Consider the following 72,089-nt stretch of genomic DNA (forward strand, 5'->3'; position numbering starts at 1 on the left):
GTGCCTGCGTAGCTCTACCCATATCATGTTTCGCCCGACTGGATCCTCGGCCACGAGGACTACGTGAGACGGGTGCGAGAAGCTAGTGTGTATTTCGCACCAGTTTTGAGCGTCGCGTGAAAGAAGAGAAAATGGACGTTATCGCCAGACGAGGGGAGATGAAGGCTCCCGTTTGAGCGCCGCATAACCGGGCCGCCAAGGTTGCACCATATTTGAAACGGCGCTTGTCGCTTCTACGCTCGCCGTCGGCATGATGGGGTCTAGGTGTCAGGTGTAGGCATGCACACCGGCCGCTGGAGCGGTGAAAAGCAATTCTTCTTGCAGCGGGGACAAATAAGTCTTTAGGCGAGCCCCATCCGCCGGGCAAACGTTGTCGGCGTCGGCCATGGCTTGCAGACGGGAAAGCTACCACCCCCAGCGTGAGAGGGCCTACACCGCATCCGTGCCTTGCTCGTAGTTTGTAACCCAATGGCAACGAGCACAAAAAAAAAAACGAACGGAGAACAGGAGAGAGAAATGCCAACTTTGATTGCTTATTTCGCAACAAACAACGCATCGTTGCTCGTCGAACAAAAGTGGAGAGCACTAAGGAGCGTATGATTTTCAAGTTAAAACAAAATTCCATTCAGCCTTTGGTGTCCTTTATTTAGGTGGCTCAGAGGGAGAAAAACGCGCCGTCCTCGTATCTGCGCGACACAAGGAAAGTAAGCGCAAAATTCAAATTAGCTGCGAATGCGGCCATGCACAGGCGCGGATTTGTAGTTACTTCCGAGTAGGCGGGTGCCGGGAGAAAGTTTTGTTTCATGTGATACAAACGAGCAAAGAAAATTTCCGGCGCGCTCACTCTACAGCACAGTTACGCATTATGTTTTCTCAATAACATGTACACGCGATTGTGTGTGGTGGGTGGGAACAAAAAAACCCAGGGTTCCCTATGTTATCCTTATGACGATAAACAGGTATAATAGCATGAGAGGCGATGCATTAAAGGGAAGGTGAAGCGGTTTTAGAATTAAAAGAAAAGTTGACTAGCAGCAAGTACACATTGAATAATTCCCGTGTACGAAATAGTTTCGCAATACATGCAATAGAAGCGGCGCAATGAGCAAACAAAAATGGCCCGATGCCCCGCCCCCATCTCGCCGCGCGATGCCGGAAGACCGCAGAGCGCGGGCGAAAACCGGCTGAAAAACGTCATACCTGGACTTCCGGCCGGATCGGCCGCCTCGGCCATGCTCTTTTCGCCGTGTTTCCTTGTGAATGATAGTTGTCGTTGTTGAGGTTGATAGCACTCATTTGTACAATTTTCTTGTTCAAAAAGTATGCACGAACGCCAAACGAAGCATACGTTATCATGCCGTATTCCTAAGCAGAATAATGCCACGCCGGGATGCTTGATAACATACGGAAGCGACAGCCGAGGTGGCTGTGCTTGATGACAGAGAATATACTACACTACGTTAAATACTTTGTAAACCACCCCAATGCGTTTTTTTTATGCGACGGACGTGAATGTTCACATTAGATTCTAGATTTAGGAAGGATGGGGAATACTGCTGTACGTTGGCCGGGGTTGTTTCGTTCCATTCCAGAAACCAAGTCACATTTGTTCAGGAAATACTTGTTTCGTTAAACGCGTCGGTTTTCTTTCCCTATGGGCTCAGGATAGTGTTCAAAAAAACAATTTTTTTGCGAAACTAAAACAAGGGGCCAATCCTGATAGAAGTTCTCTCCCGGCTAAGAGGTAAACAGTATTCCTACGAAGTAAGAGAACCAAGACAACCAGATTACTTATTTTGCAACTATACATGTCACGATAAGGTGATGTTTGTCTGGAATTAAAAAAAAAAACACCGCTCCGAACCACCACCGTGCCATAATTTGTGTTGACTGCGGGGGCCTAATTTTTTGCCCAAGATTCCGTGTGGCTGCATATTATAACCTGGCAAGCACTTTTTGTCACTGAACCTCAAGTGTGCTCCAGTGATAGTCGGTGATATATATAATGATGATACTAAAAAAATTAGGAGCGAAGAGTAAATATACGGCCTCTGTCCGACTAGCGCGGTAAATGCTTAAATCTAGAAATGCTGAAACAGGCCAACGATTCATTATCACAAACGTTTGGTGATTGTTACCTAAAGTAACGCAACTACAACGCAACTGCCTTGTCCGACTGGTCTGTTAATTATAACGAGGTGGCCGTAATATTGTAGCAGAATGCGCAACGCACAAGCGAAAATCAAGCCCTACTACAGCCAATAATGCTGAGCAGGCACTAGTATGCTGCAGTGTTTTCAGAATAAATGAATGTGAAGCAGTAAGACGCCACTCATCGAAGTGCAGCTAGCAATCGCGGAGGCGCCGTAGCGTTGCTACCGAAATGGCGCGCGCGTGTGAGTATGTGTACGGGGATGAGTAACGGGGCTGGGGTGGGCGACAACGAACAAAGGAAATGCGGAAGCAGAGTCTGCTTGTTGGTTTATGCGTGTACCGGCAAGATGTGTCTCGCATATACGTTTTCAGCGCATGAACGCTATTTTTTCGCGCAGTGCAGGTACGTGCATTTCGCTGGTAGATTGTTTATAAAACGCCCATTAATCTTCGGCATAAATGGTTTTGTGTATAATAAGAAACAGTTAAGGCAGTACCTAATATTAACATAAGGTATAAAATCCCCCTATGCTGGTTGCCTAATTCAAAACTATTTTGATGGAACCCACTAGTCGACGTCACAGTCACTTCTTTGGGGTTCTCTGTCGTGTAAAGCAAATTTAAGCTCAAAGATAATTGAACCAACAGCACGGGAAGTATATAAAACAAACTTCCAGTCATGTGCGAAAATTAAACTGCAAGCTAAATTGCCGCAAAGGCAACCGTGCGATCGTTCGCAATGCTTCCGACAACCCGCGCGGCCGAAGGGTGTCCTCCTTTGACGTCATGACGGGCGCAACCAATCAGGGGCGTCAAAAGACGAAAAGCGCGCGTCTTTCAAACGGGGCCGCGCTTTTTGCAAGATAGATGCCACTTGGACTCACGTACGATAAATTTCAATGTGATATTCGGAATCAGCGTGCAAGAAACTATATAACTGTTAATTTAACTCAATTTTTTTGGAAAGCGCTTCAGCTTCCCTTTAAAGACAGCCGTATCCTTTAAATTCCGCGACAGCCTGTTTTTTCACGTGCACGTCCACGGTCGCCTTATCTTTCTTCTTACGCCGGCGTGACTGTTTCATGAACAACCCTTATACTGACGTTGGCATCAACTTCCTTTGTCTATCCCATTTTCTAGTTTAAGTACTCACTCGGTAGCCCCACCTTAATCGCATAATAAGTTATTCGAATTATACTGGGCTGAACTAGTTTACACATCCCAAATATTTTTTGATCAACCCACAAAAAGGGCTATGTAGACAAAATACCACTTTGCTCAATTCGAAAGAACTAACATTTGCTCCCTCATTGAGTGCCATTCCAGCCACAAAACACGTCTTTTTTTAAATCAACAACTCAAAACGTCTTGAAGAATGTTCCAATTGTGCTAAAGTGTGACGTGATATGGGGAGAAATGACGTAATATGGCATTGCAGTACACCGAAGTTATGGGTGTTCCCTGCACGTGTGCATTACAGGAAAAGCATCAAATGAAACTGGAGGAACCACTTCAACCGCCCACTCATGTTTCTTTGCGGTGGATCAGGTTAGCGGCCGCGAATCGCAAAATAAAAATTCTGTGACGTTTTCGAAAATACCGAAAGTGGCTCCAGAGTGACCCTTGGTTCATTGTTTTCTTCATTAAGTAGAATATTTTTTTTTGGAGTCTGCAATATAAATTTGTATCATTGTTTTCGCGCCGAAGATGTCTTTTAAATGAAACAAGCTGGTGTTTTGCCTGCATGGCCCTTTAAATCACGGCCTCACTCATTTTGCTTGCTTAGTCATTCATCTCATTTCCCTTTCAGATCCGCTTTATTCCCCTAGTCATCTATCTTAATTCGCTTATTTTGCTTTGTAATTGATCTGAAAACCGTTTCATTGACGTATACATTTTGATTCCCTTTGATTTCCCTTAAATGACTCATACACCCAAATCAAATTCACTGTCGTTTACTTTAACTACCCTTAATTTCCGTTGATACGCCCTAATTCACTTTACTGCATGTTGATTCCACTTAATTCACTATTATTGTCTCCAACTTGCTCAGCCTTCCTTCCTAGTTTGATACATCTTTAAATAACTCTGCTCTTAATTACCTTAGAATTTTATTAGTTCGCATTGTCATCTTTCCGAAGGTGCTTTGCCATCCACTCGTTCCTAGTGATGCCATCGTTTGCTGTAACCATTTTAAGTGCGAATGCACTTCTTAAGCGACCCTGAATCACGCGTCCACCGCCGTCCGTCCATCCGCACCACATACCCACTTAGGGCGATTGGCCAAGAAGAGTTCCTAATTTCTTTAGCACATACCCACTTAGGGCGATTGGCCAAGAAGAAATCTTTCGCATCACCCGTGCATTCCCACTTCCCCATCGACGACTGCTGCTTCGCCAGGAGCGGAAGTCGGGGCGAGTACTGCGGCGTCTACCTCGTCGGACACGTCTACGCGAACCTCGTGTCGCACGCCGTGTCCACCTCGCCGGTCAGGGACGAGTCGCCGTACAGTGCCGTCTACACCGACGCGTACTCGGGCGACGGAATCGCGGTCGTCACCCTCTACCTCGCGCCAAACATCTCGCGCGACGACGTCGTCGAATACGTGGACGCGGCGATGGAGAGTGTGGCCAAGCGCGTAAAGCCCTCGGACCCGGTCGTGGTTGTTGGGGACTTTAACGTGGACGTGCGAAAGGGCGGCGAGTGGTTGATGGAATACATGCTCGCCAACCACTCCATGACGTGCCTACTGCTAGAGGCTCCCACCACCATCAACGGCAGCTACATCGACCTGGTCTTTGCGAGGAACTGTCTGATACGCGCGGTCTTGCAACAACTCTTGACCGTACATTTCAGTGACCACAAGGCGATCATAATGACCGTCAACTACAACGACAACACCAACAAGTGCTGAATAAAGAATACTGTCGTTTCACTTTACTATCGTGTGTGTGTGATCTCCTCGAACATACACTTTAAATCACCAAGATTTCCAAAGAACGACTAACGGGGTGTGTGAATCCCCACTTGATCACGCGGGGGTGTTAAATGCAACTAACGGGCGAATGCCAACACAGTTCAACATAACTCCCCCTCATAGCATCACCCGTGCATTCGCACTTCCCCATGCTCCCCTTCGGGGAAATGCGGGTGAATTTTTTTAGCTCTTTGGAGGCGTCCGGAATCTTCTGTGCGTTGTGTGGGTCTACACGACTGGTTTTGCTCAAGGACGTTGAAGGCCAGCTAACCGCGGGGCATATAAGGGCTTTGCAAAAAAAACATCTTTCAGCCCTTGCGCTATGGTATTCCTTCGCATGATATCCCATGGTATTCCTTCACCAGATAAGCTTCTGTTGAACTTTGAGCTGCTTTATACTCAACAATAAAAAAGGCAAAGGCCGGCCACCGTAACACCGATGCCGCAGTTTGCCACATTAGAATGGCGTCCTTCAACCAATCCCACCGGAAACAAAGGCAAGATCAAGCGTCAGGGAAAGGACATATTCTACGCCCAGCGCCACCTCGAGCATCAATGTGTCAACTTACGATTTCCTGGTTTGATTTTGGACGCGATCCGAATTTTATAACTTTTTATCGCTCCTCCTTCATTTCCTCGTCCGTGATGGAAATCTTCGCACATTTCCACTCGATAGAGAACAGGTACGGCATGCTGATTAGCAACCGGCAATGGGCGTGTTCGTAACAGCGGAGTGTGTGGTTATGAAGCCAGTACGTGTCTACGAGGGCTCCCACATCGGAACGCCTTCGTAAGCTTTGGCTCGTTTACGATTCAACGGCAACCAACCTCCCCAAAAATTGTTTTAATCAGCGCCCTAAAACGCACCTCTAAATTAATTATAAGCCGTATGACATAAAAGAGCGGCAATACTCGCCTGATCAACCGCATGGAAAGCGCTGATGTCTATCTGGAGTGATGCAAGGCAGCAATACGCACCTCTTCATGCGATTGTTCCTAGGTGCACCTTCAGAATGTTATTTGGACTGAGCAAGCGCGAGGAAGCCATTCTACGTAGGCTGCGCTTGAATGTGGCCTACACGGGACATTACCTGTACAAAATCCAGCAGGCATCTTCACCTCTTTGTTCCAGATGTGACTCACGAGAAGACATTCTTCAGGTTATATGCGTGTGTCCAAAGTACACCGTTCAAAGACAGAAACCCATATTATCTTTGTGCAGGCAGCTTGGTGCGGGACTTAGCTGATGGCTGTTTTGGGTCCTTGGTCCGGTCCCGAGTCAGGCTGCACGTGCAATCAAAGCTGTCTTGGAGTTTCTGTGGAGAACAGGACTGGACAGAGTGTAGGTGATTGAAAATTTAGGGCGCATCAAATGACATCTTTGTTTTCACATGTTTTTCTGATTTTTTTCGTGTTTTTTTTCTTCTCTCATCTAGCGTAGCAAGCCAGCCCGACCGCTCGGCTAACATGGCTGGTCTTCGTTAAAGTTATTCTCTCTCTCTCTCTCTATCTCTCTCTCTAAAGAAAGAGACAACTTTCCTTATTCCAAATACCCTTGTGGGAGTGGAGTCGAACCTACAGGTATAGTTATGCGCCGCCCTGGATGATACAGTTCTCTCAACCAGCAGGATCGGTTCGAAAAGGAGGGAGCTGGACAGCAAGGTATCGTACTGCTCGGGGAAAAGCGGATGGTGTGGAAGTGTCAAATAAGGATTATGGGTGCATTCAGGCATAACGGGACTGAGTGTTCCTGACTGCGCACAGAGCATTGGTTTACGTGTTGATTTGGGAACATCAGGTGCGAGAGTGTAGGGTGGGGATACGTGTTGGTTTGCCTGATCATTGTTTCTTGGATCTTTGTTATTTGTGGGTGGGGCAACGAAAGTGTTCTGCAACGGACTCTGTAATGCTCTGTTTTTTCCTGGTATGTCGCGAGTGGCCTAAGTTCAGTTGAGTCCTCAGCAACCTGGTCGATGAAACCTCTTGCTTTGAGGTGGGCTTGAACATTGCCCTTCCTGACGACCGAAATAAGTGCAACGCACGATACAATGCAGCGCACGCTAATATCAAAACATAGTATTACGTTTCTCGGTTTCTCTATTGTTTCGTACTGTGTGTCACACTGAGTAAATTAATATGGAAAGGAATAAAGCCTGGACGAGACGAAGTGTGTCCTTCTCTTTCATGCGTCTGTGGCGGGTGCTGACCCTGTGTACTATCTGTTCTGATGTATTTGTAAACAGCTGCATCAATGTGCCGTTCTTCGCGACCGATTGTAGCAGAAAGCCGAGAATTCGGAGTTCTGCACAGAGTGACCTGACGTGAGGGTGACCTGAGTTACCTTCTCGTTTATTTATTTATTTATAATATCTCGTTTGCGCTGTCAGCGCCGAACCACCAGAAGTTCTGATATTTGGGGTGATCTGGTCAATCCATATTCCTTTGCAAAATGGTTGCCCGTATCTGCAGTGAGTTGCATTGTGCCCTGCAGACCCCACCTCCAATGAGTCAGTCCCCACCCACAAGGTTACGTCGTCTGCATAGAGGGCGTGTCGTATGTTGGGTGTGCTCTTCAGCCGCCCCGAGAGACGAAAGAGCGCGATATAAAACAATAGGGGGGGCAGGACTGAGGGGTTCCTCCTGAACCAAGGGTGATGGGGTTAATGGTGACTTCCCCGATTTTTATTGTGGACTTCTGGTTGGACAGGAAATCCGCAATATAGTCGTACGTCTTCTTTCCGCAACCTGTGTTGTTCAGATTCCGAAGCATTGACTTATGCGCCACGTTAGCGAAGGCCGCCTTCAAAGCAAGTGCGAGGGAAGCCCGCCGCTAAAGGCGAGTGGCAGGGACGAGGATCTCGTCCTTTAGTTGGATTAGCACACCCTGGGTCCCCAGGTGTGTTATTCTAAAATCGAAAATTTCGTCTGGCCCCTCCTTGTCTTCGTTCAGGTGATTCTGGAGACGCTTCCCGCCGTTTCCCGCCGTTGTTTATTACGCCTGCCCCTTCCCGTCAGTCCAATAGTTCTTGAAGTGGTCTGTAAGAGATTCAATGGCTTGGTCCTCTCAGTTTGCCAGAATTTTGTAGATGACCTGATTTGGTCCTGGGGCGCTGCTGCTTCTGCTTCCGCCGATGACTGCATTAATTTCTACCAGCGGTGTCTATTTGCCCAGTTCGGCGTTGGGCTTTCTAGTGAATGAGGAAGAGGTTAAGTTACGTTCTGTGCTCAGGGGTTTGTGTTAGAGATCTTGCACAAGTTGGTTTGTAGTTACCGTTGGTTGCCGTTGAGTGTACGGGCTATGCCAGGTTCTGATTCGCCCTTGCTCTTTAGCGAGTCGATTAAGTGGCGCAGCAGCTGCTAGGACTTTCTCGTTGATAAAATGCCGTGGATTCAGTCAGATTACTTGAACCGATTTCCTTTGAACAAGGCGGCTGCGTACTCTGCCGCTGGCTTGTTTATCATAGCTATTTTCTAGTGGAGCTGGAGGTTGTGCCTCCGTTTTTTCATTTTCTGGGGAGACTGTGACCGCGTCCTAGTGGTGGCAAATTTTCGTTAATACGCAGGGATTTCTGTATGTTGTGTCGACGACTTGAGTATGCGCCACGTCTGAGACGACCTCCGCACCCAATCCTCGGGCGGGAGTTCTGAGTATCACTCCATATACATTCTGGTGTTGCGAAATCAGTGCCATTCAATAATCCGGGCTGAGCCGATGCGGGCTTTATAATTTGTGCCTATAACTAGGTGGATAATATTGTCGTCTAAGCCCAGGTTGGTTCCTGTAGTCATCCACGATACGTCGAGTGAACCTGCGAGCAACAAGTGGTCTGGGCTCGTGTCTCTTTACGTACCGGTGCGAAGTCTGGTTGCGGACTGAAACTTACTGAGCAGAGCGAGGTGGCTTTGGTTTGGTACATTCCCTAACGCTTGTCCTTTCTTGGTGTTGGCCTCATACCCCCTGCCTAGTGTGGAGCCTTAAAGTCGCTCAGTATCAGTGTGGGGTGGTTTCTTGCTAATGCTAGGGCTTCCTGTAAGGTTTATGCACTCCGAATGGTTTGTGTGAGGGGCAACAGTAGACGTTAAGAGCGAATAGTTTGGTCCTTTCCTTTGTTGAGCGCGAGTGAATCTCCCCAAGCGTATGCTCACAGTCTCTCTGCGGGGTAAAATGCTGTGTGGCCGAAATGCTTCTCCGCAATAGCGTGGTTCTTTTGTTTCCCTGACCTGTCTCGTTATGTTACATATCTGGGAAATCTGGTGTTTTCATTCCTTTTGTAAGGGCTATTATATGTCGTTGTGGGTGCAAGGATAATACGTATCGCTGAGTTGCACCCGTTTTGTTTTTTATGCCGGGACAATTGTATTGCAGAATTGCCATGGCGTCGAGCCTATTGCTTCTTGGAGGCATCCTGAGGTCTAATGGTATCCTCGAATTTCTGGTCCCGGATTCTTGAGCACGGGTGGGCATTTGTTTCCATGATTCTGGTGATGCAAATCGTTCGCCGCATACAAGGCCAACTTCCAGTATTTAGATGGAAGCTACGTGGTTCTGCACTTCGTGCCCGAGGTAGTTTAGGCCTTGTTTGATTGCTGATATGTCCTGTCTGTGCGCATCACATTGGGCATCCATGCCATCAATGAGTGATTTGGCTAAGGTGATCATGGCTGCTTGGAATCACAGACTTTGTGTCGTTTTTTTGTCGTTTTGTTTTGGGGTGGTTTTGGGGGTTGTGGTGTGAGACGTCGGTCTTTGTGTCTTAGGATTTGTGTCTTTTAGTTTAGTCTTTGTGTCTTAGAGTTGTGTTGATTGATGTATCGTGCTGTTTATCTTGTCTATTCGGCATCTTGCTCTTTTTCCGTTGCACTGGCGCATAGAGCTCTTTCGACTGCCTGTAGGCTGGCTTTTAGAGGGCTGTGCGTGTGTTCTATTCTGCAATCTGTGGGCGTTCCTGCTCCAGCTGAGATCGAAGTTGTGCGCATCCCTGGCATCGTGTGTGATGCCTTTCTTTGGACGGGGCGGAATATTTATGGGGAACGAGATGCAGGAGACCCTAGGTCTGCCTACTTCATCTGTTTTTTTGTCGCGCTCGGTCCTTATGCCCGGTTCCTTGACGTGTATCTGGACTTGGACCCTAAGCTGCTGCCTCGCCTATTCTTCTTCAGGGTGGTAGGCTGGTCACGTGGCCGTCCCCACTGCTCATCCAGGTCCTTCCTGAAAGCCTATTCCTGTGCTCGAAGTTTCTGCAACTCCGTCTTCCAAAACAGCTAGGGCTCCTGTAACTGCTAGGGTCAGCCCTTGGTCGCTGTGAGGTAGGAGCCGTCGAATAGGACGGATTTGGTCTACCAGGCGTGACACAGGAGGTAATTTCGGAGACCGCGCTGGTGGCAGACTTTCACACTTGGCAGTGGGCAGGTCGTGGCTCGATGACTGCACTCGTGGCATTGGGTGCAAACGGGGAAGGTTTTCTTGTACAAGTTGGGCTCTTCCCCGTACAACGTGACGTAGTACGGGAGTCTGGTTTCAGCAAAGGCGAGAACGATGATCGCGGATTGACCAAGTCAGCGGCAATCGTACTCTTCAAATTGGGGCTGGTTAATGTTGGATAGAATGTAGGATTCGGAGAAACGCACCAGCAGCGCTCGGATTACACCCTTCGTGGAATTGTTTGGCGCCAGTCCGTAGAGAGTGACAATATGGGTCCCAACTCCCGATCTTGAGTTGGGTGATGTGGCTCAAGGCTTTGGCTGCTTATTCTGATCTTCCGCTTATAGTTTGGGTATTCTGCGTGGAGTCAACGTGGAAGAAATAACGTCTCTATGGAGCAGTCAGCCTTGGGAAAGACTCCTTATTCTAGTACCTTTTCAGGCCGTCCCGCTTCTTAGGCTCTCTGCACCAAACAAAACTGGTCGTCAGGATGTGAGCAGGACACTGCTCAATACCAGCACACAGGGGAGAAGACGGCAGCGAGGATATGCGGGGTTTTTTTAACGGCACTCTAAGGTACACCTGGCGCCATGAGAAGTTCGAAAGTGGAGCCATGCGTGAAGCAGTGTTCGAAAAATTCCTGCACTTTCCACGTTTCCGAAGTTGAGGCAACCTTGTGGGCGAACTACTTGATTAAAATATATCTATAGGCAGGGGGTTTCGCTGAGGAATGTTTCTACGTGTGAGTGGGAGAGTCAGAGTTCCGGGCGGAACGGACAATTTAGCCAATTCCATTCTCTAGTTTACGCGGCCGTCGCCGCTGGGCTTTGGCGATTACGTCGATCCAACATGGTTTACAGTCTGACGAAGCTCCTGCAGACCATCTATGGGGTCTTGCAGCATCTTAGTGTGTTCGGTCGTAACTGCCAGGGGAGGCTCGGCATGGCTTCTGTCGTCCTCGGACGAGTACTGCATGGTCTTTTCCCGTACTAGGCCAAAGATAGGTAACGGATGGTTAGAGTTTGATGTCACTTATTTCGTACTTGTCTAAGCTGCCTACCACTTGTATAGGCGTTCCAGATTCCTCGGGAAATTAGTATTGGCAATGGTGGTTGGATAAATAAAAATAAATTACAGTTGACTTGTGGCGAGTGCTTGCAAGACCGTTCCTTCGCTCGACTTAAGGATTTGTGCAAGGAGGGTATTGCTTGTCCCGACCGCCTATTATGTGGCGTTATGCCCTCATCTAAAAATATTATACTGCATGCCATGGGGTTAAACAGCACTTCTTCGGTGGCCGCTCGGTGGAAGAATTCTTAAGAGGCGGCATAAGCCACCTTGTTTTTTGTCGTGTCGTGAGGTGCGGGATGTTCAGAGAGATCTGACAAGACCTCCTCGATGCTTTTGAGCCTGTGTGCTGTTAATCTTTAACAAGTGCAGACGGGAATACTTATTCTCTATTCTGAGGCCATTTTTTTAAGCCGTATAATGAGTCCCTCCTCCACTTCATTTGCTCCCTCCACACAGCTGAGGGGAGGATCGATTCTGCAATGCTTATTCATGGGGAAACCGATTTCAAGGATCTCCTCCACTGGAGGCTCGAGGGGAGGAGGAACTCCACCTGTACAATTCCTGTCTTAGCTACCGATGCCTAAACGTTTACATATGTAAAATTCGAGTTTGTGAGCCCAGTTCTCACGCCAAGCTAGCCAAGACCGGACACCAACTCATTCGGCCGTGGTATTCTGAAGCTACAAAGTTGCACAGAAGTCACACAGAAAATGGCAGTTGCATCCTTATCTGTGACATGGAAAACACGGTGGCTTGTTTACGAGAAATTTTATTTTTATTTCGATTATTGTTTATTTGTGTGCCCGAGTTTGCCGGAAATTTTATGTATTATTTATTTATTTATTTTGTAGGATGGGTTTATTCCCGAAGAAAATGCAGCAGGATGCTCAGCGAAGGCCGTCCAAAGCAAGCGGAACACACGGCTCGCTCTCACGGGCTCTTCTCGCAGTCCACGCTGATGACGATTCTTGCCTGTTCACTCTTCTTCATTTTCCATTTTGATGCGACGCTGAGAGCATCTCTTGTCGGCGGCCCTGTCCTTCCTGCGTGCGTCCGTTGTTGTTGTCCGCACCGCTGCGCCCCTCCTCCTCTCGCCGTGATAGCGCGCCCTCTCCCCCAACATATGTAGCGCGCGCAGTGGGGCGCGCTCTCTCACTCCGCCGGTGGGTGGCGGTGCGCGCTGCGCAAGCGCGCTGTGCGCATGTGCAGCGCCCTCTCTCTCCGCGGTCTCCTCTCGTTCGGGCGCGCTGCGCATGTAAGCGGAGTGCCGCGCTCCGGCCGGTCTCTAAGTCGACGGTCGTCCGCGCTACGCTTGCTCTCTCTCTCTCTCTCTCTCTCTCTCTCTCTCTCTCTCTCTCGTTACCCGACGATTGCGCACGCAATTCGAGTAATCGACCCAACAGAAACGCACAATGGAACCCCCTTCAGCGTCGCATCACACCAGGGTTCCCGCGAAGGGAGGTGCCGTTTTTTCTATATCGTACGATGGCTAATCTCCTTGAAAGGGTAGGAGTTAGTTAATATAGAACTGTTGACCGCTGTTACCAACCTATGACCGCTGTTACTTAAGGACGAATGGCTTGTCTAGCGGCTTCGGTGTACTTTAATCTCTTCGGCACTACAATTTATTTAGTTTTTAAGATGCAAAGCATCTCATGCTCGGGGCTGTGTCCCTCCCTCCCTTGTTGTCATTGTCCGCCGTCCACACTCTACTGCGCATGCGCGACTCTTCAGCCCCGTCAGCGTTTGGGCTGACGTTAGCGGAGTCCAATATAGATAGAAATAGTTTGGCGGCGCCCGGTTTCGATCCCACGACTCTGGCCGGAACGGGAGGTACGTGGCGCTCTTCCCACTGCGCTACAAACCCAGACGGGATCATGTGCTACGAACGCGCCTACGAACACTATCACTATTCAAACTACATCAAGAAGCTACTGATACAATGAAGGCACGCGAAGCTGGACGTCAACGGGAACGACGAACTGAAAACTAATGGGAACTTTTGTCCACCCCATGGCTGCTTCGCATACTACTCAGGGTTCCCCTACAGGAAGATGGTGTAATTTTTTACTTATTGATTTCTTAAGCTTTTTTTATTTAGTTATTTATTTATCTATTTATTTATTTATTTCAGGTATACGTTGAGGAACACACGGTATACGTTGGGGAAAAAATACAGTGTTAGCACGAATACAAATGAAGCGTCAGCGTACCAAGACAACATACAATGTTAGCTAGGTTTTCACATAAAATGTAGTCAATAACAGAAATAATCTCACGGGCAAGCTGACTCCATTCACGGGAAGACTCAAGCAAGAACGACTGCGCACCTGTATTAGCATGATCATTTATAATGCCAAGCTTGTGACGGTGATCGATGCGGTGAGAAAAATACTGGGGCTGTGGAATAAGTCCGCCGCACAAGATAGGATGATGGTACACTTTATGAAAAGCTGCTTGGTGGACGAATAGTGTTGGCAGGGATAGATTAAATTTCACTGCAGATATACCATAAGCGCGATTGTAGTTTCAAAATATGGAAAGCGTAGAATTGTTCCTCAGCCATCTCAGGCGATGTAATCAAGTTAGGATGAGGGGGATCCCAAACTCAGGCACCATATTTTAGGTTAGGGTCTAATATCGGTTTTTGTAGACGGTTAACTTCAGTAGCGATGGAACACTACAAAATATATGGCGTAGGTACCCCAGCGACCGGATAGCGTTGTTGATCATCCATCTGTTCAATTTGCGGGGCCACAGTTAGATTTGATGAACGTGGACGCCTAAGTACCTGTGCGAGGTAGTAGATACCACAAAAATGGCGTTTAAATTGTAAGTGAATTGACTGAAAGGCCCTTGGGACACGCCCACAACTATGCAATTACTAATGTTTAATTTCATTACCCATGTACGGCACCTGTTAGTAGTGGTGTTAAGGTCTGATTGAATATTACACAAATCATTTATGTATTTACCTGACGAAATTTACCCAATCATCATAAAATAAATGAATACTTCAATTAAAGTGGCAGGTGAGGTCAATATTATAAATTAAAGAAAAATTGTGGTTGATTCCGCTGTCATAGGAATTCGTAAAACATGAAATTTAAATGTGCAGCGAAATCTGCAGCTGAGCATGATTTGCGTATCGGCAGCTGTCTTGTGGGTGTGCTTGACGAGCGACGCCCTGCTGCCGGTTCGCTTCGCAAAGGTGTACTGGCGTCACTTCAGTGACGGATATGACGTCAGTGAAATCTTGGTGTATCCCGACATAAAACACTTTCGTGTTAAAATATAAAACCCGAAAACGAACAACCTTTTGTATAACGCACTCTTTTGATCTAGAGGTTGCTTTCCCGCAAGAAGACCCTGTGTGCAGGGGTGTAACCTTTACAAGCAACTTGCTTCGTTGTAGTGCCGTCATTTCCATGACGGATATGCCGAACGTGAAATCTTCCTGTATCCGGGAATAAAACTATTTCGTGTTAAAAAAGAGGACCAAATACCAACCTCTGAGTAACGCCCGAGTGTACTTCGGTAAAACAAGAATTATACCCGTTAGCGCAAACAAATTGTGAGTGATTTTTAACGCAGCATTCAATTCATTTTGGCAATTTATGGTAAAGGTTAAGTTTGCCAAATTTTTTAAGGAATAGTTCATGACAAACTTTATGAAATGCATGAAAAATCTAAGCAAAGGCAATCAGTTTGTAATCAGTTGTCCAAAAAGGGTGTTATTTATCAGTAAAATATACCAGTTGGGTATCACACAAGTATTATTTGCGAACGCCGCGCTTGGCTGATGTTAAAAACCAGTTACCTTCGAGAAAATTTAGGATGTTTGTGAATATTATGTGTTCCAGTAGCTTACCATAGGTAGTGCTGAGGGAAATGTCACAAAAATTAGCGGGGGAACTTTGACTACCAGATTTAGGAATAGGACCCACCTTTCGGATTTTCGATTTAGTGGGCAGAGAATATGTGTTGAGCGATCGTTGTGAAATCTTAGCTACTATGGTTAATCGTAGTCCTTTCGCTTTTTTAAAATTTAATATTGATGGGAGCATAACCAGGTGAAGAATGGTTGCTTAATTTGCGAATAAGAGAAGCGAAACCTGAGGTGAACTACTACTGGCGTAATGGGAAGGTAATCGTATCAATGGGTGGTGGTTCGACGACATCAGTTATTTTTTGAAATTGGTGGCAAATGAGTTATTAGAGGATGGTCGCATATTGATTTATGAAAACTGAATCGCCAAATGTGCCTTGCCATGAGATGGAATCACCTTTTAGGGGATTAATGACGCGCTAAAAAGTTTTACATTTGTTTATAACACGGATGGTCGTACGTTAGAAATGAAGTTATCTATAGCTTGTTTGATTGCCATGCTGTAAGCACTAAATGCGGTTTTATAACCGACCCGTCGCGTGTTTGTTGGCGAAAGCTTAGCTGAACGATAAAGGCTTTCTTAGGGGCGAAACACCTCAGCGGTTCGTGCTGTTGGCGTCTCATGTCGTCGTCGTCATCTCTTGAAGTTACGGTACTAAAACATCGAGACACTGGGAGAGGAGGGAGGAATGCCTTTAATGATGAGGTTTTCGAACGCCTCGCACTAGAATGTAACGCGTACAAAAAGAGCACACCTGGACACTCGTTTGCCAACGCCTCGCGCTAGGACGTTTCCTGCTTCAAAGACACGAAACTTTTACACCAAAGCTGTACACCAATACCCACAACAATTTCATCTCCGTGGGCGAAAACGGCAAGGCGCCAAGGCCTAAGACGCGGAGCGCTCCGCATCGACACCGCATCATCGAAACCGCATCATACACTTATACACTGCATGTTTCCCCTCCCCAGGCTTCCCGTTAGTGGAGATGGCCCGGTTTTACGTAGCATCAGTATCCTACATTAGCTATGTTTCTTGGCAGAGAGGCGTTGGATGGCGGTATTACACCATGGAGGTTGGGCGTGAGTAGCAAAGGCGTAGGTTCGAATGTGCTTTATGGTAAGGCGACGATCTTCGGTCGCGAACATATCCCTGTTTGTTTGAACAAAACAAAACAAAATCGGTCAGGAAAGCATCACCAATTGCGGTGAATTCACAATTAAAACACATAGAACTTGGGTTTTAAACGCAAGAGGCTTAACGTAACGTCCTTGTGGGGCGGTAGATAGCTTTGAAAAGCGTTGGTATAGCGTGTAGATTAGTTTTACAACGAAGCGGTGTATGGCTGGGATCTCTGGGTCTCCTGCCGGGCGCCACCACTTACTCATTGCCGTTTGTTCAGCATAGAGAATACATTCTAAAAACACAAAGAAGAGTTAGACCCTCTTTTTGATAAAGACGGTTTCTATGGCCTCTGAAAAAACAGATGCTCCAACCAACGCATTTCTGTTGATAGGTGAAGCCAAAAATGAAGAAATCCGTGTAACCATGTTCTTTCTAAGCTTGGGTTCCTTCATTGTGTGCTGAACACTGAAGCATGAACAACTGCAGACGGGGTATTGTTACAGACCCGCTTTACACTAATCTGCACCACGCCGCATCTTTTTTGAGTTGTGCATACTCCTTGTCGCGCACGGCGTATTTTTTGCCCCCCTATTGCGCAATGCCGCGTGCTCTTCGGCGCCCACCTGTGAGACGCATTAGAGCCAGCGCTGGGATTGGGACAGCCACGATTTATTTACCTCTACCCACCAGTCGTGTGTGTCCTTAGTCTGGGATGGAGACCGGGCCACTGCTCCGATGTTTGAATACAGTCGCTAATGAAGCGCTTGAAAAAATACACACGTGGTCAGCGCGCAACGGCTTAAGAATCAACGTAGACAAAACGAAAGCGATGCTTTTTCAATCAAAAAACAGAAATATCCTTTTACCGGCTGATATCATGTCAAACAACTCCGAAATTGTACTGGTCATGTCTGCAAAAACGCTAGGTGTTTTTTTCGACCAAGACATGTCTTGGAATACACACATAAATTTTCTAGCAGGGCAACTTTCGCGCATAGTTGGAGTTGTATATTATGTGTGTGATCATCCGTATAAAGTCAAGTTACTGTTGTACAATTCCCTATTTTTAAGTAATTTTAAGTATTGTTGTCTCGTGTTGAGCACAACTTCTGCAACTAAAATAAATAGGTTATTTTTGACACAAAAAAATTATTCGGCTTCTATGTAATGCACGTTATGATGCTCCTACTGCCCCTTTGTTAAGTAAATTTTGTCTACCTATGATTCAGGACCTTCTTAAGTACCGCTTAGCCTACACATATTCTCTAGAACGCGAAAACAATTCTAAGAACATTTCGTTGATAGCTAATCTCCAAATTAATCACACGCCCTATCTGACTAGACTGTCTGAATGTTGGCACGTGCCTCACCCACGTACAAACTACACTTTGCAGATGATTGGCTATACCCTTCCGAAGTTGTAGAATGGGCTTATATTTATTGGTTTCGACATTAACTCGTGTACTAAATCTATGCTTAGTGACTTGTTTGTTCGGAATGACTACGATGTTTGGGAATAGTTCCTTGCTGTTTTCTTGCGATTTGTTGCATATATTTTCTTTCTAATCACTATCTATTGTAGTCTGGAATATATTGTATTTTTGCTGCTAGTTTTATTTGACATCCACAAGATGTTGTCTATGTATTGCGTTCTTTATGTTTTCCCCGCCGCTGTTGTTCCTGACCGTGAAGGATGTAGGGCTCCGTCAAGTTGCTGAGTGCAACTTTTTACCCTATTTTCCGCCATAACGGTGAACGTTTATGGAAATAAATAAATTTCAAACTTCAAACTTCAAATCCACAGATAGGTAAACCCCAACAGAGCAAATATACCCGGTGTGCAAGACTCGCTGGACTTCCGTCTTGACAGGGTGGAACGTTTCCCTTGGTTTCATCCTAAGGAAGCTTTCGCCTAGGTCGGTGGAGCCGATCGTCCCGAAATTTCCCCCGTAGGTTTTTCAAAAAGATGTTTCTGTGGCTTTCGTTTTATTTAAAGAAAAAATATTTCACCCGACTACCACAAGCGGAAACATCACCTATCACGCCATAAATCATGGAACGCAATCTGGTGTCTGTGGCTCTGGTGTTTGCAGCTATTTTTTAATCTTTATATTCTCAAAGTATTACAATATGGCGTCAACACCTCACACATCAAATTATATAACAAACCATTCGCCTCATAATTCGTCCGAAACAATTGTGCCTGTGACGTTGACATAAAAGCAACAGGCACCATCTTTCCTGCCCGTATACTTCGCCCAACTGTAAATCCATTAAATTTCGGATTCGAAGAACTCCTAATGTGTTTGTAGCGACGGCGTAGGGACGGCGACCTTGTTCGGCGAGGTGGGACACGACCGGTTCGCCGATTTGATTTATTTTACACACTCGGCTCACGGCTGACTTTGCAACTTTCTGATTGCTTAAAACCCCACTTTTGTTTTTCTTAACATGGCAGCACTCAAGCCACACATAATCATGACCGACATCCGGATCAGGAGAACGTGACGGGTTAGTGAGATTTATCCCTGTTCAGTTTAGTTTGCATAAAACGTGCCGAGACATTTAAAAAGAAAGAAAGGTGAAAGCAGTCTATAACAGGTTATTCGAGTCGTCGCTCCTACTTCGCATCTGCACAGGTGTTCCAAAATAGCAAATGTACTCCCGAGAACAATGACAAGGTGCAATGACGGCAAGTTACAAGCTGCTTCCGTCATCGTGCCCATAACTTCTAATAGAATGGAAGAATGCGCCTACAAAATAATCAAGTTCTTTCATACGCGTATGGACGTAAGAATACCAAGGTTGCGGTGTATCGTCACACGTCCTTGGTCGCTTGAAGGAGTGCACCTAACGTCACGCAATATCTAATTGCCATTCAGCTCCAGACGCAGTGCACTGCTAATGCGATCCTTTCTTTAATGCTCACGCACTCAAGTTCTTCATTTAATTATTTCTCTTTTTTGGCATGGACTCAGCCTATACCACGTGCAGCTACGAGCAGTTTGCTATAAAAGCTGAATAAAACTGCAGAGAAAGCAGCAGTTGGAGGATCATCAGCTGAAAGAAACCATGGTACGTTTTCCTGCTATAGGCTTTACGGAAGGACGAGTCTATAGCGAGGCTGTGTTAAAGCTGTGTTATAACTACTGACTATATCTATAAACGATTTCAAATGAATGTAACACCGGATTCTACATGGCAGTGTTAACAGAGCTTCATCAGTTCGGTTGAACAATGTATTGATGCGCATCCTCTTACTTTCGCGAATAGCCAGCATGGCAGACCGACCACTCTCACCAGTGAAGTGTGCTGCCCTATACAAGTGCTCTGAAGGCAGAAGAAAACAGTTTTTCTAAAAAACGCTGGCCGAGTAATGATATGGTAGTTTTTGTAATACGCCTATATCAGCCTTAGAGTGCAAGCAAGGCTCCGACCTACGAAATCCTGTCTGGGCCTTGCAAAAGTGCTAACCTACTTACCAGAAGGATGTGTCCAGAAAAGAGAGCATGAACCGACCATAAGCTGTCACTAGAAAGTTACGCAACCGGTTATCGGTACCTAAATCGCAAAAGTTTCGATTTCAAAGATAGAACTCCAACGACGACTATGTTACTGTGCAGATTCGTGCCTGCGTTCTCCTTGCTCTGGCCACCAGCGCCTTTGCTGGTTACACCGGTTTCGCCGGCTACGGTGGTCACGGCCTCGCCGGCCACGGCGTTGCCGGCTACAGCCTTGGCGGCTATGGAGTCGGGGGCTACGGCCTCGGCTACGGTGGCTACGGCCTGTCCCACTACGGCCTTGCCAACGGTGTCGGCTACTCTGGCCTTGGCCTGGGCTACAGCTACGCCCCAGCCGCCAGCTACGCCGTCTCTGCCCCAGCTGTTGCCAAGACCGTGTCCACTTACCACGCACCAGCTGTGGCCACCGTCGCTCACGCTGCCCCAGTTGCCACTTACGCCGCTGCTCCAGTGGCCACTTATGCCGCTGCCCCAGCCGTGACCCGCGTCGCCACCTACCAAGCCGCTCCAGCCGTCAGCGTTGTCCGCTCTGCCGTCCCAGCTGTGGCCACCGTCGCTCACGCTGCCCCAGTCGCCACTTACGCCGCTGCCCCAGCTGTGACCCGTGTCGCCACCTACCAAGCCGCTCCAGCCGTGAGCGTTGTCCGCTCTGCCGCTCCAGCCGTGACCACTGTCGCCCACGCCGCCCCAGTCGCTAGCTACGGTGTCGGCTACGGCCTTGGTAGCTACGGCGGTTACGGCAGCTATGGCCTGTCCCACTACGGTCTTGCCCACGGCGTCGGTTACTCTGGTCTCGGCCTCGGCTACAGCTACGCCCCAGCCGCCAGCTACGCCGTCGCTGCCCCAGCTGTTACCAAGACCGTGTCCACCTACCACGCTGCTCCAGCCGTGGCCACCGTCGCTCACGCTGCCCCAGTCGCCACCTACGCTGCTGCCCCAGCCATCGCCACCACCGCCGTCCACCACGCTCCAGCTGTTGCCACCGTCGCCCATGCTGCCCCAGTTGTCGCTTCCTACGGTGTTGCCCATGCCGCCCCAGCTGTCTCCTATGGCGTTTCCCACGCTGCCCCAGTCTACGGCTACGGTGTCAGCGGTCTCGGATACGGTGTCGGCCACTACGGCTTCGGTCACGGCCTCGGCTCCTACGGCCTGAACTACGGCTACGGCCTTGGCTCTCCCTTCGACTACACCACCCTCCTCCGCAAGAAGAAGTGTGAGTACTTCACAATGATGTTTTTTTCTTGGCAGAATTACTTCTATGCATAGGGGGTCCATCAGCATACAGGCTCTATGCAGGGGCATTAAGTATGCTCATTTCACCACCATTAGAAATAGCTACACTATTTTGGACTGCTAAAGCTCCCGCAGTCGTCAGTTCGCCCTTCAAAGATGAAAGAGCTTTTTTGTTAAAGAACAGTGAACCGCCATAAAACTGACGCCTGTGTAAACATAGCTGTACAGCTATAGAGACTATCGCAATGTTTTCTTTTCGGTGATATTGAAGATTACGGTAGCATGTGCCTGTAGATGTATTCGGCGATCTCATATTGTCGGGAATTATAGGATGAGAGTCGTAATGATCTGAAATACGGATAAATAGTCCACCCCAACACTTGACGTCGGAGTTTACACTATTAGTCTCCAAACTTATACGCTTTCAGATGCGAGTCATTTCGGTAGAGAAAAAATAACCATTATAGGTCTTTATATACCCTGTGCTAATCGTTATTCCTTAAATTTTTGTTTTTCAGAAACACCTCCTTGTGGAATACCTACACCCATTTGCAGAACGTAGAAACAAGTTTTGGAGCGTTATGCTTCGTTGCACTGCCATCACGGGGACTTGATGGAAGTTCTTTAATAAAATACGAGAACTTTGATCCGACTGTTGTCTCTATTGTAGCATTTGCTTTGCGACCGTTGTTTTATTTTCTTGTGCGAAATGGCTTTTACTGTATGCAAAAGGAAGCTGCAGCCATTCTTAGGAAGCGAAATTCCTGTTCTTGTGAACCACCGTAAATATTACTGTTTGCATGACAGGCTATTATGAGAGCAAAAAAGTAATGTCGAAAATTTGTTTTGTTTTTACAGGCAGATCCGGCTTCAGTTAAAGCATATATATTAGAGTTTTGCGGAGTTGCCCCTACGGAATATGAATGACTTCCAATTCATTGCCCTTTTTTCACTTTTGGAAGGAATTCAACTGGAATGGCGACAGAGCTTGTAGGAGTGCAGTGTGAATGAGAGGAGGTTCCTCTTGCACGGATACGATTCGGGATGGAATGGGCTACTTTTTTAAACCAGCTGTGTCGATCTTTACCTGCCACCTATTGCCAATCGGGCTCTTGACCCAGCTTGCAGCTATACAAGCAGCCGATCGCGGTCTCCAGTTTTTAGTAGGCGCTGGTAGGAACTCGTTTTAGTAGAAACTAGTTAATGAATGTGGTTACTCTAAGTGAATCCGCACAACTAGAAGATCTAGATAGGTGAAATGTTTCTGGCATCTAACGTGCGCGAAAGCGCCAACTCCGTGCCAATACTATCGTAGTTCGAATCCGCGCAATGACCAAGATTCAGAGCCGCAGGTGCAACATTTCTCATTGCAGTGGATATTCCAACCTCTGTGGATGTGGATGTCAACTTACAGGGTAGCATAAATGAGAAATTTTTAAATGCCAGTTGTCAGCCTCATGTAAAACAAAAACAATAATTGCCCTTCCACTCTGTGGAGAAGAACGACACGCAAAGCTGGACGCAGTCCACGGAGTGCCCGAATCATGACGTTTCTTTGTAATTTGCTATTGAGCAAATACTTCCGAGAAGATTAGTTGAAGGAAACTTGGAAGGACTCGAGCATTACTCTAGTGAACAAACATAGGGCTATCGGTTTCCATCACGCGTCGTAGGCATCTTTATGCCTGTGCAACACACGAAACCATTGCGATCGACGAAGAAAGACCCTAAATGGGCTGTTTGACCTCTAATTTCATACGTCCTGCGAGCACAATTGTCATGCATTAGTGAAGACTTGAAGGAAATAGCTGCGCGTGCCCGCCCACCTCCTTTCGACTTCCCAACCTTGCACGCATCAACCGGATACTGGTGATGTGCACATGCCTAAAGTGAAAGACACTGGCGAAAGTGTCGCTTTCAAATTCATTCAAGCTAAACACAAAATACTGGCTCACGTCGGCGATTCAAGCGGGAAGTTGCTGTCTATGCTGGAGGTATTTGCAGCTACTCGGCGAGCTCGAACTTGCGGCGGTAACGGCGGCGGCAGCGGCTTTTTTTTTGTTGTTGCATAGCCTATTCGTACTTCCTTGCGACCCACGCTCCTTCAATTCCCGCTCTTCTGCCTCCGAACGAATGACACGTGTCCGTTCAATAGCCAGTTTAAACCTGGAAGGACTCGCCCTTTATTCCATCGGTCAAACATCTTCGTTTCCTTCAATTGAATCCAGGCATCTTACTGACACTGTAACACACTGGCACCAGCCCAAAACGCTCGACCAGGGAGGACAGCTGAAAGGTTGCATTGAGCCGTGAGACTTCGATGTTTAAATCTCCCCCAAGCACGAACGGCGTATCGCTGGTACGGGCATGAAGCCTAGCTGCGTGTGCACTCTCTCTCCTTCCACCCCCAAACCGTGCACGCATAAACCGCCGACCAGTGATTACCCTGTGCTTAGGCGCGAAAGACACCGGGAAATATGTCGTTCGGGAAGAATTTCAATCTGAAGAACAATTATGTGCTCACTCTGGCGTTCCAAGCGGGCAATTTGCTCTACACTCCGGCGGAATTCGCAACTGCTACACCAGGTAGGATTTCGGCCAGCAATGGTGGCGAAACGCTCGGCGGTAGAGGCTACGTCGTTTTCACGCCCATTCGCGCTTCTGTTGATTACCCGCGATTACGTGGTAAAGCCGCTACCGCTCCTATCAGCCGTATGCGCAACTTACGGAAGAGCCAGCGTTGGTGGCATGGGTTATAATAGTTGTGAAAATGGTAGTGAAGGTTGGAGAGGGGGAGGGAGCATAGAAGCGGCGCCAAGTGAATAGGCTACACCGGAATAAAAGCTGGGGGGGATACATATACTGCTTTGCAGTAAAAAGTAATGTGCCCAAATAAAATACAAGGTTTCAAATGATTGGTAGCAACTATTACGCGGACACAACCGGAAATTCCAGTGCGGACATACTATTTCACAACGTTGACACAACTGTGCCGTGATGGTATTTGGCACACCTTCACGCTCCAACTTTGCAGTTTTGGAATTCCATTTTAGTGTAACGCTTACAAGTTTTAATATCTCCACTAATACAAATGAGGCATTTGCCATCGCCCATGCACTTACAACGTACGGAGGGCAACCCTCCCTCAACATCATCACGGACTCGTGCCTCTGCTAACATGCACCTACAATTTAACACCAAAAGGCGTTTGCAACGCGCGCAAGCTTATCAGAAACAATACCGCGAAAAACATGGCGTCTATTATAACGACGCAGGGGAATATCGGCGGCATGGTGCCTTCTTAATCGTCTCCCATTGCCCTCCCCATCAGGTCCAGCGCAACTTATTGACCGTCCGAACCACCAACCTTCCACTTCTGAAGAGGCGGCAGTAGCATTAGCGCTAACCCAGAGGCTGACAACCTCTACAGTCATCAGCGATTCTAAAACGGCCGTTCAAAAATTCGCCTCCTCCGGCTTTATTTCGCCTCAGGAATTCAATACTCTTCAGCAAGCACCCTTAACGTCCCCCGTCGAAATCATCTGGGCTCCGGCGCACGCTCGCCTGGAAAGAAATGAAGTTGCCCGCAGTACGGCTCGAGAACTCACCATCCGAGCCGGGCACAGCTCGTTCCCCTACCATAACGCCAGATCCGCTAGAGACCGGATGGCCAGCTCCTTCCCCTACCATAACGCCAGATCCGCTAGAGACCGGATGGCCACGTACAATGAAATTACCGCGCAGTCCGCCTCTCTCGCCGCGTACACACACAGTGTCTTTTAGAAACGAACACATTTCCCAATCCCACTAAATTACACTTTATTCAGCCAGTCGTATCCCCTTCACCTAAATGTACTGCTTACCAGTCCCTCGGCACCCTTCAAAACCTTATGTGCTGTTGTCCGAGAGATCCCTATATAAAACTTCAAGCCGTTTTACTAAATGTGAAAGCTGTCGGAAGTGCAGAGCAGTGATTCGCCATAATGGGCGTTATCCGCTTACTGCTACCACCCCATGCTATTCAAATTTCCCGCCTTCGCAGTGATCGCGCGCCCCCTCACTGATACTGCGCCAGCGGGAGTTCTGTTCTCTTTGTGCTTTTCTTCTCGAACGTGCCGGCGTTACACTGCCACATTTTGCGTTTACTATTGTAAAAACCAACCCAACGGGAGTCCTTAACTAAAGGAACGCGGTCGCTGCCGGTTAATTACGTATATTTTCCTCCTGTAGTTTTCTTTGCGCTAAACAACGGGCAGATGTATCACAAGCACAAGCGTTTCACGAGTTTTGAACGCTTATGACTATATACACCGCTTGGCTTTCGAAGCCTCTGGGGTTCGCCGCGAACAACAGCGTTACCCCGGGATGCCGCCTCGGTGCTCTATATACTTGGGTCGTGCGAGCGAGCTAGGACGACAAGGCGAGCGCCTAAAGTGCTCTGCACTTAAAATAACCCCATGTGAGCAGTGGGAGGAGGCGTTGCGCTGCCCACACCAGGAGCCTCAAGCTTCACTGGTCGTCGGGGCGGCCGCGGTTGTCGCCACAATGGCGAACACCATCGTCAACCAACTGTGCTAACAAATAACTGTGTTTCTTCTTCTTTCAAGCAGGTCTGGCACCGGCCCAAGCCTTCAAGCTATTTCACAGACTTCATAAAGATGCTGAAGCGCTATTAAATGGATTTCGGTTGTAATCGCTTTGCAGTGAAATGACGCAGCTCAAGCTGCAGCCCGCGATATTCATTTCCGGGCGTTCCCATCAGCACGGTTGAACCCGAAGTCCTCCCCTCCACCCCTCTCCACAACGGGACCCACATACTGCGCCATCCTCGCCCACTTCATTCCAGGAGGCGATATCCTCCTCCTCCCTTTCCTCCCCCTCCCCCTTCTCTCCCCTTCCCCTACCCCTTCTCTATTCTTTTTTTACCCACTACCAACTCACCCGACACTACCCGCTGTTAAGCTTCTCTATCCGCCTACGAGGCATACATCTGGCGCACGCTTCAAACCGCCGCCTCATACAACCACACCATCCTCACCCACTACACCCTTCCCCTACAATCCCTTAGGCCTGCATTGTGTTCTCCCACTCATCCCCTCCCAGTTACTCTTCTCTTGCTCATACAACCACTGACCCTCTCCAGCGAACGCCATCGTTGGACAATGGGAGACCACACTGACAGAACAATCGCCAGAGGAACAGCACGCGCTCGTGAGTACATGCCTGAAAGCAGCACGGGCTCGCGTCCTCCTGGACTAAAGGGCAGGAGAGCTGTAGTATCAGTTCATTTTGCATAATACGCATTGCTCAAGCTAATGAGGAGAGAAGTTGGCCACGGCTTGACGGGCGCTGATTACTCTTGGACAGGTTTTTGCACGCAGTGTAGTCAGAAATAGGAAAAATGAAATATCGACAATAATTAACAAAATGGTAGCATTTCTATGGAAACAAAACTTGGCGCAATTTTACGGCTCGGAAGTTTTAGGGCTCGGCCTTTTGGCGTCTCGTGTCGTCATCGTAACCGTTATCTCATGTAGTGACGGTACATGCAGCCATCTCATGTAGTCACGGACACTCGTTTACAAATCGCGCTAGAACGTAAAGCATACAAAAAATCACCGGGCCACTCGTTCACGCCTCGCGCTAGAACGCTTCGTAAAACGTACTGAAAAACACCCGGATGTTAGTTCACGCCTCGCGCTAGAACGTTTTGTGCTTTAAAAACAGAAGACTTTTACAGCAAAGCTGTATACCTCTACCCCCAACGGTTTCATCTCCATTGGCAAAAACGCCAAGGCACCATGAATACACATAAACTGCGTGCTTCGCACTTCCCTGGATATTTTTTGGTTGAAGCAGGCCGATTAATTTTTTGTAGGGGTGAGCGACCTAAAATCATATGAAAAGGGTAAGATATGCCAGCAACCTTGGGCGAATACAAAGACAGTGAAAAGCTTTCTTTGTGATGTATTCAGCGCATCACGTTAAGTTTTAATGCCTCTAAAGCCCTTCACTACCCGCCACATGCATGCACACTCCGAAATCATAACAATCCCAAACACAGTTGCGCGATTACCAGTTCCCGTCAAAGTCAGGAGATAACTCACCCTACAAATCACAGTGGGTCCTGGTAACCATGTCCTTTAACGCATGCGCCAGGCGTCCCTGGGCGGTTTGAGGCTGTTTTGCTGGGAAACGGCTTCTTGAGCGGCCCGCGTGCAACCCACGCCGCAGGAACACGAAAACCATTACGCACTCCCCTCTGCATGTTTTACACCTCAGCTTGGTACCTGTTCGTTGCAAAAGCAATTGTTGCAAGAAAGACGGGAAATGCCCAGCAGGCCGACACGTCTGACAATAATGACAAAAAGGAGGGAAAACGCATATTTGTGCCGATAATAAAGCATTCCAGGACGCAGTGGGATACCGCTGCGGCGGTGGCCCGATTGACACGAGTTGTTAGTTCTCGAGCCACGAGATGGACAGCCTGCTCTCCCACTGCTCTGGCAGAGGGGATAGTTGAGGGTCGAGGGGGGTGGAGGGGGGCATTTCCATACGAAGTGATATGAGGATCCCGGGACGTCGCAGGCAGGGCAGTGTAGCGTTATATTGAAGTAGATATATCTTGGGGACCTGAAGACTTAAGAAATTAATCCAGACATTTAATCAAAAGATTTCATCTTAATCACGCTGACAAAGACGGGGAATCACAATGGGTGCCATTGTGTTTACAGATGCGGGCACGTGTAGTCATGACCAGCTAGAGCACGCCGGTTACCAGAAACTCCACTGACCTACTTCGAGGTGTTACGCTACCCCAAGCCTCTGGCAGCATCGCAATAGTTGAAATTCTATTAATGTTTTAAAATAAATGGCGGTTAAGTCAATGTTAGAATTGTTACACATAATTTGCACAGTGGGGATACAGTATTTTAGAACCCTGTTTTTCGTAGTTTGTTTGACTCCTGGAGACCTTCTATTATTCAGGGTTGCGGGTATTATAGGAGAGCGCGGTTTCTGTCAAATTCTCTGGACCGCGTATACGGACTTGTCATTTCTGTTTTGTTCGACTTTTAAAGAACGGGAAAGCTTGCACTGGCAGAAAGGCTGAACTCACGTCCCAACCTTCAGCCTTACAGCGATATATGTTTATTACTGCTAATATACAAATTTTACGAATTCGCGGGCAGACCATTTGCTGTGAAGTGTGTGACGGAGACTGTTGGAAGTAGTGGAAATGGAGGCACGCATTGGAGACCTTTCAAGGATGAGCCTCGCTTAAAGGAGCCATGAAGAGAAAATACAAGTTGGGCGTATTAGAAAGACTGCTTAGTCCCGATAACAACGATACCAATATCATCGCAATCTTCGAAAAAATAACGGAGATATTAAAGAAAACGTGTGAAGCAGTCGCGACCCCCTAGGCAATTTCCCGCAACTTTTCTATGACGTCACGGAACCTTGTTTGTGCGATTGGCGGCCGCCTAACTGACCTGTCGCGACGATACATGACTGGGTGTCTGTAATGGGGCCTCTAGTTCCATTTGACCGCATCAATTGAATGCTAACGTGCAGTTAACGCACTGAAAATTGTGTTTTATTGTTGGCCCGTATGACGTCATTCTCGCTCATAACACGTCACTGTGGCGCAAAATTTGAATGTTTTTAAATACTTCTTGCTTTTTTGTCGTTAAAAACATCTTTTGGGGCTGTAATGGAGCTGAGTGATATACTGAATCCTAGTTCTTTCAAATTATATGAAGTTGTATTTTCTCTTCATGGCTCCTTTAAGCCTTACATGCCTCAAATGGCGAAATCGTATGTGCGTGACGCGGAACGTGGGCGCCAATTCAAATTAGCGGCCAACGCGGGTATGCACAGGGCCGGATTTGTAGATACGTCTGAGGGGGCCTAGGTGGGAAGCTTTGTACCGTGAGCTACAGTGGCCAAGGTTGAGCAGTTTCCCGTGGCTCCTGGAGAGCCTTGCACAGAACGCTGCTCGCTGCCCGGCGTCTCCCACACACCCCACGCGCCCAGCGTCTTCGCCGACCTCCATTCCGCACGTGGCGGCCCGGTCCACTTAATGATCATGCGAGGGTTGGCCGGGTGTGGAAGCGATGGCTCGTGCGTCGCAGCAACACCGGCGTGCGCCTGTGGAACCAGCTTAGCTCTGGGGCGATTGGTGAAGCGGCGCCAGAGCCGCTTGATATATATACATGTGTCACAGAATGCGTATACCATGTGTGTGTCATTGAAGCAGCAGTATGCATTATAATCGAGCTAATCCTAGACAACCAGGAAAGCTAAGAGTAACCAGCTGAGCCTTGGCTCAAGCTTCGTATATCTTGGGCCGTTCACACCCAAGCCCAGATATGCATTCACTAGTCTTCCTACGAAGACGTACACGTGATTGTGTGCGTGCGGGGGAAAGAAATATTCGCAAGGCTCTATATGTACTTCGTACGACAACTTACAGATGATAGCATGAATGACGATGCATTAAAGACAGCCGCATCATTTATTTTTGTTCAGCGGCCTGTTTTCTTTCATCCACGTCCGTGGTTGCCTCATCTTTCTTCCGTGGCTGTAGTGGCTATTTTATCGGCACAAATTTGTCTGTCATACACATTTTTCAAGTTATAAGTAATCGGCTTGCTGCGCCAGGTTATTTACCTATACGTTATTGTTATTAATATTGGGTTAACCTCGCTTACACGTCCCAGTTTTTTATTTTAATCATTTTTTAATAAACGCGCTATGAAGACAAAATACCACTTTGCACAGTTTGAAAAAAACTTCACTTTTGTTCCCTCATTCAGCACATTGGAGCCCCAAAAGACGTTCTTTAAACATAAAACTTAAGAAATCATAAACACCGTCCAAAGTTTGCTGTTCAGTCACGTAATACTGGAAGGAGGTACGCAATATGGGCATCACTAAAACACAGGTGCGGGTGTTAACTGCCCGTGAGAATTCAAGGAAAAGCATTAATGAAACTAGAGGCACCACCTCAATCACCGAGTTAGGTTTCTTCGTGGTGGCTGTGGTCGGCGGCAGCGTATGCCAAAACGGAAATTTTGTTACGTTATAGAAAAATCACCGTAAAGCGGCTGCAGCGTTGCCAATGTTTATGTTTCTTTGTGAACTGGTTTGATTTTTTAAATCAGGAATATTAATTGTATCATGGATATCGGGACAAAGATGTCTTTTGAAAGAAACAGACTTGGATTTTGCCTTCATGTCCCTTTAAATCCCTGCCTCACCTGCCGAGGTGGCTCTGTGGCTACGAGATTGTGCTGCTGAGCACGAGGACGCAGGTTTGATTCCCGGCAATGGCGGCCGCTTTTCTGGTGAAGGTGAAAAGTAAAAACGCCCGTGCGCGACATTTCAGTGCACGTGAAAAAGCCATAGGTGGTCACAACTAATTCGGAGCCCTCCACCAAAGCGCGCCTCTTCGTCTACATTGCGTCGGCGCGTTAAACGCTACAATCAATCAAATCCCTCTCTCACTCACCCTTTCCTTCCCACCAATAATATTTTAGAAAAAATCGCTACAAGTAATTAAATTTTGTGTATTTTCCCCTTCCCAATAATGCTTCGTTAAGTGAAAATGGAATGCTTCGAGTATTTCCCACAGAAAACAAACCCACACATATGTTTAGGGTGGGCTTCTATACATATGATCGGCGCATAGTCAGAATACCTTAAAAACGGCATCAGGCGCAGAAAAACTGCATTTTTGCGCATTAATTGTAAGTTTTATAGTGCTTTCAGGAGTACCTATATTAAAAATAGGGTTTTGTGAAAATAAACAATAATGAAGTGATTAATTTAATTAATAATTATAATTAATATTACCACAAGAAATTCCGAAACTAGTTCAAGGTGAAGGCGCAAGAAAACATTAGGAACGAGCCAGCAGAAAACCGCGAATAAATTAGACACCAAAAAAGCAAGAAAAAAATTTTTATCGCTAGCGCTGCAGTGCACGAGACCACTAGCCTATACCGCCCAGCAAAATTTTTGTAGCGACGAAAGCCCAGTCCACACATATGTGTGGGTGCATTTTTCAAGCGTGATGACGAAACGCACACGAAGGGAACCGGTGTAGTTTTTAGCCGGTCGTGTATTTCAAAGTCCTGCAAGTCGTGTCTTACGCTTGTTATTCAGAAAATACGAGAATAGGGAGAAGAAATATCAGTTTTCGCCTTGAAGGCGGCTAGCGTGATCGCTCCTGCTGAGGCGCCGTTTTTAATGTGCGGTTTCTCGTCCCATGGTGGCAAAATGAGTGAACTACCGAAACCAATAAAGTTTTGGAAGCGTTCGCAGTGGCTATCCAGGGCTGTGATACCGAAACCGAAAGAGGCCCCACTAAGTAAACGAATTTGTTTACCCACACGTTTGTGTGGGCTGGGTCGTAAAGGGTTTATTAACTAGTCATTTATGTTATTTCGCTGAGGGATCCACTTTTCTCCCTTACGAACATTTTTCAACGTTTATCTGATCAATAAGCGGATATTAAATTTTAAAAGCCAGAAAAACAAAAACTACCATGCGCGTTCGGCGGCGGCAGCACCAACTAAAGCAGTTACATCCATGCGAGGTGCTACTCTGATTGGACAATGTCCAAGCATAAAATTCAAAGTAGTTTCGGTTTAGGTTTCGCGAAACATGATGGGCATCCGACGTTATCGTTCGTTGGCTGGACAATTTGGCTATCTCAGTAATCGGCATACCGCGCTTCAGCCATGCTGTCGGCTGAAAATGCGTCATATATGCTACCAGCACGGCTTGGAATTGTAACGGTCACTAGCAGAGGCGTAGGCAATGGATGAACGCCCGCCGCGTAACCGGAGACGTTGAAATGCGATGCGCTTTTCTGTTACCTTTCGAGCTTGCATGGCTTGTGCCTGTATTGTAAGGAGCGTGTTCCTACCAGGACAGGACATGTGTCGGCTATTCGGGACTGTGGCCCGCAAGGAGTCGGTGCTTACAGCAGCCCCACGGCAACGAGAACTCGCCAGAGCGTCAGTGTCAGTCTGCACGCGTTCTGCGAAATCGCTCGTGGAGCAATGAACGTTACAGCTCAATAATGGTGAATTCAGTATAGGAAACATTGCCCAAAACAAAAAAAAATCACCTTCAAAAAGAAAGAAAGAAAGAGAAAAAGAAAGAAGGAAAGCAAGAAAGAAGGAAAGAAAGAACGAAAGAAAGAAAATATGCACTATCGGGGATTGGAACTTTCCAATTGCCAATCAACCGATCTAATGCTCCAGACCACTCGGCCAGAGCCAACGCGGTAAGAGGCTGAAATATATGGTATATATTGTGTAGCCTGTTTAAATTTTTATTTATTTTACTATTTCAACAAGCTTACATGACTATTTCTTGAATAACGCTGGTGCAGTAGGCCTTCCCGAGTTCGCATAAATACCTCATCAATCGCCACTCCATTCCTGAGAAAGAAAACCGTTCACTGATCTGCGGCCGTTCATTGGTTGGTTGGTTGGTTGGTTGATTGATTGATTGATTGATTGATTCATTTATTGATTGATTGATTGATTGATTGATTGATTGATTGATTGATTGATTGATTGATTGATTGATTGATTGATTGATTGATTGATTGATTGATCGATCGATCGATCGATCGATCAATCGATCGATTAATTTATTGATTGTAGGGTTTGTCGCGCGGAAACAACACAGGTTATTAGGCGTGCCGTAGTGGAGGGTTCCGGGTTAATTTTGACCAACCGGTGTTCTTAACGTGCGCCGAAACCTCAAACACGCGGGCGTTTCTGCTCTTCGCCTCCGCCAGAAAAGCGCCCGCCGCGGCTGGGAATCAAACCTGCGTCCTTGGAAATGTGTGGTCGTGCTACTGATTGCTGTGCTAGTTCACCGAGCGCGAAACGTGGTTTCCGCACCTCGGTTTTACGCTGTACGATAAAAGTTTCCGTCGATTATAACAGCAAAGCCATTGAGTATATCGTTAGTGTGTAGTGTCCACCGTTAAAAAAAGCCGAGAAAATGTCGAGCGCCCGTGTGTGCGTTGCCTCGCAGCGACCGCCCCGCGTCCCCGAAGCACCTTTGTCAATCCTAGCATTCCCACTTAGGCAGATTGTCAAAATGGCGGCGATTGCCCGGCAGTTAAAAAAAAATTCGGAGTGCTCGTGTGTGCGTGCTTCACCGCGACCACCCAGCGTTCCCGGCGCACGTTTTTCAAGTAAAGCATGCCCACTTAGTGATGTCTGCCGAGATTGGCAACAAAAAAAAGAACTCTAGCGTTCGCAGTAGTCGTGGCAACACTTGCTCGGAAAAAGAAACTCACGTCAGAGCGTACGCCCCGCCAAGGTGATGTCCAATGGTTATCACTTCCAAAAAACGACGGAAGCTCACACATCCGTAGCAGTAATGACGGAGTATAGGTCGTTGCGGCAGAGAAGAAGCAAATTGGCTAGAATTGTGAACTTAAACAGTCGTGTGATTGTGATGGTTGCGTGGGCGTCAGTATAAGCTTCCGTAGTTTTTAATTCCTTAGTACTTAATTAACTTCGATGACACCTCTCCCGCGTTTAGTTCGCTTTAGATACGTAAACTATCGTACCAGTCAGCGAAGTGTCGTATATGTGATTGTGTGGAGCTACTTGGACTTAGAGCTTGATTTGCCACAGCTTACGAACTAACGAACTACAGGCACATATTTCCAGGCAGAAACGTGTCGTGGCTTAGTTTTAACTAAGCGAACGAATTGCGACGACCCACCAGCGGCCGGCCGACTACTCGCTGGGTGGACTGATTCTGTCGCAGGATCGGCGAGTCGTGGAGTAGCGCAGTCAAGCCAAGACATGTCATTTGAAAGCGTTACGAAACGTAAGAGGAAATCGGCAAGGAGGATGCAGGGAGGACGGCAGAACTTTTCAATTGATTTTTAACAGGGAAGCTGCTTAGCCAATCGTTATGGTTTCGTGTTGGCTGTTTAAAATGCAAAACAATGCCTTGCGCTGGTGTGTGGGTGACTCGCGGCGACCGGCCAGCGTCTCCGGAGCACGTTTTTCACGCCAAAAATACAGTACTTATAGAGATCGGCCAATATTGGCAAAAAAAGTTCAGCGTTCGCTGTAATTGTAGCAACACCTTCTCGGAACGAGAAAGACTTTAAGGAAGCTCGAAGTCATAGCAAACAATCATGGAGTAAAGGTCGTTGCGGCAGTGAAGACGAAGCAAATCGGCTGCAGTAGTGTACAAAAACCGTCGTGTTGGTTGGGAAGGTAGTGACAGCTTCGCTTCCTTAATTTTTTCTGTTGAATACAGTCGCGCTATCGAAGCAAAATGGTCGAAACATGTTTTGCAGACTCCACAATACAACTTGTCATATTCATCCGGAAATATTTACAAATAACTTCAGTGTCCCTTAGGTCACTTTTCTATATCCTAATTCACCCATAAAGATATTTACCGTCGTCCTGCTTCGCCTCCTCCTAATTCACTCATTCACTTCACTTCACTGTTACAATTAATCCACAATTATTGCTTTTAATTTGCTCGGTCTTCCTCCCCAGTTTACTTCCACCAATCTTAAAGTAACTCTGATTGCTCTTAACTACTTTAAATTTTACGAGTTCCTTTTTTCATCTTTTTGATGCTGCGTTGCCATCTACGCGTGCCTAGTCATGCTATAGTTTGCTCTAACCGCCTTTAAATCTTTGGAGGCGTTCAGAATCTTCTGTGCGGTGGGTGGGTGTGCACAACTGGTTTCGCTCAAGGAAGTTGAAGGCCAGCTAACCGTCAGACACCCCCGCACGGGGCACCTTGAGTAATCTTGGTGACGGTGTTGGCGACACCCCGGACCCCGAGCCCCCATACTCTTGCTGTAATCTACCGTGGCTACGAGTTGTAAGGTGAAGGGCAGAAACCACAAACGCTGGCCGTCGGAGCCCAGGTCAAGCTCCGGCGGATGGGCTCCCTGTCTGTTTACCAGGCAGGGAGCTCCGGGACCTCTCAGGCTATCAGGGTAAGGTTTGAGAAGAAAGTACCCCCGTCCCCTGCTTTTTTCAATATCGCATGGCTTTTTCTTTATCCCCCCAATCCAATGATCGGCCCCCTAAAAGGGGCCGCACCGAAGTACTAGCTCAAGGTAAACCAGAACATTTCCACAAATTTCTTGTCATTCACTCTGCAGACACCACTACTGTTGCAAAGAAGTCTGTTGGCAAAGTGCATTGAGTCTGTTGTTGGTTCAGACTATGATGCTAAGAAACTCGCACCAGGTGATGTACTGGTCGAAGTAAAAAGGAAAAATCAGAGTGAGAACCTACTGAAACAGACAACGTTGGCCAACTTGACTGTCACTGTGACACCACACCGGACCCTCAACTCCTCGCAAGGAGTCATATCAGAGAAAGAACTAGAGTCTCAGATGGAAGCAGATCTTCTTGAGGCACTCCAACCTCAAGATGTAACTGCAGTAAAACGAATCGTAATTCGGAGAGCAAATCAAGAAATTCCGACAAAGCATCTAATCCTAACGTTTGATCGCACAACGCCTCCATAAAAGGTCAAAGTGGGTTTTCTTAGCTGCAACGTACGACCGTATGTCCCAAATCCGAGGCGCTGCTTTAAGTGCCAACGATACGGCTATGGAACCCAATCATGCAGAGGGAAGTTGACATGTGCCAACTGTGCTGAGACAGGTCACTCCTCAGAAGCTTGTGAAAGCACCACTCAGAAGTGCCCGAATTGCAGCGGACCACACACTGCTTATTCGCGTGCGTGTACACAATTCAAGGCCGAAAAGGAAATAATTCACATAAAAGTAAATGAAAACATCACCTATCCAGAAGCGCGCCAAAAGCACAAGCTGCTTTCGGCCACATCGTACGCAGACGCCTCCCGCCAGGGGTTGGGCGGCGTTTGGTCAGCACGGCAACACAGTGCAGCCTTCTTGCTGACGTGTTGCTGTCCCAACCCCCAGCTGAGCAGCCACCTGCTGCCTCTACAACACCTGTAGAGGCTGCGGGGGCCCCGTCTCTTGCCGGACTGCCTTCGGTAGTCCAGAGTAGTCAGGAATCGCCCAGTGTGGCGATTCCAGCGAATGCGGCGATTTCGATCACCGCTGGGAGCTCTGCCGCTCTCACTGTGTCCTCTCCACCGGCCCTAGGGACACCTAAGGGCACGGAGGAGATGGACACGGTAGGGCCCACAGAAGCGTCCATCCTAGCCCCCCCGCCTGCCCCACCCGCGGCGCTTGCGGCTGGAACCAAAGGCACCCGTAACGGTGCCAAGTCCAGGGGGCCCGGTCCGCCGGACACCCCCCGAACATCTGATGAGGAAATGGACGTCGGACCGTACCTGTCTGCATCGCTCCGCAAGGAACGGGCTGCGGTGTCCAAACCAACAGAAAAGCCAAAGAAACCCGCTCCAAGAATACAAGCCCCGATGGACAAAACATGAACCCACACACACATTCCAGTAGCTCTTAAAGGTACATAATGGGAACAGAAAATATCGTCCAGTGGAACTGTAGAGGCCTCCTTAAAAATCGTGATGACGTCTACAAATTATTGCATTCCAATCAGCCAAGTGTGATGTGTCTACAAGAAACACATTTAAACTCCAAACACACAAATGTCTTGAATAGTTACATGGTATTTAGGAAGGATAGGGCTGGTGGTGGTACATCTTCAGGTGGTGTGGCCATCATTGCCCGAAAATCATTGGCATGCCACCCTATCCAATTACAGACGGTCCTTTAGGCTATTGCCATTAGAACCATAATTTTCAATAGGCTAATAACATTGTGCTCCATCTACATCCCTCCTAATTTCCAGCTTTCAAGCTCCGATTTCGAGGGCCTTGTAGATCAGCTACCATAACCTTTCATTCTTATAGGTGACCTCAATGCACACAACACTTTTTGGGGCTCTCACCGCACAGATGCCCGAGGTCGCCTAATCGAAAAATTTCTAATATCTTCAGGAGCATGCCTATTTAACAAAAACAAGCCTACATACCATAATATAGCACACAACACTTATTCACACCTCGACTTGGCCATTGGCTCTGCAGTACTCTTTCCATCACTTGAGTGGGATGTCGGCACTAACCCATATGGCAGTGACCACTTCCCTACCTCACTAACATACATAGACAAAGCCCTAGCAGTTCCCCTTCCCATTGCAAGTTTATGGAAGCAAGAGCAAACTGGAACACATTCACAGAGACATCTCAACTGCACTACACAGACATAAGACACTTACCTGTAGAGAAGGCAACCCAGCTCGTCACGGAGCACATTCTCGCCGCCGCCAAAAAGTCAATACCCGAGGCCTCTGGGGCACCGCGCAGCCCGAGAAGGCCCTGGTGGAATGATGACTGCAAGCGTGCACGGGAGGCCCAGAACAAGGCGTGGGGCATCCTCCGTAGACACACCGCAAGTTTTAACATTATTTCTTCCAAAAGAGCGAAGGCATTAGGTAAGCTTGTGCGCCATGAGGCAAAAAGGGAGAGCTTGCGCGCCTTTCTCACATCCATAAATTCATACACGGACACCCACAAGGTATGGACCCGAATACGTAAACTAAAAGGACAACACACACATAGCCTGCCCCTGGTTAGCACGACTGGGGACACTCTGGAAGATCAGGCTAACACACTTGCACAACACTTCCAACACGTGTTTAGTTCTGCGCACTATACAAACACTTTTATGCAACACAAAACATCTGCCGAAAAGAAGCCTATACGCGACCAGAACAAGTCAAAGTCTGCATACAACTGTGAATTTACACTTCATGAGCTGAAGATTGCTCTTGCCACTTGTAAACCTTCTGCTCCAGGTGCAGACAACATTACATACACTATGATTCAACACGTACACGCAGACACCCTTGAGACACTCCTGCACCTATACAACCAAATATGGCTATCTGGCTATCGGGGCACCTTCCAAGGCTTTTGAGTGAGGCCATAGTTGTGGATTTTCTGAAAGAAGGGAAGGACCCTTCTTCTCCCGCAAGCTATAGACCTATTTCCCTGACAAGCTGCATGTGCAAGCTCTTCGAGAAGATGATTAACCGGAGGCTCATGTAGTTTCTTGAGTACAATGGTCTTCTCGAGAGCTGCCAGGCAGGCTTCCGGGCAGGGCGATCCACAAACTATCAATTAGTTGCACTGGAATCTTACATTAGGGATGCCTTTATAAACAAACAGTACTGCATGACCGTATTTTTTTGATATCGAGAAAGCTTATGATACGGCATGGTGTTATGGCATTCTTGCAGACCTAAAATCCTATGGTGTAACAGGTAACATGCTGAACACTCTCTCCAGTTACCTGTCTGAACGAACATTTCGTGTCAGAGTCGGTACGGCACTCTCAAACGTTCACGTGCAGGAGAATGGCGTGCCTCAACGTGGCGTATTGAGCTGCACCTTGTTTATAGTTAAGATGAACTCTCTCCGAAAGGCACTGCTGCCAACCATATCCTGCTTGATGTATGTAGATGACGTTCAAATATCTTTCAAATTATGTAACATATCCATTTGTGAACGTCAGGTCCAGCTTGGGGTAAACAAATTTTCCCGCTGGGCAGATGAAAATGGATTTAAACTTAATTCTTCTAAAAGTACCTGCGTTGTATTCTCAAAAAGGCGGGGCATCCTGCCCGATCCCGACATAAAACTCTTTGGTGACTCGATTCCAGTAAAAAGAGAGCACAAGTTTTTGGGTGTGGTGTTTGAAGAGAAACTCACATTCATCCCTCACACAAAACGACTCAAACAAAAATGCCTCAAAACAATGAATATTCTAAAAGTCTTATCTCACCAATCATACGGTGCAGACAAACAACTTTTGCTTTGACTTTATGCCGCGTTGGTGGGGTCACGGTTGGACTACGGAAGCGTTGTGTATGGGTCAGCCACAAAAACAGCACTTAAAATGCTCGACCCAGTGCTTTACTTGGGGCTTCGCCTGTCTTGTGGGGCATTCCGTACCAGTCCTGTCCACAGCCTTTATGCAGAGTCCGACAAATGGTGCTTAGCCTACCAGCGAACTTATGTTGACCTCCTATATGCCTCCAAAATTTCATCAATGAATAACCATCCCTTTAAACCAGTTTTTAATGATACGTCCACAACTAAACTCTTTTTAAACCGCCCATCAATTTCCGTTCCCTTCTCGCAGAGAGTGAGGGACGAGGTGACTATTCATGAGGTCTCCTTCTTAGACACATTCAAATCATCTCACACTGATCTTGTAGCACCATGGCATCTTCTTCCTGTGGCATGTGACTTGTCTTTCGTGCAATACAATAAGAACAGGACACCAAGAAGTGGGATTTTGCAGCATTTCATGCAGGTGCAGAATAAATACAGGGCTGCAGAGTTTTTCAGTGATGCATCTAAAACGTTCACTGCAGTGTCTTGTGCTGCGCATGGTCCCAATTTCGAAGCATGTAGAACAATGAATGTTAATACAAGTAATTTTACGCCAGAAGCATATGGCATATTTCTGGTTGTAAGTCACATAGTTGAACATCATATTCCTACGTCCGTCATTTATACAGATTCGCTGAGCGTCGTCCGTGCATTATCATACGGAAAGTCATCAAAAAACCATGTCATTAATCTTGTCTTCAAAACAATTATGGTAGCTTATTCCTCAAACCTTGGGGTGACTGTGTGTTGGGTGACAGGCCACTCTGGCATTGGCAGTAATGAAGTGGCGGATGAAATGGCCGCCAATGCTGCACCCCGAAACACAGTAGACATGGCAACACTACCTTACACAGACCTCAAGCCACACATTAGGCAACAACTCCGTAAAACTTGGCAAGCAAACTGGAGCGAACAGAAAGACAACAAACTACACGTAAAAAAACCACACTTGGGACAATACACTACTGACTCACACAACAGGCACATTGAAGTTACCTTAGCTAGGTTACGGATAGGCCATACGCATGTAACGCACTCGCACCTGCTCACGGGATCTCCAAGACCCCTGTGTAGCAGGTGTGGGGAGGGCCTATCCGTAGTCCACATACTCATACAATGCAAGGCACTTGACACAACACGACACAAACACTTCAGAGAACTCTACAGACAACATATTCCCCTACACCCATCGTTGTTATTGGTGACGATGCCATGGTTTTTGTGACATGCGTGTTTAAGTATTTGTCAGATGTTAAGTTTTTAAACCTCATTTCCTATCATGCATAATCAAATCTGGCCCTATACACCAGCCATCACCATTATCTTTATTGATCTTACTATGTCCAGTTTACACGTTTTATACCTACCTTTTGTGGTAATCACTTCTTTTCATTAAATAACTTCTCTGGCGCTCTTTGCCCTCGTCGGCCTTGCGCCATTAAACACCAACCATCATCATAACCGTCAGACACATAAGCCCTTCGCAAAAAAAAGAACTATCAGCCATTCCGTCCGTTGAAGGTGTTCATGTTTCCTGCTTTCTTAAATTTGGCCAGTTTATATTTGTTCGCTGTGTTATTTCCTAGCTATATAAGTTTTTGTTGAACTTTGGGCTACTGTACACTCCGCAATAACTAGAGCCCGGCCGCTGTAACAGTGATCCGGCAGTTCGTCTCGTTGAAATTGCCTTTTGCAAACAAGCATACCGCAAGCAAAGGCAAGCCCACGGGGCAAGGCAAAGCGTTTTGAAGAGGTCATTTTCTACACCCAGCGCCGCTTCCAGCATTAACATGCCACAATATGATTTACTGGTTTGATTTGCCAGCTCACAGTGGGCGCTGGAAGCTTTGAGCTAGACAACATATAGCTCGGGCACTTAAATCTGCTTAAATGATTTTAAATCTGAAAGTGTAGCGTTAATTATAATAACCTTCGTTGCCGCTACATTGTTGGCGTCTCTGTGTTCGATGTCTTTTCTGAGTCCCGTGGTTACCCGTTGGAATTCTGACATTGAGAACCGCGTTTAATACCCTTTTTCTAATTTGCATTTTTCATTATTTTCTGGTCGCCTTGGGGAATTTGTCAAAGGGCCTTCTAATATTTGATTGGGGGCGGGCAGCGTAATACAGTACTGGTGTAAAACTAAGTACTGAAGATAGCGGTCGCCAGCAAATCTGCCATTCTCTCTGCCGTTTTCTTGGTCTGCCATTCTATAAAGCATACACAACAGTGGTAACAGGGTAACGAAATCACTTTGCGTCTACTGAAGAAGACCGATCGGCTGTTACTCAAGAATGTGAGCAGTGCCCATAAATCTAAGACCTATCTGACCCCCGCATCCCAACTCCATCCTAAAACTCTCTGGGGCGCACGAAGCGCCCGTGGAACGTACGCATACAAATTTTACCAGAGTAGCGGTATCATCCTCACACCTGCTATATTACCACCATCCTCATTGCGCCGGGGGGGTGCTGCATTCGATCTCAAAGATCGTTGTACGTGCGTATAACTATGTATTATTATTCTGCAACATATCGTTTCGACCGACGTCGAGAGATGTAATGCACAGAGATTGGAAAGTTCAGCAGATGCTCTCCCACGACGGCTCCCACTTTTAAAACACGGTAACACGGTGTTCGGTGCTCTTTGACCTCAGCTGTAACGCTGCCAATGGGACATGAAGAATTCTATTAGGTTACCGTGGACGTATTTTGGAATGTACGCAAGTGTGGACAAAGTTTTTGGCGGAGCAGGGCAAGCGTCATTTCGTGTGAGGAAATGGTAGCCCATTTTACCACGTGATCCAAATTTTATAAATTTTTATCGGCTCCTCCATCTTTTCGTCATCCGTGATAAAAAATCTTCCCACACTGCCACTCGATAGAGAAGAGGTACGGCCGGTCGGTCCTCAACAGGCCATGCGCGGGTTCGTAAACGATGAATTTGTTGTTTTACGGCGAGTGTGTGTAAAGCGCCCTACATCGACAAGCCTCCTGCTTTGGCTCGCTCACCATTAAACGACAACCAACCTCCGCAAAGAAGGTATTAATGAGCTCCCTAAAGCACACCTCGAAATTATTATATGCCGTATTACTTTAAAAAGAGAGAAACCTTAGTTATTCAGAAGAGCCTTGTGGTAGTGGAGCGTACCTTACAGGTAGTCATGCGCCTTCCTGGGTGCTGCCGCTCTCTCAAGCAGCAGGAGCTGACCGCAAGGGATGGAGCTGAACAGCAGCTTCTCCCACTGCTCGGAGAAAAGGGAAGAGGGTGCATGTGGCAAAGCAGGCTGGCTGCATTCAAGAATAACGTGCTTGAGTGCTCCTTACTGCGTAAACAATTTGCACTGGGCTTGATGTTGAGTTGGGAACATTAGGTGCAACAGTACTGAGTGAAGATGGGTGTGGGTTTGCACAAGTCCGAGTGTGGTTTGTTGGGGCTTTCGTTGCTGTGGGTGGGCCCACGGAAGTGTTCTCTGACTGAGTCCGTAATGCTGTGTAATTTCCTGGTAGGTCGTGAGTGGCGTATGTTCAGGTGGGTCCTCCGTGACCGGGTCAATAAAACCTCGGGCGCTGAGGTGGGCTTAGCCATTGCGTTCCAGGGAGGAGGGGGCCACTTCAGACACCACCGCGACTCCCCTGTCTGGTGGCTTGCTTGTCAGTATGCCCTATGTAAGCGGAGCCACCCAGCCCGCCTTGATACTACTTTGAGACCACCGCTAACTTGGCTTGTCCTCGCCGTATGTATTTGATTCTGCGCAGAAGACTGCGGGCAGACATCCATACCATTTGTCCAGAGCTCTGGCTCTTGCTTCTCGCCTACGCTGATGGTGAACGGGTTCATATAATTTGAAAAGGACGGATTAATATTGCCTCCACCATTTCTCCGGCACTTCCTTTGTTTCGGCCAGCGTCCGGCACTGGCGTCAGTTTTAATTGGGCAGGGACCTTTCGGCTGTGAGGCGAGATTTTTGGGTAGACACGTTCCCTTCAACTAGCTAGTCGACTGTATTGTGTAGCGGAACGCTTACTGGCCTGTCTTTGGACACGCTCATTGGAAGGCCGTGCGCTTGTTTCGTTGCTTTACTCTCGACGGTGCTACGTTTGTCGATTTCTCTCTTGTTTAGCACTGCGGATGGATCTGAGTAAATTATTCTTGATAGGATGAAAGTCTGGAATAGACGAAGCTTGCCTTTCTCTTTGATGCCGCTGCTCCAATCGGTGAGTCTTGCGGGAACCTGTAGCACCTTTTCTCATGTATGTAAGCGGCTGTATGAAATGGCCGTTCCTTCAGACGGGTTCTATAAAAGATGCGTAATTCAAAGCGCTGTGCCTGGTTTGATGACCTGTTCCTGAAGGGTGACCTAGGCGTTATCTTCTCGTTCGTGGAGGCGGCGCCGAAATACAAGTTCTGATTTTTGTGGTGAGTAGCTCCAACCACCTTTCTTCACATACTGGTTGCCCGTATTGGCGGCTAGTTGAAGAGTATCTTGCAGACTCTTTATCCTCCACAGGGTTACGTTGTCGGCCCTGAGGGCGTGTCTTAGGTTCGGTGTACTCTCCAGCCACCCCGACGTGACCCAAGCTGTATCTTTTTGTTGAGTTATGTTGAAGAAGGGATTAAGTTACATCCCGAGTTCAGGCATTTACGTTCCAGATCTTGCAGAAATTGGTATGTAGTTCCCTGACTTGCGTTGAGTGTGCGGGTCAGGCTAAGTTATGATTCGCCATTGCTCTTTAGTTGGTCGATTAGGTGGCACAACAGCTGCCAGCCCTTCGTCGTTTATAGAGTGGCCTAGAGTTCGTCGCATAAACTGAACCAATTTTCTTTGCCTAATTCTGCTGCGTGCTCTGCCACTTCCGTGTTTATCAACACTTTTCGTGCGGAGCTTGCGGATGTGCCTATTTTTCCCTCTTCTGGTGAGGCTATGACGACTTTCCACAGGTGGTGAATTCTTGGGTGTCTGCGGGGACTCTTGTATGCGTCTCTTGTATACTTGAGTTTGCGTCTTCACGGCTGAGGTTATCTCCCGCACCCAATCCTCATACGAGAGTCCTCATAATCACTCCCAAGCATTCTGGTCTTGTCAAATGGTTCCGATTCGACAATGCGGGCTGCACCGATGAGGGCTTTCTAATTTCTGCCTTTAACTAAGAGGTGTATCTTTATCTCAGACCACTATCTATATATCAGACCACCCCGGCTCAGACCACTGGTTGGTTGTAATAGTCATCCAGGAGGCGTCGAGCGGACGTCAGAGCATCAAGAGGTCTAGGATTGTGTCTCTTGACATGCTGGGGCCAACTCTGTTTGTGGTATCAGGCTCATTAAACAGGACGAGGTAGTTTTGGTTTAGTACATTCACTAACGCTTGTCCCTTCTTGGTGTTGCTCTCGCCACCACCCCACCCCACCCCACCCGCAATCTACTGTGGAGCCTCAACGTGATTTAGTATCAGTGTGGGGTGATTTCGTGCTAACATTAGGTCTTATTATACTGTTTTCTACACACCGAGTGGCTTGCGCGAGGGGCAACAGCAAGTGTTTAAAGCGAATAGATTGGTCCTTTCCTCGGTTGAGTGCGTGTGGGTATGTTCCATACCTTGGAAATCTCGTGTTCAATTCGTTTCTTGGAGGGCTATTGTGTCTGCTGGGGTGGAAGGATTAACGTTAATGTTGAAGTGTTGCCGGTTAGTTTGTTTATGCCTAGAAACTTCCAGTACGGAATTGCCGTGGCGTCGAGCCTATGGTTTCGTGGCGGCATTCTAAGATACAATTCCGGGCCATCTCCATTAACTTGAAACATAGGAAGGGGTGAAACATGCAGTGAATAAGTGTACGATGCGGTTTCGATGATTCTGTTTTGATATATAAAGTGGTTTGGAAGTTATGAAGTGTATAATGCGGTTTCGATACTGTGCTCTCTGTTCCTTAGTCCTTGGCGCCTTAGCGTTTTTGCCCAGAGAAATAAAACAGTTGGGGATACAGGTACACAATTTGCTGCAAAAGTCCCGTGTCCTTGAAACAGGGCGCGACCTTGCGCGCTTTGGAAAGCGAGTGTCCCGGTGTTTGTTTTTGTACGCATTTCAAACATTTGAGGAAGATGAAGAAACGCTTGTATTTGAACGCAAATCCTGCTTCTAGCCCAAGTTCGTGGGCGAAAGATAAGGGGTGCCTGAATAATTACACGTCTGCTATTACCGCTGCTAAACACAAATATGCTCGTTGCGACTTGCCATCGCCTCTCAAATCTAATCAGAGGAATGCCTGGGACACAATTTCACGTGTTAGAGCAGATAATAAGATTTCTTTACATGGGAACAATCAAATTCCTGTTAGAATCGAAGACTGCTCGTCAGCATTTAATACGTATATTGCATCTGTTCTTACGTGGGAAGATCATTCCAACATCCTTGCAGTTGAAAATTTTGTGAGGTCATTCGAAGAACCCATCGAAAGCACAGTCAGGGAATCGTATCACAAATTACTAACCTCAAAACTTCAACTTCCGCTCGCATGGAAGGTATTAATTCTAAGGTGTTCAAAATACGATATTCATTTCAAGTGAGATTTTTTTCACATCTTTCGACAATACTTAATGTCCGGACATCTACCCAAATACTCTAAAATTGCAAAAGTGGTTCCCGTCAATCAAGGTGGCGATGACACTTCCCCCGATAACTATCGCCCCATTTCACTGAATTGCATTCTTTAATAATAATAATAATCTTTATTTCACAGCACTGAATACATGCGTGGGCCAGCCCAAGCCAAAAAAATTGCACCCACCTCCCCTCAAGGGAACCCTGGTGTGATGCGACGCTGAGGGGGGTTCAAGCGCAAGCGGAGAGCAACCGTTGACCGAAAGGCCGCCGAAAAGCGGCACACCGGTTATATTTGCAGCGCGGCCGAAGGAGGGGAAACCGCGGAAGAAAGAGTACTGCACATGTGCCGGCGCCAGTGCGTCTGCCACGGCTGTGACGCAACACAATCCAAAGCAATCCACTTTAATCCAATACAATCCAAATCCAATCCAATCCAAGCCAAGCCAAGCCAAGCCAAGCCAAGCCAAGCCAATCGATTCCAATCCAACGTGGCCTCCGCGATTTGCTGCCGGCGGCGCGCCGCCGGTAGCCGATCGTGGAGGCCACGAATCCAACATAGAGTTTCTTACAGTATACACTAGAGAGGAATCTGGCGCTAGCGCCTATGCGGCTCACATCAAGGTCGTCTGGGCCGCCATTATACATCGCGCTCGCCTTAGTTTCATCATTGGCTTGGATTGGAACGTTTTAGTGACCGCACATTTAAACAAAGTGCCACAAAAACGCGAAGAATAGTGTGCACTAAATTAAGTGGAAAGCAAAAACAGGCTGTTTTAAAACGAAGGAAAAAAGAAGTAAGGCGTAATTTTGCCGGAACGATTGTGCCTGCTATTTCGCAGGCCAAGGTTGTAGTTACGAACAATGCCAATATTTTTTTTTTTGGGGGGGGGGGAGTCACTCATTAGAGACTGTGATTTTATTAATTTTACCATTATTTCAAATAACAAGTTGCTTGAAGAGCTTGGAAAGTTTTTTGAGCGTGCCTATGAAAACGTTTCCTTCGTAGTGAACCGGTGCACAGTGACCGCCAGCTAGTTTAACAAAAAAAAAGAAATCGTGGCGTTAAACAGTCGTGCCCGATGACAAGATAGTATGCGTATACAAGCGCCCGTATCTGCCGTATCTTGTCTTCGTCGAAGTACGTTTTGTTTCTCCTTTTCGTCGGCTACAAATTTCGCGGCGGCATATTACTCGCTCAGTCATACGTCCTTCCACTGCGGCATGGGCAACGTCAGGTGCGATCACGCATTGCCTGCTGTTTCACTGAACACGGATACCACAGAAACGTGAGGATTTCGGCTTCCTTGTAGCTCGTAAACGTGTTAATGCATAGTGAAGAAAGCAAATCCCAAAAACGGCTTAAGAATCCAATTGCCATGCCAAGCCCAAACCAAAAAGGGCGTCTTCCAATGAACCCCCATGACGACATGGCTTACGAGGCGCAGTTTCCTCTCTAGTATACATACTAAGAAACTCTATGCAATCCAATGCTCCTCGAGAGAGTGTTCGCTATCGGAGAGGAGAGGGGGTGAGCGGCGGAGAGCGCAGCTGGATCGGCGAGGAGAATGGGGGAGGGGTGGACGCCGACAACGCCGACAACAACGCCGGATGGATGCAGGGACAAGGCGAGTGAATGAGATGTGTCGCATCTAAAAGGCCTGTTGGGGCCTTGCCGGGCAGTTGCTGCACATTACGGACGCAGGGATACAAACATTATCGTCTGCTGAGGAAAAAAAAAGTACTAAAATAAAAATAAATAAAAATCAAGAGAAAAAATTAAAATTACAGAAAGAAGTTGGGGAATTAAAAAATCTCCAGAGAATACATTCGAAAGCTTCAACCATTCAACATTCACCCGCGTAATACAAAAACAGCGTGTCTAACTTGAGAACGGGAGCTTAGAGAAAACAGGTCGGAGGGATTGGAGTTGAGGATAGAAGGGACTGGAAAGTACGCAGCCGATCACCATACTTTGTGTGAACCCTCGGCACAACAAAGCATTCTCGTAAGCGGAGGCCACGTTGCGGTGTGCACATTATACAGTGTTCATGTGACCAAAAATATTTGAACAACACAAAGAAGTCGTGCATCCTTGACAACTGAAAAACGTCTACATGCGACTCAAGCGATGCACCATACATTACTGACTTGACAACTGATTTTAATATGCAGTTAATTTTTCTTTTTCAGAAGGCGGTACAGAAGTAAAAACTGCTAATGCCACACCCCAAGACAATATAAGCAAGTGGATAGCATATTTGTTTTCGTATGTATACCGGACATAAGGCTTTAATAGAAAATAGGAGAAAAGGAACATTTCTGAGTTGGGTACATACGTACGCTGCATGTTTATTCCAGGGCATATCAAAATAAAATAATAAACTTAAGTATTTACAGTAGATAGTTGGGCAACAGGTGCACATGCACATTGGACACAATTGCTAGTATACAAATACATTGGAACGCGCTGAGGAATAAGCTGAGCTGGATTATGGAAGCATTCTCGTTGTGACTCATTGTTGTTTATTGTAACTAAATTATCGTGGCACCACCACATTACTTGCATACAGTCATGCTGCAGGTATTCCATTGCTAGTTCCTAGTTAATACGTCTGGATACATGTACCGTATCGTGCGCATATTGGAACTCTGGAATGAGTTCAAGGACTACTGCGTTCGTTAACGTATATAATAAATAAACTGGGAGCAAGAACAGACCCCTCAGGGACGCCTGAGGATAAATGCTCTGGATTGCTTCTCATCGAACGCAACACAACAATATGAGGACGATTGGATAGGTACTGGTTAATTAAAGATAGAAACGGACCTTTGAATCCATACTGGAACCGTTTATAAGATAAAACGGAGTGGTGAATAGAATCGAATGCCTTGGAAGCATCCAAAAACATGGCGCAGGCATATACACTATGTTCTAAAGCATTGATTAGAAAAGCAGAAAGTTCTTCTAGAGCTTTTTTTATTCCACGCCCTCTGACAAAACCGAACTTGTTGGGCGAGATCACACCATGTGTATGAAGGACGCTCAGCAACACTGTTGCAATGTGTTTTTCTAAAATAAGGGAAATGGTAGGAAGAATGGAAATTCCACGGTAGTTTGAAACGCAATTTTTCGGGCGATTTTTCTACCATAGGGTGCAAGGGCCTGTTTTAGTCCGAAGGTGCATGTGGTGTACGGACTATATTCCTGATTATAGCGAGTAATACATCTTTAAGACGCTCAGAACGCCTACACAGGACTGCAACAGAAATGCCGTAAATTTCTGCAGCTTTATTTCTTTTGAAATAAAGCTGCATTTGTTTGCATTTGTATTTCAATATTTCTTTTGAAATGTTGCAAGCTCCTCGAGCATATCACCACCTTCCAGATTTAATGTCGCCTCGGTTCAAGCAGTTTCTTTTAAATCGAAGCTTTTTAGCTCTACCCCCCCCCCCCCCTCCCAAGGGCCTTGTCGCGGCCGTTGGTGGCAACAGAAAACTGCAGCGAAAGAGTAAAAAATGAAGGAAGCTCACACTAAAGCGTAAGGCTTGAAGGTAGCGCAGTTGTACGGAACCTTCAGAACCGTTACAAAGGTATAAGTGCGTGATTGCAGCCGCTTTGCTTCTTCTTCGCTGTCGGAACGACCTTTGCTCCATCCTTGTTGCTATAAGTGTGAGCTTCCCTAATTTTTGTGGAAGTTGTATTCATAGGACATCACGTTCGAGGGGCGTACGCTATGACGTGTCTTTCTCGTTGCGAGAAAGCGTTGCCACGTTTACGGCGAATGCTTGAGTTCATTTTTTGGCCAATCATGGCCAATTTTTTTCGTAAGTGGGTATGCATGGCTTGCAAATGTGCGCCGGGGAGGCTGGGAGGCCGCCGCGGGGCACGCACACAGCATCGCTCGCCATTTTCTTGGTTTTTTCACATCCTGGCGGTCACCGTAATATGTGCCAATATTCATAAGCCGGTATGCTTGGCTTGATAAATGTGCGCGGGGACCCTGTGCAGTCGTCGCGAGGAATGCACATATGAGGTCTCCGCATTTTATTCGTTTTGTTAACTGCGGAGCAGCCGCCAAAAGGCGCACGCTTACGTACGTGCCCGCACTCGGCATTTTTATGGTATTTTACCTGCGGACATTATAAATCACCATTTGCTACATAGCTTCGCTGCTAAAAGAAGTTACTCCAACCGCCTGGAATCGAATCTGGAACTAATTGAAAAACAGAATGAGAACCCGCTGTCTTACTGATTGAATTACGAGCCCACGCGCAGCCGGGGGAGACATATGGTACACTGCCACGTGCACTGCCTGCTGAATGCCACGTGATAGCGTCGCGCGACGTTTCGCGCAACTCTGCAGTCCAGCCATGGCGTATGTAGCGAGCGTGTGGACGCCTTGCGCACGCGCTGGGAATCAGTAAAAATTAAAAGAAGCTAACACCACCGCATCTCACCTCACTTCCCCTCTGTCCTGCCGCCGCCGACGTCTGTGCCACCGATCTCGTCACCCCCGTCGGCGGCGGCAGAGACGGAGAAGTGAGATGGTCTAACACCGGGTTTGAGCTTTGTGTCACTTTATAAAAAAAGAGTTACCACTCATGCGCACCCGCCGCGGTAGCTCAGTGGCTAAGGCGTTGCGCTGCTGAGCACAAGGTCGCGGGTTCGATTCCCGGCCGCGGCGGCCGCTTTTCTGATGGAGGCGAAAAGCAAAAACGCCCGTGTGTACGAGATTTCGGCGCACGATAAAGATCCCCAGGTGGTCGAAATTAATCCGGAGCCCTCCACTACGGCGCGCCTCATCGCCTGCGTTGCGTCGGCGCGTTAAACCCCACAATCAATCAAATCAATCAACCACTCATGCGCTATACCAGTGGTTCGTGCATTGATTTCAGCTTACCAAACAATATCTCTTTCAACGAATAAAGGGTATGTTTAAGTGCATTTCACTTGTCTATGGTTTCATTATTTGTAGAAACACGTGTGCGAGTCCAAGTGACGTCGTATGGGTAATCGTTATGGGTGTCGTTTCCAGCTTCGCTTACCAACCATCTTCCCAGGGTGACTTGGTGTTAATGTTTTCACTAATCAACTCTGTTTTACAAAATTCTTCTCATGTGACACTCAAATATTCCAGTACCCGACGGCTTCCGCTTTAGCGTGGATAACAGCATACAAACTGATTGTATTTTTTAGACTCCTCTAATGCTTTTGACCGCGTATCCCAGTGCCGCCACGTCTCTAAATTATCGTCTCTTCAAATAAATTCTGTAACACTATCGTGGCTCTGTCACTCTTTATTCTCACGCCAGCAACTTACTATAATCAATAGGTTCGCCTCCTCCTTTACTGGCGTCACATTAGGCATCCAACATGGTAGCGTTCGTGGCAGTTTACTCTCTTTAACTTACATTACTGACTAGCCTACTAATAACTCGTCTTCCATGCAGATTTTTGCAGATGATTGCATTATATATCGTCCCATAACCGCTCCTCATCATCATATCGCCCTTCAAAATGACCTAACCTTAATATTATTTCAACACCTGGCAGATCACCCTAAACTTTTCTAAGTACCAAACAATTTCTTTTTCTCGCTTGCGAAATAAATGTAACAGCACATAATCTATTACTACCGCTCACTTCACAAGGACAACGTCATACAAATAAATAGCGGTACACTTAACACCTCACTTGTCATGGTCGTACCGTATACATGAAGTCGGTGTCAAAGCATCAAAATTATTAGGTTACATACGCCGGAACTTCCGTAACGCACCTATCGACATCTGTACATTAGGGTATTAACTTTCGTTTGTCCACAATTAGTGTTTGCTTCATCTGTATGGTCACCACATCAAGCTCATTTAATGCCATCACTAGAATCAAATCAACTTAAAGCTTCAGGCTTCATTTCTCGGTATTATGACCACCATGCTAATATTACTCAAATGAAAATAGATATATTAGTTCAGCTATTAGGAACTCGGTGCTAGATTCCTGTGCGATGTCTTCCGCACAAATGCATAAATTCAGCTACGCCATCCCCATTGCCTCTGGAAGCACCTATTCATGTCAGCACGGCGTCATAATCAATTCAATTTCAAGTGAATATTTAATAAAACACGTTCCTTCCACTCATCTACCCTGCCACGTGCCCTTTCATTTGGGAATGATCTTGCAAACGCCATAAACTCCTTATCGAACCATGGTGCATTTCTTAAGCTGCTGACCAGTCATATTGCTTGAAATCTTATTCGCGGATATTTAAGTTGTCATATTGTAAACTATTTTTATTTCTTTGTTTAAAATTGATATTGAAGCCTACTTTCAGTGCATTAACACTTGCTCAAAATGATATAATGATACTGTGGTATAATAATATGTTTTACACCATTTCGCACTACTTCTGCTTTACTTCTCTGCCCACCTTACACCATGATGCCCATAATATCCTGCATTACCAAATTTATGATGCTTCGTGGTGGATTTCTTTCTTTACCCTAATGGAATTTCTACGTACTGCGCCGTGTATTTTTGTTTAGCTTTCTCCCCCGTCACGCAATGCTCTTCGGAGTATGTGAGGTACTGCAAAATAAATAAATAAATCCGCATCAAAGTTAGTCTGAAATAAGACTTGTGCATGTTGCATTGAAAAAAGAGGACCAGACACCATCTTCCCTGGATGTATGCTTTTTCCAACTGTAAATCATAAGCATTTCGATTTCTAATAACCCCGATTGTGTTTGAAGTGACCGCGTAGGGAAGGCGACTTTGTGCTGCCAATCGGTGTGCGACTGGTTTGCCGTCCTGGTTTAATACTCCACATTCGGCACACGGCTGGCTGCAACTTTCTGGTTTCTGAAAACGCAACTTTTGGCGTTATTCAGGCACGTACAATCAAGCCCGACATCCGGTTCAGGGGTACGTGATGGCGTTGTGATAGTTCTGTCCCTGTGCAGTTTACTTTGCATAAAACGTGCCGAGACACTTGCAAAGAAAGAAAGGTCAGTGCAGCCTGCAACAGGTTATTTCAGTAGTCGCTCCTCCTATGCACCTGAACAGCTCTTTCGAAATAGCCTATGCATTAGGAACAATGAAAAGGTGGAATAAAAACCAGTTGCATGCTTCCGTCATCGTGCACATTTTGGCATATTTCTATTTGTAAACATTAACGTGTACAATAATGGACGAATCACACTAAAAAATAATAACGTTCCTTCGAAATCATACGGTTTTAGCAATACCAAGGTCACCGGGCATCGTGAAGACGTCCTTGGTCTCTTGCAGCTTTGCACGTAACATCGCGCGATACCTACTTGCCATTCAGAGTGCAATGCTAAAGCGATCCTTTCTTTATTTTTACACGCACTCACGTATTTCAATTTCTTGTTTCTTTTTTTCTCAAAGGGCTCAGAGAATACTTCGCGAAGCTACGAGTGGTTTGCTATAAAAGCTGTGTCGAACTGCAGTGAAAGCAGCAGTTGGACGATCAGCAGCTAAAAGAAACCATGGTAAGTTTGCCTGCTATACGTATTCCGAAAACACCAGTCTATAGCGAAGAGCCTCAAGCGGTGTAACACAACTAGCGGCCATCTCTAAAAAAACGCTTATCCATTGAATGTAAGACCGAATCCTACGTGGTAGCGTGAATATAGCTCTATCAGTACGGATAAACACTTTGTTGGAGCTGAACGTCTAACTTTGTCGAATAGCCTGGATAGAGGACCGACAACTTTGATGAGTGAAAGCTGCGGCATAATAGAACTGCCTCTGCACACAAAATAATACACTTTTTCTTAACATGGATACCCGTGTAATAACGCGGCCGCTTTTGGCATACGCATAAGCATTGGAAACGTCTTTCTAAGCTTTGTGAAAGTGCTAAAGAACTTACCATAATAATGCGTCCTAAAACGAGAACATGAATGGACCCTAAACTGTCACTACATAGCTACGCCACGTCTTATCCTTATCAAAATCGCTGAAGTTCTAAAGTGAAAAGGTATAACTCTCACGATGACTACTTACTGTGCAGATTCGTGCCTGCGTTGTCCTCGCTCTGGCCACCAGCGCCTTTGCTGGTTACACCGGTTTCGCCGGCTACGGTGGCCACGGCCTTGTCGGACACGGCCTTGCCGGCTACAGCCTTGGCGGCTACGGAGTCGGGGGCTACGGCCTCGGCTACGGTGGCTACGGTCTGTCCCACTACGGCCTTGCCCATGGTGTCGGCTACTCTGGTCTCGGCCTGGGCTACAGCTACGCCCCAGCTGCCAGCTACGCCGTCGCTGCCCCAGCTGTTGCCAAGACCGTGTCCACCTACCACGCTGCTCCAGCCGTGGCCACCGTTGCCCACGCTGCCCCAGTCGCCACTTACGCCGCTGCCCCAGTCGCCACCTATGCTGCTGCTCCAGCTGTGACCCGCGTCGCCACCTACCAAACCGCTCCAGCCGTCAGCGTTGTCCGCGCTGCTGCCCCAGTCGCCACTTACGCCGCTGCCCCAGCTGTGACCCGCGTCGCCACCTACCAAGCCGCTCCAGCCGTGAGCGTTGTCCGCTCTGCCGCTCCAGCCGTGACCACTGTCGCCCACGCCGCCCCAGTCGCTAGCTACGGTGTCGGCTACGGCCTTGGTAGCTACGGCGGTTACGGCAGCTATGGGCTGTCCAACTACGGTCTTGCCCATGGCATCGGTTACTCTGGTCTCGGCCTCGGCTACAGCTACGCCCCATCTGCCAGCTACGCCGTCGCTGCCCCAGCTGTTACCAAGACCGTGTCCACCTACCACGCTGCTCCAGCCGTGGCCACCGTCGCTCACGCTGCCCCAGTCGCCACCTACGCTGCTGCCCCAGCCGTCGCCACCACCGCCGTCCACCACGCTCCAGCTGTTGCCACCGTCGCCCACGCTGCCCCAGTTGTTGCTTCCTACGGCGTCGCCCACGCTGCCCCAGTCGTCGCCTCCTACGGCGTCGCCCATGCCGCCCCAGTCTACGGCTACGGTGTCAGCGGTCTCGGATACGGTGTCGGCCACTACGGTTTCGGCCACGGCCTCGGCTCCTATGGCCTGAACTACGGCTACGGCCTTGGCTCTCCCTTCGACTACACCACCCTCCTCCGCAAGAAGAAGTGTGAGTACTTTACGAGAATTTTGTTGAGCTCGTCGGAGTTACTTGTATGGTTAGAGGTTTTATCAGCATGAGGCTCATTTCAGGTGTATTATGTTCTTTAAACCATATTTGAAATAGCTACATCATTTCGGACCGACGAGATCTTCCGAGGCTGTAATTTCGAATACAGAATGTGGCAGGGCCTTTTTGTGATAGAACATTGAGTCAAAGCCTAATAACATACACCTGTTGAAGCATACGCGTACAGGAACAATTAAAATGCTGTCCAGCTTTCGCTTGGGTAATATTAAATATAGCTATAGCCTGTGGCCCATATAGCATGAGGCGATCTCACAATGTTGTGAACCGTAGGATGTTATTCACGAATACCTGTTCGACCCTAACTTTTTCGTGGCCTAACAGATGATTGAACAGTTTGCACTAATAAGCCCGCTCCGGATACGTTACGAATGCACGAAGTTTTGGCAGGGAAGAAATTACAGATGAGAAATAACTGTAATACAGTTTATATACCCAGCACTAATCCTTATTTCTCATGGTTTTCTTTTTCAGAAACACCTCTTTGAGGAGTATATACAGCCAATTGTGGAATATAGTCACAAATTCCGGAGCGTCATGCTTCGTCACACTGCCATCACGAAGGCTTGATGGAAGTCGTGTAATAAATGAAGAGAATTGTGATCGCACTGTTGTCTCCTTTGTGGTCTTTTTTTGCGACCGTTGTTTTGTTTCCATGTAAAGAACGGTTTTTATTTTGTTGACAAGGAAGCTCTTTCATGCTTGGGTAGTTACACTGCTATTGTTTGTGCTTCTTTTGAAGTTGCTTTTCGTGACAGGCTTTCCTCAGAACAAGAAAGTTATGTCCGAAATTAGTTTTGTTTTCGCGGGCACATTAGCATCAATTAACGCGTATATATCCACGCATTCACAGGGTGGGACAACCTTCCAGCCAAACATTTCAATTGCAGAAGAGTTTCCACGCTCCAACATACATATACGTGAGTCTTTTATAGGCAGACGGTCAGCGTGATTGAAAAGTGTCTCGTTGGACTTCTTACGCGGTGTTTTGCAAAGCTTTTAAAGAAGGCGCAAACGTATTCTACGGAGGAAAACGTTTTCTAGGCGATATAGCTAAGATAGGCTCAAGCCAGCCCCTCCGTATGTTGAACGGCCAATCAGCTATGCTGAGAGTAATAGGTTGAGGTCCATCTCTTCTTAGCAGTGACGGCACTTTTGCATTGGATGCCGCAGGAAAGTCTGAGACCCGAATTGGGGGCGGAGGGCTCTCCAGAACTTCTTCTCTTCCTTACAAAGTACAAAGTGCCCGTAACCAACTCTGGCTGCATGCATACGCTTTTTTTTTTGGGTATTAAGGCGAAAACCTCACCTGCCCCATTTTCCAAAAGAGCGCTATTGTTTTTGTTGCCCGTTAAAGGACATGGCTCCCGCTGTAAAGGGTAAATGTCGAAAAAACACAGGAGCGATCTTCTTGGATCTGTAACAGGGTGCGATGTTTCATTCTGTGTATTTTACAAATACCACCCATCCTGCGCGGCACAAAGCTGGAAATCAAGATAGTGATAGGCTGCACACTGCCTAACGCAATCTAAAACGTACTTAACTACTGTTATGTACAGAAAAATGGGCACAGATATTGATTTATATTTTGAAAAATCCCCAGGTATTAATTTCCATTTCGTCAGCCGTACAGAAGCGGGCCTTCCTGCATGACGCAAGGCATCAATTAAAGACAGTGCACACTGTACACTGCACGCTGCTACACCCTGCCTATAACGATGATATAAAACATATGTCACCGCTCGGTTTCTGCAAAAAATGGGTACTGGTATTGATTCACAATTCTTTCACAAAAATGGCTCGAAGTTGAAAAAAATTCCTCCGCACCTCCCCGAAGGGAATCGTGCAGAAATGTGAACGCATTGGGTGCACCGATGAGTGTGTTGCGAGTAATGGCGTAATTAATGACGAGAGTGTGAACGTAATCATTTATTCATCAGCACCTGTTTGTGTTATCGTTGTACCTGACGGCCACAATCACTGCCTTGTGATCGCTAAAGTGCACGGTCAAAGGGTCTTTGAGAAGCATACGCGCGTCACAGTTTCGCGTAAAGACCAGATCAATGCAACTCCCGTGAATGGTAGTGGGGCACGTGTCGAAGCCGGCAGAGAGACAATGCATAGAGTGCCTGGTCTGCATGTACTAGACCAGCCACTCGCCACTCTTCTTGCGCACGTCAACGTTGAAGTCGCCAACCAAGACTATGGGGTCAGAGGGTTTGGAGCGCACGCACACACTTTCCATAGCCGCGTCCAGCTGCGCGGCAACGGCGTCTCGAGCGAGGTTGGGCGCGAGGTACACGGTCACCACAAAGACTCCGTCTCCGGTGTAGGCAAGGGTGTACAAGTCCTTGTACGGAGACGTGTCTCGAACGGGAGTCGTGGAACGGCGTGCGATATCAAGTTCCCATGCACGTTAGACACGAGACTAACACCGCAGTACTCGCCGTCCTTGCCGCTTCGAGCAAACTAGTACAGCTCGCTTCAAGCGCATGCGTTCGGCACTGAGCGCGGAGAGATAACACCTGCGGGCGCACGCCGACGGAGAACGACAACCCCCGACTAAGAAATGCATTCGCATTTACGACGACGACGACGACGAAGGCAGAACGACGAGGCGCGCGCTCACGTGCGCTCGCGCTGGAGGAATGCAGGCGCACGCCGCTCGATGGACGCAAGATAACCCCCGACTAATAAATGCATTCGCATTTAAAAAAGACAACACGCAACTTTGCTGCGACTCGAGCACAGGCCTTAGTAATAGGAGCCGAACTCTTCCTTAAAGGCACGAACATCGAACGGCGGGTCCTCTTTATCAGTGGGTCAGAAGACGATCCATCGATCAGTCAGTCAGTCAGTCAGTCAATCAATCAATCAATCAATCAATCAATCAATCAATCAATCAATCAATCAATCAATCAATCAATCAATCAATCAATCAATCAATCAATCAATCAATCAATCGTTTTATTCCAGTTTTTACAGACAAAAGAAAGCTCAGGTTGGCTTAGTGTTCAAAGCAATCTTGTAGATTGTGATAGCCGCTGTCGCTTCTGTATCGCGCACGAAACGGAATAACGCAACACGGGTCTCCACAGGCGCAGCCCGATGCACTTCCTACTGTGCTGTCCTTACTTTAGCCGCTATCTGAGAACCTTGCGAGCAGCAGAACAAGGGTAGTTGTGGCTATTGCTGTTCCGTTCTTCTAAGCAGATGCCCACACGAGGGATTGAGCCCGAATTGGGAGCTATGAGGGGCTAATGCGGCCGCCTTACAAAATTAAGAAAAACTATGAATTGTAAACGTAAAAGTTCTACCTCGTGCATGTTGCCTGACACCACACCATGATGACATGTGAGTAGAACATGTGGTGCACACCAGCCGTGCAGACCCCTGATATCATGGGGGTTGTGGCGTGTGCCAGACTTGCAGTTGACGTAATTTACGGAGTAAGCCGAAGAAATGAAAGCGAAGAGACGGTCGCAAACACGACGTAGCAGAAGAAAAAGCCAGTCAAAGTATTTCGGACCAATAGACAAACAAAAAACACCTAAAAAAGACACACAAATGCCATCTAGCAATACGCAAGTAGTTAAAAGGACATTAAAGGCTGAAGGAAATTTTGTTTTAACGGCAACAATACAGTCATGTCTCGTTAATATGGACCCCATTAATATGGACACCCCGTAATACGGACGAAATTTTCGGCGACCGGTCTCTCACCATGCAATTCTGCCCCGTTAATATAGAAACCCCGCATTCCGGACTATGGACTGCTATTATGGGGACGAAACGGGTAATTGCAGGCCTTTTCGTCTCGTTATTATGGTCACGGGTCCACAAAGAACAAAATAGAAAAATGACTAATATGAAGAAATATGGGTTCATTGCTTCAATTTTAAGCGACGTACGAATACTGTTCTTTTCAGTTGCAGAATGCAGCTTTTGCGTCCCTTCCCGCGCTCGCAGTCTCACGTGATGCTGCCGCGCGTCTTCAGTTACGGGATCGGATTGTTTTCTGCCACCGGTGATCTCTTTCAGAAACGCCGAAGGGAATGTCGACACGGACGCCACGCTACACCCCCCCCCCCCCACACGCCATTGTGGTCATTTCGGCGGAGGCAATGGCTGGGGTTAAGCGTAAAAGGTCTGAGCTTTCCGCTGAGCTCAAAAAGGAGCTTGTCGGCTTATCCTCTCAACTGTCCCAGCAACTCGAGGAGAGCTTTTCGACGACATAAGCAGCCGATGAAGAAGACAGACCGACCGTCCCCCGACGTGAAGCTCGCCGTGGCTTGGAGACGGCTATCGCATACATTTAACAGGAGGGACACGCAGAACGCGCACTTCAAGTAGCGGACGTGGTGCACTTCTAGAGACTACAGTAGGATCGACGGCATTAGTACAAACCCACATCTCGTTTTTTGGCTGAATAAACCGTGGTATTTCCTGGAACGATTCTTCCTTAATGTTTGTGTTTTTTACCTTGATTCATTAGTATGGGAGATTCACATCATGGACGATTTTGGGGGGGGACGGAGCCGTCCATATTAACGAGACATGACTGAAAACGTTTCTTAGCTCTCTCGGCTTTTGTTCAACAAGCAACGATGCGTTCTTTGTTGAGCAAAAAGAAAAAAAGGGTGGCATTTTTCTCAGCCGCTTCCCTTTAAATTTTTCGGGACGTAGTCATTGCGTCACAAACTAGTAGCGGGGCTCTGGTGCGATCTAGGCGCTTTCACGCTGGGCGCAGTAGCTTTTATGTCTACAAGCAACGGCCGACGTCGACAACGTTTGTCTGTCCTAGCGGGCTGGCTTGGACTGTTATTACTTCCCCGCGCCGGAACAAGAAATGCTTTTCACCGCTCTAGGGGCCGGTGTGCTCGCATGCACCGTACACACGACCGCGAGGATCACGCCGACCGCGAGCGAAGAATCGGCAAACGTCGTTTCAAGTATCGTGCAAGCGCGACTGCCTGCTTCTGCGTCGCTCAAGCGGGAGACTTCATTTCACCTCGCCTGCAGCGATCACGTCTATCTCACATTCTGTTCTCTCCCGCGACGCGCCAGCCTCCCGTGTAATACATACGCGCTTTTTGCAGCGGTATCGAGTAGTCCTCGCGGCCAAGGCTTCGATCGGCCGAATCTGACCAGGGTAGAGCTACGCGCGCTTGATTTACGGATAATTTATCAATCGCGGCTCACAGCAAACTGAAAATAACAAGTTCGAATCATTGCGATAATCATTTGCATTTGTGCCCTAACATTCCACGGTCGGTAAGTTTCGAACCGGGCGCAGGCCAGCTTTATACCATCCGATAGCAACATCCGGACGCGGAGAACGTATTACAATCCAAGTCGGGTCGCGTAAGAATATGCAGTGCCTCTTGTTCCTTTTGCCGCTTCTGGTCGGAGATATTGCATGAAGAAGCTCGGGCATTGACTGTTGTGTTCATTCACATGGCAAATTGCCCGCGATTGCTTTTCCAAAACGAAACTGAAAGCATGATGGCCGACTCTGAAGAGCGAGGGGAACAGCCCGTCTCGTAATGTACAAGAACTGTAATCTGTATTTTTGTATTTTTAAAGGGATCAGATCGCGGAAAGGTGTAATTTACATGTATTTCACGTGCTCAACCACTTAGGAACTGTTCATTTGAGGAAAAAAATTATAGATGCTTCTCCAATAAGTTGTCGACATTCACAACGTTTGTGACGTCACAAACTGTAGTACCCAAAAGCGTATGACGCGTCGTCGCATGTTTTTCCGTTTCTGGCGTTTTCTGTCCTAATAAAAAACTGCTGGTCGCGAGAATGACGGATTTAGATTCTCGGCACCGTAATCTACGGATACAGGCCAACGTGTTTCCACTCCTTAGTGTTTCTTTTATACGCCTCGAGATTCGTGATCGCTGCGCCGCCTGCCGCCGCTTCTCCGCGGAGTTTGCGGGATTAGCACTGCGTGGCTGCTAGGTGGTCATGCAGTGTTTTGGTTCTCTTTCGCTTCTCTTTGCCTTTCCGCACTCTAAACAACTTGTTATGGTGACGTCTGTAAGCTAACTGCACGTTTAGGGCACTTAAAAAAAACAGCTGCGTCTTGGTAGAGCACTCTAACGCCAACAAGAGCTACCCGGGGAGTCGGTTCTGCGCGCTTCTTGGCCGCTCTTGCGGGCGTCGGCGACGGCAGCAGCATATCACCGCTGTCACCTTCGAACACGTCAGCACAAGTGAATTCTATTTATTGTCGCCTCGTTTAGACCTGATATTGGCACTGTAAGAGGTTGGTTTGTTTTGCAGCGCAGACAACAAATGCGGCTTTGCTTCGAATATGTACGTCGTAGAAAAATATGTTTCGGGGACGTGATAACCCAATAGCTGACAAAAACGTGTGCCTTTTATGGGAATATAAGCCACGCAAAAATGTTAAGTACACTCACAGGCTGTGCATTGTCAGATATGTGCCCACTCAGGCCTTATAGTAAGAACCAAGGTATATGTTAATGAAACCACGGGAAAATGAATGGTCTGCAAGTAGGGAATAAATAGAATAGTCGTACGGGAATGAAAAAAAAAAACCGAGTGCAGCTTCTGAAATGCTACAGACATTTGTTAAGAGCAAGGTAGTATTCACGAGACCAACTAGATGCGAAATACACTGATATTTCGCTAGACATGGGGGGGGGGGGGGGGGGGGTTTGAGGAGGACGCTCAACTATCGTTGTTTACAAATGCGGAGCGAAATCAACGAATGAACGTTTTAGTAATCATGCACACAAGCTGCGTGTTCACTTTTCGTTTGTTTTTCGAATTGAAAAACGGCTGATCACTCGGCGGACTCATTTTTTTGAAGAATACAAGGTAGGCAGTTCACAAGCGATACGAGGTGACGTTAGAAGAGTTGATTGATTGATTGCAGGATTTAACGCGCCGACGCAACGGAGACGATGAGGCACGCCTTAGTGGAGGGCTCCGGATTAATTTTGACCACCTGGAGAGCCTTGACGTGCGCCGAAATCTCGTACACACGGGCTCGTTGGAAGAGTGTCGTATCTGATAAGGGTCTCTGATTTCGGTTTATGCTAGATTCTGCAGTCTCCCCGTGTCATGACTCATATGACGATGTTTCGAAGAAGAGTTTGGTCACGGACGCGGATTATTCTATAAGCCCATCTTCGCGCTTCTCGTGGAGGATAAATGTAACAGATAAATCTTTGCGAGCGCTCACCTCGGGACAAGACGACCAAGCATTAAATTTGTCGTCGTGTGCTGACTCCGGAGTGTAATTTTGCATTATCCATCGTACTTATTTTGTACAATGTTTGGGAAATTTATGCCGTATTGGCTTGTTCATGGTACTGATCAATATCTGATAGGTAATATTGGCAAACGTAACTTGCGTGCTGTCAGGTACGAGTGCTCCGCTAGATTTTGTAAGTGCCCAAAGTCGATTTACATCATAGTGTGTATGGCCGCAACATGACCATCGGAGGAAACACTGCTTACGGAGACACTGTCACTAAATTTCATGGCAGCGGAATTGCAATCAGCTGCATGCAAATGCTGGCTTCGGGACGCCGGCCTGTGACACACGCCCGGCGCTCACATAGATCTCACTAAGATCGCGTCATAAACGTTTATACTCTCGTGAACATACCACGCCTGAAAACAGAGTGCCTGCTCCACGTTATTCAGTATTTCGAACGCGGACAAACGGTAAATCGCTGTCTTGAACGAGCCCCAAAAGCAACGGCGACAGGGGGGAGCGGGCCGGGAACTCCCGCGCCTGCTTTCGAAACGGGCCTCTAGGGTGATTTCAGTGGCGCCCCTACAGGCCGCGCTCGAGGCGTATAGGAATCGCCGTAAGCATACTAAATTGTCCGGACGAGTTTTTCTGCAAATAATAAGCGGGTGCGTGACTAAAATATATTTTTTTAAACAGCGCCGTCGACGGGACAAAGCAAGGAAACCGCGGAAAACAGGCGCAGAGGAGCAATTTATGCGCTTCATAGCGAAACTAATAAAGGGAAATACTATATATTCGTGCCACAATAAAGCGTGCTCAATGGTTTATCAGCGCCTGGGTTATGTGGCTGCCGTGCTCTGTCCAGTTGCATGCGCTCCTTTTCACAGAAGTACCATGTACCAGATGCGACTTAACCCAACCCTCCTAAAATCATTTTTGTTGTTGCCATTGCTGCCCTGATCATCCCAATTTAGCAAAAAGTCGTTATTGTTTTTTTTTAGAAAAGAAGGGTGGAAGGCACGTTGAGCAATTGACAAATAGGGAAAAGGAATACCAGTCACAGGCTGTATTCGCGAGAAACATTTTACGTCACGAAGTAAAACAGACTCTAAACGCTCCAGGAGCAGGAAAATAAGGTTCATCAGAAGAAATGCTCAGTAGTAATATACATATTTAGGACAGGTACTCATACGGCTGCCCCAGCCCCTACCCCACACACACACATACAAGGCGTCGGGAAAACGTTTTAAATCAACATCTACAGCGGAAACGAGCTGTTAAGGATACCGCTCAACTTCTCTTTTGTAGAAACCTTCATGCTAGTTTCGAAAGGGAGATTTTTACGAAAAGAAAGGTGAGAACACTTGGAACTTCTAATGTGTTGTAAGTGCGAAAGCATAAATACCTAGCTGAACTCTTCAGACGCCTTCTTTTGCCTCGCATCTTCGAGGCGTATTGCTATGTTCCCGTTGGTGACGCTCTGCTTCGTGATGCGCCTTAACGCTGTAGAATGGCTCGTATCCAACGTGTCACGCCGCTACCCGTTAATGCCGGCTTGTAACGGTCGATTTGACGACGGTGATGAATATTGCTTCACCGTCGTCTCCCTTAGTCTGCGGTATACTGGTGGGGACGACCACAATTCGCCACTGCCGAGTTTAAGCAGACGCTTCTAAACACCTGCGATGCTGCCGCTTTTTTTTTAAGTACGCGGTATACCTGTTTTTGCCCTGAATTGGACATTTCCGGCCTAATTAAAAGGTGAGTTTTCTCCCTCCATTGCGAACTACCTTTCAAACTAATGGTGGTCGTTGTACGTACAAAGTACAGAAATACGAGAGAACTATTCAGAAAACAAACGCGGCCAGCGCTCGCGACGGAAGTTTGCATCATTGTGAATGGACCGGCCTGCCCAGCCGGCTGCACCACAAACAGCCAGATGTAACACATAAATGTCACAGAGTAGCCCGGTTAACTGACAACAGGGGATGCGAGGTGTGTGTTGGATTCTGTTTGTTTGTAATCCAAAGTTTACATCAAACAGGGGACCGTACGTTTCGCTCAGCAATTGAACGCCAATTGCAGGCATGCCTGGTGATCAATCGGTTGTTATGTTCTATTGGTCGCCGTGCGATGCTCTGGCCTGCCTGGTGCATGACCAAAGTACGGAAAGCAGCGTGTTTCCTATTGCCCAGAACACTCCTGCCGTTTCCGCCATTTTCCCAGCGGGCAGCCGGCTCTCTTCTCCCATCGAAATCTGTCGTGGAGTATCTCGATGACGCGACCGAGGCGCCAATGCCACAGAAGCTGCTCATCACCTCACGCAGTTTGTCAGAGCGCGTTGTGAGCCACATCGTTTCAACGTCACTGGGCATGGCCGACGTAGCGCAGGGGTTACGCACAGTTAGTCGTACGCTCGTTAGGACAAAATATATCGGAGCATTGAGCGGCGCTGATAAATTTTATTTGAGTTCTCACAACTACGTCAGTCATACCGCCAACACATCTCCCTGTGGGCCCACGGAAGCCTGGTAGAGTGCGGAGTGGTAAACACATAAATTGGATATGGCGGCAATCGGTGCGTTGTATATTTTGGAGATAGTAGAAACTAGAACCAAACAACCAATAGAACACGCGTCGTGCACTAAAATCAGTTAGCCAAAACCTGCATACTTTCGAGGCACCTGGAAGCCCACCATGTCACCTTCTGGATGGCGGGACTCAACAAGCGGCTTGATTCAGGGCTGATTCCGCAATAGTGGCAGTTCCTGTAACCTATGAACCGCACAGTCATAAGTTCCAGCATAAGTACTATGTAGGACTAGGCTACGAAAAGTCATGGGATTCCACCGACGCACTAAATATCGACGTCCCTACGAAAAGTGGTCGTGTACCTGTTTTCTTCGACCTCTGCTGAGATATGTCCCTCCAGCCTGCACGACGCTGTTGCCGAACTACACAGCTAGGTTGCTGCGGTCGCTGCGTGAAAATATGCCCCTTTGATGACGGGGCCCCCGAACTACAAGCGTCATGTTTAACCTTCGGTGCAACGACCCTCTTATCAACATTGCACTGATGCACTAAAAAGAAGAGGCCCAAGTATTTAGTGTTCATACGCGGACATATGCGTACTTGTACTGCACCAAATCGTTCCCATGGACATACGAGCAAAGAAACTTCATCGTGCGCACATGCAAGCTCAAATATAAACTCTTAAACTCTACGATTGGTCCCGTACACGCAAATATGACTGCGTGCTTGCGGTGGAAAGCAGATATTCGCAGGATCTCTTATGTTATCCCTACGACGACTTACAGGTGAAAGCATCAATAACCATGTAGCAAAGATCACCACATCATTTGATTCGTTTAGGGGCCTCTCTTTTTATATTCACGCACACCATCGGTTCACGTTTCTTCCTGTGCCAGCGAGACTATTTATCGTCAACTTTTGCAATGATGTACACGCAGATTTCATATGTCATCCATATTTTTGGACTTTAAATAGTCCTAATATTGCACCCTGTAAATTAGCTATTCAAATATTTTATGAATTATATGGATAAATTATCTTAGGCATCCCCGATATTCCATTTAATAATCTCTTTAAAAGGGCTGTGAGGACAAATTACCATTTTTCTCAGTTCTAAAAACTTGATTTGGTCGCTAACTTAGCTTCCTTCCACCGGGAAAGACGCTTTTTAGCCAAACAATCAACAAATATCGAAAGTCAAATTTCGCGGTGCAGTGACGTAACATGGTTAGGGGTGACGTAATATGGGGATGAGGTAAAAATATATTTATCGCTCTGCCAACTGCACGTTAGTGCTGCAGCGATGCGATCAAATAGAACTATATAGAGGCCACACCCACGATTACCCCGCTATCGTTCGCGACGGTGGCGCAGATCGGACGCCAACAATCGCACAATCAAGATTTCGTGACGTCATAAAAAATCACCGGAAAGAGTTCTGCAGGTTAACCACCGGTTCATACATTTTATTTTGTACCTATTTATTTTTCTGAAGTCTGCAATATAAATTAGTATAATTGTTTTGCCGTCAAAGATGTCCTTTAGAACCAAGCTTCTAATTTCGTAATGCCCTCTTATAATCATGGCCTCACTTACTTTGATTTGTTAGTCATTCATGCTAACTAACTTACTCATCCAACATATTCGCTTAGTAATCTATCTTGATTAGCTTTGCAATGCATTCTAAATTTCTTTAACGTTTTTATACCCCTTACTTTCCTTGTGTTCCTCTATAGGGACTCACACATCTACTTCAATTCACTTGATTTCACTTTGATTTTCTTTACGTCGCTTTGATAGACTAGATATCATTTAGTCGTCAATTCCACTTCAGTTCGATTCCCGTTAATTCACAATAATTACTCTTATTTTGCACCTGAAAAATGCGGTGAGCCGCAGCTGCGGAAAGGTTGTCTGGAATTTATACCACCACATGCCCACAAGACCACTCTACCAATATTTCGAGTTTTGCTTAGTGCTCCAAATCAGTAGATTCATAATAAATGACTTAGTATCTTTGTTAAGAATTTTGTCTCACCGCTGTTTCGTGGTCTAACCAGCTTCACTGGTCATCTGCCTTTGAAGGGTGGAATCGCTCCTAATTGTTTGTATTATTACCCAGTGCATTCCTCTCTCGAAGTGAAAAATTATACTTAAGGTTTCTGGTTGTTTGTTCTAGTCCTTCAGATGTTTTGTGGCAAAAAAAAGACACCGTAAGGCATGGTTGCCATATGTCATCATAGACATTTCATCGGAGCAATTTTTTTATTTCTCGCACCTCCTGCTTTCTAAGAAAGGAAACAGTGCCACGTCCATGTGGCTATATAATTCTTGTTTATGTTTTCTGAGACCAAATCCACATTGTTGCATTGATTTTCTCCGAAGCTCCCAAACGATGCCGTGATGTCCGAATGCAGAATACAAATCCTCCTTAGCCAACCCGGTACACTCAGCTTGAGCTTTCAGATTCAAAACCACGCAGCCCGTGTTAATTTAACAAACTAACCCTGCGATTCTGCGGCAACCAACATCAACATGACCACGAATTTATGCGGCTGGTCACTGCGACGTAAATGTTTACGTTCACGAGTTTCGGTCCTTTTACAGCGGAGTGCTATGCGGCTGGGGCTCAACAAATTTTCGTTCCTAGGTCAGAAAACCACCGAGCGCCCTCAACGAGGAGCAAAGAGAACTAACAAGCACGTCCCTGACACATTGCGTAATCAAATGAAAGTAAGAAAATCGATATACTACGCTGCGTTGTGTGTGGCACGATCATAGATTCGGCTGCCTAGGGATGGAGGCCCCTTAGGAGGCCGAATGACGAGATGGTAAAGGTGAGGGCGATCAGCAGCGGAGGCGGCGGGTATCAGTTAAAATTTCCCCCGAGAAGATGGTATATACGGCAGGGTCGACAGGAATATGAGGGCAGCAAAAGATGAGAATATGGCGAAGCGACGCTGGTAAAATGTCCGTAAATTGAGCAAGCACAAAGGCGGCTACGCGAGATATGTAACAGACTTTCTCGAAAGAGCCTTTCGGTTCAGTTGTGTTCGTTGTGAAATACTGGGGTTCGTAAAGCATTTGATGGTGATTTGAATCGTTGAAGGCGTCGCGAAAGAGAGAGAAAGAGAGAGGGAAACTTCATTGTGGACAGATTGGTTGACACGGGGTGGCCACTGCAGACTGCTGGTGACTAAAGCAGCTCGTTCAACCAGACCTCTGGTGTGGCAGGTCCGGAAACGGAAAAAATGGTCCCGGAAAAAATGGTCCCGGAAAAAATGGTCCCGGAGAAAATGGTCCCGGAAAAAATGGTCCCGGAAAAAATGGTCCAAGTGACCATCTAGGAAAAAATGGTCCCATGGTCCAGCCAAAGTGTTTGCCTTCAAGTTAGTCCGATCTGAACTGTGTTGCAGTTTGATTTTGTCCCTTTGCGTTTGAGCTAAATGTTTGAGAAAGAGATGGAATGCTTTAATATTCCTATAAGGGGCCGAAATTAACGCCTTTGGCGGCTAAAATCTATCAAAGGAAATTGGGTATACAGACAGACCGACGGACGGACGCTTTGATGGATGAATGGATGGATGGATGGATGGATGGATGGATGGATGGATGGATGGATGGATGGATGGATGGATGGATGGATGGATGGCAGGGATGAGCATGGATTAAACATTTTAATGCAAGTAATTGGATTAAAACCGCACAAGCAACTGCGAGGCCTGGAACCGTCGGTTTAGTAGCTTAGTCGAACACAGCCATCTCAGTGTCCGGAAGGTCATAGAAGCTCTACGCTGCGAGGTTTCGTCAGTATCGGTGAAAATTGCACAAGAAGCCGTGGGAGCTTCATCAAAGAAGCTCACAGCGTCGTCCCGGGTCTAGGACATTTCGGTGCAAGGCATATCGGTGCGGGACGTTTCTGTGCAGACATTTTGGTGTACGGATATTTCGGTGTACGTACATATCGGTGTATGAATACCGTTTCGCTGCAGGGACACCTCCGTGCGCAAACATTTCGGCGACCGAATTATCGTGTGCTTGCTTGTTTAAAACAGCCGTTATATTTTTATTTTCGCTTAACATGGGTTGTAGACAACAATCTAGCGCAGCTTGCGCTTGCATTTTTAGATTGGTGCCGTCTTCAATTTTTTCCAGGTTTTTTAGAAACTGAACATTTGTATATTTTTCTTTAATACCTCGTTCATTTTAGCAAGACAAACGTTCTTGGTTCGATTAACCGGCTTTACTCGAACAAGACTTTTTAAGTACCTTGGCTTCGGGACCAATTTTTCCGGGACCATTTTTTCCTACCTTGGATTTGGGACCATTTTTTCCGGGACCATTTCTTCCGGGACCATTTTTTCCAGGACCATTTTTTCCGGGACCATTTTTTCCGGGACCATTTTTTCCTACACCCGGCAGGTCATATCTGCCCAGCGTATTTTCCCCCTGATCAATGCTGGAGATAGCGGAAAGAGCTCTTGATGGCGCCCCCACATGCAAGGGAATTCGATGCATATGCACCACAAAGGGTACCATGAGGAGAGGTGGGGGCGAGAAAGGATTCTGTACTTCTCGGTGCTGTGCCCGGGATGTGTGCGACAAACGAATACAGCAGGCGACCGTTTTTTCGGACTCCGAAAATTCGTACCCACTGGATATTCCGGACTTTCCCGAGGAACCGCCAGTTCTCCCATAGGAGCAATGTATATGAGCAACGAATACATCGGAGAAAATAGAGGCAAATGTTCTATTTTCCGGACAACATTTTCCAGGACAGGCCACGATGCGACTCCAGGACGACGACATTTTTTATTGACTCCCGCTTGACTCCCGCCGGGGTAACAAATTTTGATATCGGAGGCCGTAATTTTGCATGTAGTCGGGGCGGAAGCACTATCAAAAGCGGTAACGGGTAATACGTGGCCAGGTTTTTTTTTTTTTTACACCACTTTTTAAAGCACGAAGTGAGGCTGGGTTATCAGCAGCATCACCATAAGGGTTGTCCTGAACCATTCGTGACTTCTTCATTCCTATCTAAATGAACTGAAGTTCATTATTGCGACTCGCAGATTTTTCGGACTGCCCTTTTTTTTCGGACTGTATTTCGATCCGCTCCAGGTGCAAAAGATCGGTCGGCTATTGTACGCGCGCGAACCCCCCTCCCTCAAGCAGCTATGCAGCCAATCTGGTTAACCCTGTCGCGGGACGGAAAAGCATTGAATTTTTATGGAATGTACAACCGGAACACCATTTTAAACGAATGTCCTCTCAGGATTCTCTATGCTGTTTCGTACGGTTTTTAATGCGATTCAAAATCAGGTCTGCAATGCGGCCGAACTAACTGTTCTTCAAACGTTTATCGCTGAAACACAGCGACTGCAACCTCCCTTCCGTCGCCGTCACCTCCGTGACGTAAGCAAAATACAGCAACTTCGAGACAACCTTGACCCCAGAATTCCTTTCATCGTAGTGTTTGCACCTTTTTTGCTGTGTCCTACGTCCGTATATACAGCGCCCTTACTCTTAGGGTATATGAACAAATAAACGAACAAATTAACACTAATGGCGAAAACATCTCCGTGCATATTCCACCGGTGTACGAAGTATAATGTAACAATGAAGAACTAAAACTTGGTATTAAATTTATTACCTCGCTGAGCACTGAACGGATGTTTATGCGGGGAATTTTGCGTTGTGATTGTAAAGATATTACTTTGTTCTTTTTTTCTAGGCATTATTTTATGTGCAACCGCTGTAAAGAAGTATTTCTAACGGCGGAATATCTGCTTTGCGCAATTGATTTTTTTTTTCCTCCAAGGACTCTGACGCATGTTTAGACTCAACCCGCCGCGGTGGCTCAGTGGCTAAGGCGTTCCGCTACTGAGCACAAGGTCACGGGTTCGATTCCCGGCCGCGGCGGCCGCTTTCCTGGTGGAGGCGAAAAACAAAAACGCCCGTATGGGCGAGATTTCTGCTCACGTTAAAGATCCCCAGGTGATCAAAATTAATCCGGAGCCCTCCACTACGGGGCGCCTCATCGCCTGCGTTGCGTCGGAGCGTTAAACCCCGCAATCAATCAATCAATGTTTAGACTCCACTGGCTTCTTTAAAGCGAAGCTTTCTATGCCCCACTAAGGCCGACCTTCACGTCTCAAATATGCACGGCAAGAAAGCCAAGCTTACGAATGCAATGTTTTATAAAACAATGATGATTATAAGCGAAGGCACGTCAAGCGCGTCCATAAAAAAGAATCTCTCCGCGGTTGCAATTAGCCTGGGTACCTGTCTTTATGAAGCCAACGTTATTCAGATTGCGTTATTCCAAGACGGTCGGAGAAGTTTAGATTTAAACTAAAGTTTTCTTTTCTTTAAATCAAAAGAAAACAAAAGTCTGTGAACAAAACTCGGTGAAACTTTAGAACCCCAACGACAGTGAACAAATTCCTCACGAGAAGGCTAAGCGTTTCTGCCACCGTGGTCGTCAGATGAAAGGGGCGTTCGGTTTTTATCGCAAACTTCAAATTCCAAGGAGACGCAGTTGGGCTAGTTAAGAATTAACAGCCCGGTATGAAAGCCAAGAAAAGGCAGGACAAGTAAACAACAAAAAAGCGCCTTTCCCTTCGTTATGTTCTCGCCAACGTTCTCAAAGTTAAATGTAGTGAAATAGTTTCAAGAGGAACCGCTAAAATCAAACGACAATTGGTCCCTGGCGTAATTATGCCACGGCGCGTTCCGGCATATAAGTCCCCAAAGTAGGACTAGTACACTCAAATAACAACAGCGGGTTGCAATACGAACGGGTATTTCGTTCTTCCCGATGTTGGCGAGCGGGACTTTTCAATGTACTCGAAATGCACGCCAATTTGCATAACTCAGCACGTATTGACGGGTACCACTTGATTTATCCCTTTCCAACGACATGTTATTTGGCTGCTGTAACATTCCATGTGCAGGCACTAGAAATGCACGGCGGCTTATATTACATTCATGAAAATGGTCATATCGAAATCTGTAATCATTAGAGTCGTACTTAGTGAGGTTCTTTATAAAGTTGTACTACTATTTAGTCTGCAGTTCCTCCGGGAAAGGGCCCCAACTCGCCATCTACAAATGTTGGATACCGGCCTCCAAATATGGATAGTTCTTTATTACGTACATTGGATCGGTAATTACATA

At 47.0% G+C, this 72,089-nt stretch overlaps 1 protein-coding gene across 1 annotated transcript; it reads left to right on the forward strand.

Annotated features, from left to right (window-relative positions):
- Positions 1-19,670: 19,670 nt before the first annotated feature.
- LOC144147049 (uncharacterized) lies at positions 19,671-55,746 on the forward strand. Its single transcript, XM_077679077.1, has 5 exons — positions 19,671-19,714; positions 20,263-21,144; positions 51,658-51,662; positions 54,195-55,060; positions 55,613-55,746. Coding segments are annotated over exons 1-5 (1,758 nt in total). The 5' UTR covers positions 19,671-19,711; the 3' UTR covers positions 55,615-55,746.
- The last annotated feature ends 16,343 nt before the right edge of the window (positions 55,747-72,089 follow it).

The sequence above is a fragment of the Haemaphysalis longicornis genome, unplaced genomic scaffold, assembly GCF_048455015.1.
Source record: "Haemaphysalis longicornis isolate Haplotype H1 unplaced genomic scaffold, Haemaphysalis longicornis Haplotype H1 scaffold_7, whole genome shotgun sequence".
NCBI lineage: Eukaryota > Metazoa > Arthropoda > Arachnida > Ixodida > Ixodidae > Haemaphysalis > Haemaphysalis longicornis.